Source organism: Clinocottus analis, unplaced genomic scaffold (genome assembly GCF_023055335.1).
Source record: "Clinocottus analis isolate CAN_PGR_092001 unplaced genomic scaffold, fCliAna1.0.p SCAF_22, whole genome shotgun sequence".
Classification (NCBI taxonomy): Eukaryota; Metazoa; Chordata; class Actinopteri; order Perciformes; family Cottidae; genus Clinocottus; species Clinocottus analis.
Genome location: NW_027175954.1, coordinates 10,104,200 through 10,176,288, shown reverse-complemented (window position 1 = coordinate 10,176,288; position 72,089 = coordinate 10,104,200). Strand labels below are relative to the sequence as shown.

The window sequence follows — 72,089 nt, the reverse complement described above, 5'->3', positions numbered from 1 at the left end:
TTTCTTCTTTCCTTTGTTTTATCAACTAATAAACCAGTAACACATATCCTGCTATATGATTATAGCAGTAATTTTGAAGTACTTAAATTAATTAATAAATTATTCAAATAGCCCTTGTGGTTGAGGAGATATTCTGTATTTAGTATGGGGATGCAAACCATTCAGAATTTGAGAAAAATGGCTGGGGGGCTAAACAAGTTTTTAAATAAAATATGAATCCTGAAACTGTCATAGATTTAACATAAAAAAAGAAGACTTGCAAATTGTGTGCATGATAGCGATAACATGTACCATGGGCTGTGTACAACTGTATATTTCATAACTGTAATTCCTTGTGGAAAAATAGATGAAGTTACATGTGCACCCTTTGGAGTAAGTGCTCAAATGGACTTTACGACAACACGGTTGCTACCCCATTCCAGGCCAAGTACCGTATACACTGGGATGACATTTACTCTCTTTGCTTGTCAGTCAGAACATTATCCAATCAGACAGTGACATATGGTGAGAAATAAGGCATTTGTCTTGAGATCTAAAGATAAGAATCGTATTTCCTTTAAATCAATGAGCTGTGTGCTTTACCCTGATGAATAATGCATCACCCCTTCAATCTTGCTTACCTTAGTACCGCCCTTTCACACTCTTCCTTCTTGCTCGATGTTTGCGATGCTCGCTATTGTACAGCGTCTCAAGTGTTTTCACACCAGTGCACTTCACAATAAAGTGAACATTTTAATTCCTCTCCACAAGTGCTTCATTCTTGTTTAACAATCCTCCCAGGTTGACAGATGAGGAAAGGGGTGTGCACTAGAGATGTCAGCCAGACCTTTTGTCGTTCAGTGACATGCCCTTTGAAACGATGCACAGCCATGGAACAAATGCTAAACAACTATTTATTTGTGTGTACACTTTCTACACTGGACATTGTGTTGGGGGAAAAAAAAGAAAAAGAAAGGGCATGTGCAGTGTGCGCTCTTGCATATTGTATGCTGGCACTTAAGTGAAACGCTAGCAATTCGCCTCAAACAAAATGCCTCTCTGCGTGTGCCACACTACATTAGCACACCTCTTGTACCTCTCCTTCTCTTGTCTGTGTCTTCTTCAACACTCCCACCTCCCCAGATCCATTAGCTCCCATTCACTATCTCCCCTACTGTGAACTTAAACCAAGCCAACATCCTTTACGCCTGTTCACTCTGACAGGGACGCTGGAGACACAATAGGCCCGGTCCCACTTCCTTAATAACTCTGTATAGAAGTCTACAGGCGCGTGTAAAGCCCTATTGATCCCCTGTAGAGAGGCACGGCTAGCAGTCCACTGTGGTGTGCAGTGTTGACCTTGTCTCCCTCCATGTAATTAATTAAAACTTCACAGCAGGACTGACAGCTGATGGATCGCCCTCTTGTTGATTGTTACTATTGTGGTAATCACACACACACACACACACACACACACACTGAGGTGTGTCCACTCACACCATGTTGAGAAGGAGGAGAGCACTGAAGGGGACAAAACGTGATTGCTGTGGTCTGTTAGTGGCGACACCAGCAGTGCAGAATGGTGCACATTATGTGCAAGCGTGCGTGTGGACTGGTAATTGTGTATTTAATTGAAAAAGATGCCTACTTGCATCCTCAATGCCACCAAGTTGGTATTAACTATAGTCATAGAACCTGTGTTTACTTTATTATCTTTCCCACACATAACAACCTTGTGTGCACCTCTACCTGTATATTTGTACTCTATCGTCAGCCTCCCTTCATCCCAGCCAGCCAACCAAAACTACAGTGTTTCAGTACCGTTTCATCATTTATCAAAAAGTAACATATTTTTCTTTCTCCAGAGAACAAGATTGTAATCTTTTGATTAATATTGCAGATGACACATTTTGCATCGACACAAGCATTCTTTTGCGACTTCAGCTACATGTGTAAAAATAATGATTTTCAAGAATAATTCAAGAATCCTTCCATTTATTTTCTCTCTTGATCACTTTAAGATGTTCCAAGACAGAAGACCGGGGCATCCTTCAATCATACTCTCTCCTGCAGTATAGTTTTCATAAGGAGAGAAGCTATCAAGATCCAAAAGAAAAGTTTCTGGTAAACAGAATGACTCGGGATCCAACAGCCGTCCCGTGGCTTTATTTTGTAATCAAAGTTTATTCACTGCCCCAATCTATACTAATTGATTGTCTCTAATACAGAGATGTCAACAGAGAGATTATGAGGAAGACTGACAGTCTTTGAAAATACAGTATATTGACTCAGAAATGCATGAACTGAGAAACTATGGAAGACTCTTGCTTAAAGCTATATTTGATTGTCTCACCCTAGCAATCTGGAGAATATGTATTGTGATCTAATCGGACTATCCCTCAGGCTGTTTATATATTAGTAATTGTTTTACAACCTTGCCTGCATTTCAAGTGAAAATAAGTAAGTATGTTTGGATTCCACTTTTTTACTTGCAAAAGATTACAATTTTCTTAATAATATCATGACATATGTGGTGCCCAGGAGGAGAAGCTTGCTGACTTCAGTCATCCCCTGACTTTTACTCCAGTACCAACATGATGTTGAAATTTGTCTAATAAAACATCTCCTTACCTATTGGATAGAACCTCTTGAGGTGTACTGTAATAACATTGGTGATCCCCTGACTTATCAACCAGCTCCATTATCAGGAAAACAATTTAATTGGTCAAAAACGTTGGATCATGACTAGATAAAAAGTAAAAGTAATCACATTCACATCCTCCTTAGCCACACTAAGTGTTTACTGCTAAAGCTGAGGTTGGTAAATGTTGAGTAAATAGCAAGAATATGCTTTTTCAATGAAAGTAGCCAGCTGGACTTAGTCCAAAAGTCTCTAAATCGAGCGAGAAGGTCGTTGACTCAAGTCCACTTACAGTCCTTTTAGGGCTACGTTCAAAGCCACTTTCCCAAAACTATCATTATGAACGTAAAACATATCACAATGAACCAGGAATGTCACAATATGATTTTCAGGCTCAGAGCAAATACACTATAATTGTTTCATCCTTAACATAATTGTTTCTCTAAGTTATCTATAGTGGTTATTTGCATACAAAACAGGACATAATATTCTATTTGTGTTGATTAAAAAATCTTGGTATTTGCCATTTTAATTGTGTACCGTATTATGAGCTGCTTTGTATTACTGGGAAAACGTATCCTTCAAATAACTTTATTTATTGAAGTTTCTTTCTAAAAAAAAACTACATTTAATACCATTGCATTTGAACATGATAATGTCATACTTTATTTCTCAATAAGTGCAGGGGGCCTGTTAATGTTTGGGGAGAGGATGAATCCTTATTTACATCTGTTGTACTGCTAGGAGATAATGGGTTGAGACTATGGAACAGTTTATTTTCCATGGTGACTGTGTATCACGGCCCCTCTTCTTCACTCTTCTTGAGCCTTCTTAAGTCCTGACTGTCCTCTCTTTAAAATGCATTGGTAATCTTCAAGCCAGTTATCTAAGACATTGTAATAAATCCTTGCAGGATAGACGCCTATATAGAAGTCGCCTCCCTCTTGCATTCGGTCTGCCGAAAATGACTAAATTTGATATGACCCCTTTGAATGACGAATACATTTGACATATATGTATGTCTTCTTAATATTAACAAACCTTGTCTGATAGTGTAGAAGTTGTGTACACTCTCTTTCTTGCATTGTGTATTGTCCAGTCAGGCACACTTGATTTTGTATTGGCTCCAACCAGCCGTATGTTCAGGGAGACAGGTCTGGTAGTTTCGTGGCACGGAAATAACTCATGGCAACAGCTCCAGAACACGGAAACATGGAAAGCTATCTACCTCTAATGATCAACTCTATGAACAAATATACACTATTTAAATATCATAGCGGAGCTTATCACAGATCCACTTACCTCGTAGACAACGTGCTGCTGACTGGGCCGAGTCTACGAGGTGCACCACCCAAGTCTGCAGGGACCCAGCAGAGGCACTCATGTCACATGGGCATTCACACTACATTGCAAACAGATAGTGATTGCAAGTGAAATTATTAACTCAGTTACACTTGTTCTGTTATTTTAACTCGCTCTGCTCCCCTTTTAAAACACCGAGACAGACTGTTTTCATTGCAACACATGACCTATCCCCTCGAAATGGCGTAAGTCAGGCACATAGGTTAGTCTCCAGTGATTCCTTAGCCGAGATTGATTATCCATGATATGACCCATCCGTCTGATATCTGTGAAGAACTTAATCGTTACATGAGTTGCGCAAGGAGATTTCACTACAAACAAACGTGTTTCACAAGACCAGTGTGACACAAGGTCAGAAGGGTGACAATATAGGAATCAGGACACCATGGCTGCCTCATTTCTTATGGTAATGAAACTGGGATCTTTTACAAGTCTGGTTATTGCAAAAATTGGTTCATCCCAGCATCAATTAGGCAATGATTGGAAGTCTTTTCTTTCTTTGAAACAGCAACACATACTAGACTTGTTTGTTTGCGTCAGAGCATTTGATTTGTTGATTTCTGTCGAGGATTTCAAACAAAATATGTGTTTTAAGACAACCCTAACTTTAATTGGCAAACTTTGACCGTCAGACCCCTCCTCATACACTCACACACAGGCACTATTTGGTGTTCAGCTTCACAGCCGTGAATTTAAAATCATAGGGCTTCTACATTCAAAATATTCATGGTTTAAGACCTTGCAAAAATCACCTTGCGATGCCACTGATGTCACAATGCAAGGAGCAGCACCAGCAGAAATGAAACAAGCGCAAGCTCAGACTGACAGAGATACAAAGCAAAAAGCTTACAAGCCAAGCGTCCAATGAGCAGGCAGGTTACAAGTTATCAAAACTCTAAGTCGCATTAAAGGACAAAGGAACTACAGTGGTATAAATAGCGACTGACTAACAAGGGAAGTGAGAACACGCGGTAGTGAGGTAATGGCAGGCTAATAAGATACAGGTGTAACTGATCAGAGCAGGGCAGGATGGATAATCCAAACTCACAAAAACAGGAAGTAGGATCAAAGATGACACATGAGGAGTATACTTCAAAATTAAAATAACAAACTATACCAAAAGCCCAAAGACAATGACAGATGGAGAGTTATTATGTTACATTCAGACATGAAACCCAAAGGGTTTAGGCAGGGATTGGAAGAATCTGCTCATATGCAATGCAATTACCCAATTACCTTAAAACCTCAGTTTACTTTCTATTGGTGGATTACATTGCTTTACTACATCCGTCTACATTTCTTTTTAAGAACAAAGACGTGCACATTTTAGATATATCAATAATCAACTAACATAATAAAGACATTTAGTGATATATAATACTGCAGCTTGGAGACGTTCATGCAAGTGGGAGCATTTTGGCTGACAATGCAGAGATGCTAGGTTTTGTCATTGGAGAGTACACATGTTTTTAAAGATTGGTTTTACTCAACTGAGAATGTTTTCACTTTGGGTTCAGAGGACATACAACCAGATAGCAGATCTCTCCTTTTATCCCACCACAGTGATGCAACAGCGATACGTTTCTGTCCTGGCTACACATGCACACATTTAAAATAACCCACCAGAAAACACAAGCAAAACATCAGTGGTTTTAGTTTCTTTTGAGAAAACAAAGTTTCTCATTAACAATATGTCTAAGAAATCCCTTTCCCATAGATATCAGACAATAGTCAGGGTAGTTCAAAACATTGACTGGCAGGCCTTTCAATAAACCTAGAATCCAGAAAATTCAATGCAAGAAGTATTTCCTGCTTCTTAAGAATCCTGAAACGCCGGAAAAACTATTGAATTCAATCATCTCAACTTGCCTCTGTCTCCAAAAAGACATCCAAATCCCAGCAGTACAAACAATCTCCACTTTTTCAGTTGAAGATATGTTGAAGAGGGGATTATGCAGTGACGACTTAAGAGATTCTGCCTGGAATGCAAGTGAACCCACAACAATACCTCGGTGTCTCCCTCTCCGTCTTGGGGGAGCTGAGTTGAGCTAATTAGCCATAATATCAGCAAGCAAACTCTCCTCGCTTCGTTGACACGCACAGCAGCCCCTAATTGAGTGTCAGGAGTTTTGAGGCTTTAATACAGCAAAAAAGCAAGCTGTACCTAGGTGATTATGAGGTTTGGGGATATACAGCATTACATTGTTGCAGAACCAATCCAATGTCACGAACTTCGAAATGCAACACTGCTTGAATACACAAATATGTGCTCAAACATTCCCAAAAAGCCCAAAGGAGAGTGAAAACATTCAACATAGCAGTTTGAAGCTGAAGGCATTTGTATTTCGGCAGCTGCTTTGAATATGAAAAACACAACCACAAAAAAACCTGCTGCTTACTTATAATGCCCTATCACTGCTGTAGTTTGCGCATCCATTAGACCATGAATCCTTCAATTATCATAACGGTAAGAGTATCAGGTTTTATTTATTGTTCTTCTTCTTGTCTCGCGGCTGAGATGGAGTGCTTAGGAGATATAATATGAACAGCCTCAGATATAGGCCTTATAGCCACACACACACACACACACACACACTCACTCGAGATCGATCATCATAACTTATTATGCCAACCACATAACAAAACAATTTCAGAATTGAATGAGGCTGTGGTGGGGGATGAGTGTGTGTGTGTGTGTGGAGGGGTGGGTGGGGCACAAGGATATTGAGCATTACCATCTATTTTCTGATGAGGGTTTGGGTGGGGCAGATGGCCTCTTGGGTCATTTAGACGAATCATCCATTTTTAAAAGGGATTTGATAGAGACCAATCCCTCTGTCTAAATCTTTCAAGCATTTCCCCTGACTCTGTCAATGAGAGGGACCTCCCTGTCCCACTGTCAATCAATCCTGAGCAGCAGGCATGAGTCACTTTGAGCCTCTGAGGTTTAACACACACATCCTACTGTACACCTGCATGAATATCGACCACTATATTTGTTTAAGTGTCCGTGCTGTCTTCCCTAGATTAAATCTTTCATTTTCTCAGAGAGCGAGAACTAGAGAGACAGAGCGAGAGAGTGGGAGGAAAATGATGGGGGCCTCACCTAACCTCTGGGGAAAGGCCAGTGCATTAGACAGAGAAAAGATCAGTTCCAGCTAAGATGAATATGAGCACATAGATTGGTCTACTGTCTGGGGAGATTCAGAAAAGCAGTTTTGTGCGCGCCGAAGCTGCGAGGCACGGAGGCAGCAAGTGAGGAGTGCAGGGAAGGAGGCAATCACTGCATAACCAAACAGACCCTGAGCAGAGCACATCAGAGCCAAGGGCCAAGCTGAGACAGATACAGATTGCTTATTTAGCTGTTTTTAGAGTGACGGTATTAACAGCATATGGCTGTTTTTTCTCAGAATAGATCATGCTCTGTGGCTTTGACAGCCTACAATGTGTCACGGGTAGATGGTGATTGTATACGCTAATTTGTCTGGAGTTATATAATGGCAATGATTTTCTAATTGCATAGTTCTTGTTGATTGCATTAGTCTTGATCTTTACTTTCCTCCTCCATCGTCTCTGTTGTCATCATTATTAGTACAAGTAGCCACATGAGGTGTTGTCCGTTTATCCATGTCATCAATTGCTAATGAATCATTGTCGTCATCATCATCATGACAAACATCACTTGTTACAATGTTTTATGTGTTGCTCTTGCGTACATTTAATGATGTTTTTAACCCTTCACTACTTAAAGCAATCAATGATCACTTAGAGTAGCATATAATCATATGGTAATGCAACAAATATTATAATGTGTTATGAAAAGATCATAATGTCTGACAATATGAGAATTAGAACACGTATGATCCTTGCAAAGATAAATGTCTGCGAGTGACCAACAATTATAAAGTAGTATGATACTTAACCTTATAGGTCAGAAAATGCTTAATTATGTTACTGTTGTAAAGCATAATGCATATTTGAGTGATTATACTGTATTTTATAATGTATTATAAGTATTTTAATTATGCATTAAAGGCATGGTTGTTACCGTCTTACTTTACCGTCTGAGTGATGGAGGACAGAGTTTCAGAGCGAGGTGGCAGCAACGGAGAAGGCCCTGACCCCCCTTTGCAGATCCGATGCTTGGGCAGAGTTTATATGGGTTGTACATCATTGTTACATCAAGTGCATCACCAATAAATGGCAAAATAGTTGCATCAATATATTCCAAACCAAGTTTAAAGCTGCAGTCAACATTAACAAGGTGAATGAAATGTGAATGAAGTTGATTGTATTGTATCAACCAACAGAGATTCAGAGCCCAAATCTGCAGTTCTCCTCAGCAGCTTACAACAGAGTTCTAGCATCTTATACCTAATTGTTTTGGTTTTATACGGTCATATTATGTCAATGTAGAGTTTATAGGTTGCAGTTTACAGGTTGTTCAAGAATAAATAATTAAAATCATCGCTACTTTGCGCGCCCCTCAGTTATAACAAAATACTTAGAATGAACAGATTGGATTGATATTGAGCTATACTATAGTTTGAATAGTCGTTGAGATGCTAGTTCTCCATTCGAGTCATTTAAATATTGCTAACTCAGTTCAAAGAGGGTTTCTTATGGCTGTTGTGAGACAAACAATCGGGTGATCCGCTATTGTTTATACGTCGCCAAGTAGTTATTACTTGTTGTGATCTTATAGCAAATGAACAGTGGGAAAAATGAAATGAATGCTGCTTTTCTGCTAAAATGTAATATGTATAGCTTCATTCATTTTTGTATGTTATTTTTGATAATTGTCTGGAAAATCATGCTTGCACTTGTTTTAGTCTGCATGTTTTCTGCACTATGCTGGCTTATAGAGTATCAGGTTTGTGCTCTCTTCAGATGACAGCAGCTTTCATTATTGACTGTTTTTTCATAATGTTATTTTGGCATCCTGCCATAATGCAAGAGTTGAAAATTATCTTGCTGGCATTTACTGATGTATTTACAGAAATGGTGATGGATTCTCTCTCTAAAAATAAACCAATTAACTAAAGTAGCACCAGCTTCATCTTCTTCTCTTCTCCCTCTTCCATTTTTTATCAGTGCCATTCACTGCTGTCAAACCCAGATCCCAGATCGCCATCCCTCCACACCCTTTTTCATCCACCTCCCTCATCTCACTTTAACACCTCAACCTCCCAAGGCCCCTGCTTCTCCATCCATACCGGCCTTCCCTCACGGTCTCTCACTCATCCCGCTCATCCTGCTCTATCTACTGTCCACTTCTTCCTTTTTGAGCCCCGTTTCTCCCTCCTTCTTTCCTACCAGTCCTTGCTTTTCCTCCCCACCACTCCCTTGGCTATCCATCAGACTGAGTAATGGCCATCAGGGCAGGGAGTCACCCTGCAGCTGTCTGGGACCGACACTGATCACACACACAGTCACTTTGAGCTGAGGGCACAGCCATCCATTTTGTACATGGTCTCGTCCAGCTCACAGGCCACTGTACTTTCTAGGCTGAACCAATTACAGAAGCCCAAAATGGTGCGGATGAGGCTCAGCACACCCATTCAAGGTTAAAGGTTTATTATAATGTGCTTTTTATTGCACAACTGAATCTCCACTGTTTGTACATTCGGCTTTACAGTCGTTTGAGATGGCTGAATCAAATGAGAGTGTGGCAGTTATTAACTGCAAATTGTACTTGCTGTGTATTGATCCGTTTTCTCTTCAACCTTGATTATTGCGAGGGACTGACTCTGGTGTCCACATTTACATGGTGTGTGTGTGTGTTTTTTTTTTTAACTTATTCTGTTCTCTTTTACAGTTTTCCTAGCATGTACGACCCGGGGGCCTCAGTGAGCCAATGAGCTAAGATCACAGACATTAACAAGCTATTTCTGTACTGATCACCAAGAGTACATTTAAACTAGGGTTGCACTAATTTTCCTGTGATTGAGTGCTTGAATCCAAAACAACACAGTCTCCTGTTGACACATTGAGACGACATATACCTCTAATTTACTAGTCTGTTATCTGGCCACAACTCAGTAATATCACAGTCTCTGAAGTACAGCTTTTAAGCAGCGGCTTGGTACAAGACTATCGAAGGGCACTGTAATAGGCTTGAGGTTTATCCTTTGGGTGCTAACCCTCTTAATGATATCTTAATTGCCTTTTTGTTCATATTATTAAATTTTAATGGCCTTCTGAGCTTTTACCTACAGACCCAGCCTTACTTTGTTAGCCCCTCACATCAAAGCAGGTTATGACATAATTTTGTCAAAATTGATGTCCCATTTGTCATTTGGGAGCTACTTAATTATAGATGTGGAAACAGTGAAAGGAGAATGACCACTGATGTAAGTCTTGCTCCTGACCAAACAATGAACTGCAGCTCACCAACATCTTTATGGTTGGAATATACACTATATGTATTATGTCAACATGAATTATATATACTCTGCAAAATGGAAAGTGTAAAGGCCAAAAGGAATAGCTCAACGTTTTAGGTGTGGGGCTGTGTGGTTGTAAATTGGGGCGGAATCTATGAAGAGGACTTTCTTGCAACGTAAATAAGAACAGAAACACGGAGATCCTTAATTTCAGGTAGTTATACTTTCAGGTATTAGTCACACCAATGAAAACATAATTAAGATATTCCATTTCTGCTACCAAATCCTCCAAAATCAAACACACTGGTCCTTTCAGTGTGTTTCACATATAAAACCATAATGTGATTGGACTACGATTAGTTATTTGCTAATGTTAGTGTCTGTTTCAGTAAAGTTCTGTTTACACATATTTTTTACATAACTGAGAACAAGTGAAAGTCTTAAAAGACCTGCACAGCCACGGCACACCCACACAGATATTTCCATATATTTTGATTGATTATATGTCTGTTGTTGATTGACATGCCCTGTAGTGGCTAACGTTCCATTCTTGTAATCAGTAAATATTTCTCAACATATTCATTCATTTAATCACTCTTAGACGGAAAGAACGAGTCGACACGCGTATGTGTTTCAACAACAGTAGAAAACAGTGCGTTCGCTCAGTCTTTCACTGAATTCTGGTGCAATAGTGAAACAAGTCTGCTTGTGATTCATCAATGCGCTAGCTCAAAACGTTAAAGCTCACCTCTGATTATTCTAAGCAATGCATGTGAACTAAACATATTCTAAACTGAAATGCAAACTATAATATGAATAATAAATAATAATATAATATCAAAATCTGAGTCTAAATTACAATTACAATATGGGAAATGGCACTAACATGCCCCTTCACAGGTTATATTATAACACCTTTATTATTCTTATAGGACATTTTCATGGAAGCCATTTTGACATGTCACAGCAGAAAAGGCCGGCTGTGGCTTATACAATTAACAGTGACTGAATTCCTTTTAGCTGCTCCGTATTTCACAGTTCTTGCTTCCTGTCACACTGTCACTGAGACATTGTTAATGTTGTTACACCTGCTTTTCCTATTATTAACTCAACATGTCTGCTGTGAATAAATGTAGTTCTGTAAAAAGAGTTCTGCGATGTGATTCCCAGCACAGCTCCACCTAAGATCGATCTGAGCAGAGGTCTAATCAGCCACAGTGATGGAGAACACCTATAGGCAAGTGCAGGGCCTTTATAGCCACACCTGTACACTGCAAACATAAAGAGTACAACTAGATGTTAGGATTAACAAGCATACGTGTTCAGTAAATAGTGTGCAGAATCGATCGCTGCCACAGTTCAACCTCTGACACTAATTACCAGGCAATTAGTGTGAGAGGTTGCGTGCATAAACACAATAAATTAAGCACTGTCATACTTAGTAAGGCTGTAGCTAACATCACGGACACCCAAGGCTATGGCCCTGATCCCATTTGGACAAAAATATGATTTTGAAGAACAATATACATAGGAAGTCATAAAAGTAATTAGATAATACTGTATTTAAAGATTATTTTATTTTTTTGCACAGATGATTTATATTCTGCTATATTTCAGGGGATGATATATATATATATATATATATATATATATATATATATATATATATATATATATATATATATATATATATATGTATATATATATATATATATATATATATATATATATATATATATATATATATATATATATATATATATATATATACAGTACCACACCTTCACCAGACCAACTACAACAATACAATGCCACTTATTAATGTGCTAGTAATAATAGTATTCTTTAATATATAATGCCACTATACTTCCAGGGGGATTTCGTCCATGGTGGTGAAGCAAATATTAGCAATGTAGTGTTTAAGAAGACACAACTGAACAAAACAAATTAAGTATGTCTACCGATGAATTAAGCTCCCTTACTGCTTGGCGGCAAGAAGTTGTCAAAACTCCCTCTTCATCTCCAGGAATTTGAAAAAACGCAAGCAGGTAAACGCGAGGGGGCGACGTTGGCCTCTGTAACACCCTGCCGAGAGAGAGAGAGAGAGAGAGAGAGAGAGAGAGAGAGAGAGAGAGAGAGAGAGAGAGAGAGAGAGAGAGAGAGAGAGAGAGAGAGAGAGAGGAGATGCTGCGCGCTCTGCTCGGAGATCCGGCTTCAGTGTCAGCTCGATTCAGTCACACAGCCACGGCTCAGACATCGGCAGGAAATTCATCCAACGTCTCCGCTTTGTTTCTTCTGACTTGTATGGCGAGATGCAGAATCGCAAATCGCTCGCTGTTTAATCCACTGCACAATGGGCACGTCGCTTTGCATTACGCCGATATTGTAGCGCTCCGACTCTTGCATATGGAATTAGAGACTTATGCTAATTGACTTCAATTACGCTCTTTTTCATCTTTTTGTCATCATCCTCCAAATGCAAGTAGTTAGACCCCCGCCACTTATGTCTCCTTCGCAACTATTTCATTTGCATATTTAATTCATGTTTTATGAATTAAATTAGGGCATGACGCAACTGCTCTACAGTTAAGGCCAGCATGAGAGGGGGTTAATGATAAAAATGGGAAGATAGGGGAACTAATAGACTCCAGGCTATTAGCAACACGGTAGGACTGAAGTACGACGCTTCATTACACTGAATTAAAGTAACTCATGTGTGATCCGGCTCTGATGGAACCTTGTATCATACTGATGTTCACTGCCAAACACATTGGAGATGTAACTTTTTTTAAATGTGTTTTTTTTATTCTATTGCGCGTATGTGCTTTCATCACAGAGAGAGAGAGAGAGAGAGAGAGAGAGAGAGAGAGAGAGAGAGAGAGAGAGAGAGAGAGAGAGAGAGAGAGAGAGAGAGAGAGAGAGAGAGATGACCATGGCACGACGGGGTATTGCGTCATGAGCTATCTTTTCTTGCGCGGTGGTCTTTGGCTGTGGTCATTCTTGCTCCATTCTGACTCATGCCTCGTGCGTTAGTATCAGAGCAGATACCAAACTGTTTAAATAGTTGCGTCGGGATCAACCTTGTGAGGGTCCATCTTTTGTCTTGCATATAGAGAGAGAAAAAAGAAGAAAGAAAAAAAAAAACAGTCATATAAATGACTCTAGGCAGTTTAGTCTTTCAATAACATTATTTCAGAAATACCAGCACTCCCTCGGCAGCTGTAATATTATCTGCACAGAGTCCAACTGTCACCCACTATTCATTCGACTTTCTTAATTCACTAGATGTGTAAAACATGTAATGTTCCTGCTACAAACTGCGGCTGGCCCTGGAGGAGAGAGGGGAGAACAGGAGAAGAGAGAAGAGGAGCGCAGCGGCACTTAACTGGTTTTGTTGTGAGGGCCCGATTGTGTGCTCTGGCTGGCGTCGCAGAGCCCCAATCAGGTGCCATTACACCCGGTGTTTGAGCATACCATTGGCTGGTGGGGAAAGGAGCTGTGCGCAAAACCAGCCCCGCTGCTCACACTCGCTTTACAGAAGCCGAGCAGCGAACATCATCCGATTTGAGCGCTTAGGCGCAGCGATTACATCCTCTCAGAGCGAGATAGAGAGAAAGTCTTGCTATTCGCCAGTGTTCATTTAGAAGTTGCATTTGTAATCGATTCCGTCGGTGCGTAAATAGGACTTTTTATGTCTTATTTTTTTCCTACTCGGGTGGAATTTCCTCTGTTGTTCTGTGACTTTGTGTGAAGAACGGGCTGTCTGTTCTGTGCACAGGGAGTGTTGGCTTTGCGTCCTGGCTCCAGCCTGCAATGTTTGCGCTGACGCCAAAACTCACAGACCAATGCAGAATTGATTAAAACAGAGAAGCTCGGATCAAATGGCTGTGCTTCTCACAGCTGAAACGACACAATGTTCCACTGACCCGAAGCAGAGGAGAGGAATTTCACAACCGGACAGCTTTGTTGATGTTTATTTAATTGCTTTTTTACGGACAGAGAAAGTGGGAAATGCTCATTTCTTGTAAGAAAAAGGAATAACACTTTTTTAAACGTCTTGAAGTGCACTTTGCAAGAGGGAGAGGAGATGATTTGGTTAATAGTGCTGATCTCCATCCTGGATGGAGCGGTCTCTCAGCTACACTACTCCGTGCCAGAGGAGCAGGAACCTGGCTCCGTGGTTGGGAATATTGCAGAGGATTTGGGGCTGGACATTACCAAACTTTCCGCTCGCCGCTTTCAGACGGTGCCTAGTTCACGGACACCTTATCTGGAGGTGAACTTAGAGAACGGTGCACTCGTGGTGAAGGAGAAAATTGATCGAGAAGAAATATGTAAGCAGACCATCCCGTGCCTATTGCACCTGGAGGTGTTTCTGGAGAACCCGCTGGAGCTGTTTCGCGTGGAGATCGAGGTGATGGATATCAACGACAATCCACCTAGCTTTCCCGAGACGGACATTTCCGTGGAGATATCGGAGAGCGCCATCCCCGGGACCCGTTTCCCCGTGGAGAATGCCTTTGACCCTGACGTGGGCACAAACGCGCTCAGCACATATGCCATAACGAATAATAACTATTTTTACCTTGACGTGCAGACACAAAGCGACGGGAACAAGTTCGCAGAACTGGTGCTGGAGAAGCCGCTGGACAGGGAGCAGCAGGCGGTGCACCGCTACGTGCTGACGGCTGTGGACGGCGGCATCCCGCAGCGGACCGGGACGGCTCTCCTGGTTGTTAAAGTTCTCGACTCTAACGACAACGCGCCCACCTTTGACCAGTCCGTGTACTCTGTTAACCTGCGGGAAAACTCTCCGGTGGGCACTCTGATCATTCAGCTCAACGCCACGGATGTTGACGAGGGACAGAACGGGGAGATAGTGTATTCTTTCAGCAGCCATAACGCCCCGCGGATAAAGGACTTATTCAACATTGACGCCAGAACAGGTAGGATAGAGGTGGCAGGTGAGGTGGACTTTGAGGAGAGCAACACGCATCAGATTTATGTCCAAGCTAAGGATTTGGGGGCGAATGCGGTCCCCGCGCACTGCAAAGTGCTGGTCAAACTCGTGGACGTGAACGACAATACGCCGGAGATCGGTTTTAGTACTGTGACGGAATCCGTGAGCGAGCAGGACGCCCCGGGCACTGTGATCGCACTGTTTAGCGTCTCGGACCGGGACTCTGGTGAGAATGGACACATGAGCTGCGAGATATTGGGAGACGTCCCTTTCAAGCTGAAGTCGTCTTTTAAAAACTACTACACCATCGTGACAGACGGACCCCTGGACAGGGAGAACACAGATTCCTACACAATCACCGTGGTGGCCAAAGATAAGGGTCAGCCCTCGCTCGCCACCAGCAAGTCCATAAAAGTGCACGTCTCCGATGAGAATGACAATGCGCCTCGTTTTACGCAGGCTGTTTACGACGTGTATGTGACTGAGAATAATGTGCCCGGTGCTTTCATTCACGCTGTGAGTGCTCTGGACCCCGATGTAGGACAAAACGCTCTTATTACTTATTCCATATTGGAGTGTGACATACAGGGCATGTCTGTGGACACCTATGTGTCCATAAACCAGGACACCGGCTACCTTTACGCGCTGCGCTCTTTTGATTACGAGCTGCTGAAGGAGTTTAACTTCATGGTCCAGGCAAAAGACTCAGGTGCGGCGGAGCTCTTCTCTAATACCACTGTAAACGTGATCATCGTTGATCAAAACGACAACGCACCCACTGTCATAGCCCCCATCGGTAAAAACGGCACAGCCAAAGAGCACCTGCCGCGCTCTGCGGAGCCTGGCTACTTGGTGACGCGCATCGTGGCTATGGATGCGGATGATGGCGAAAACGCACGGCTCTCATATAGCATCCTGCGGGGCAATGAGATGGGGATGTTCCGCATGGACTGGAGGACAGGGGAGCTGAGAACAGCCCGCAGGATCTCTCCTAAGCGTGACCCGCAGGGGTTCTACGACCTGCTGATAGAAGTGAGGGACCACGGGCAGCCCCCTCTCTCCTCCTCCGCGAGTGTGAGTGTAATGCTAGTGGACAGCGTGGTCGAAGGCCGTAGTGGGGATCGAGGATCGGCCTCCAAGGCAAAGGAGACCTCCCTTGACCTCACTCTAATTCTCATTATCGCCCTGGGCTCCGTGTCTTTCATCTTCCTCCTGGCTATGATCGTGCTGGCCGTGCGCTGCCAAAAGGACAAGAAGCTCAACCTGTACACGTGTCTGCTGTCCGGTGACTGCTGCATGTGCTGCAGCTCGTGCTGTAGCAGGCAGGCTCGAGGCCGGAAGCAGAAGAAGCTTAGTAAATCTGACATCATGTTAGTTCAGAGCACCAACGTGACGTCAGGGGTCGGGCCCGTGGGGCAGGTGCCCGTGGAAGAGTCGGGTGTGGGCGGCGTGGGAGGGGGCTTCGGCTCCCACCACCACCAGAACCAGAACTCCTACTGCTACCAGGTGTGTCTGACACCAGAGTCCGCCAAAACGGATCTGATGTTCCTCAAGCCGTGCAGCCCCTCTCGCAGCACTGACACGGATCACACCAACCCCTGCGGCGCCATAGTCACGGGTTACAGCGACCAGCAACCGGACATCATATCCAATGGCAGTATTCTCTCTAACGAGGTAAGAGAAGCTTGGATCAGCGATCGGCCACGGCTCCACTTCATATTCATGAAAAATGGCACAACACCTGTGATTTAAAGGGGTTAACCTATTTGAAATTTCCTCCAGCAATCTACAGCTTTTTGCTTCATGTCAAAGTGTGTTATTCACTCAGGTCACGAGCAACAAAAGTCCCCGAGAGGATGGAAGTGGTATCTGCTATTGACCTGGCTGTTCTGTTCAGTGGCCTTTAATCATTGTCAGGCGTAATGGTGATTGGACATGTCAATTGTTAAATCTCATGTGGCCTTTTAGTTTTTATTCGCAACAGACTGCTTTCAGATCAGCATTCAGCTCATGTGCACATAAGCAGAGAGAGAAAGATTGATTTTACATTTCCCAGTCAAACCCCAAAGTTGGAAGACGTTTTCATTTTTATTTGGTTTTATTCTTTGTTTGGAACAGTTTTGATCACACTTATATATTGAGCTATTCATGCAGTTTCTTGTTGCGAAATTAATTCAAAATCAGAATTTAGCAGCTTTTGAGTATTTGGGTTACACCGGAGGAATGGTGTCGTTCATATTATAAATGTTACGAAGGGAAAACGCAAGAAATGCTTATCGGAAATCAAATCCCAGCAAGAGAGCGTTTCTTTGTGTGAAATGTTATTTGGTTACATCAGCAGGTTTCTTAAAAACATTGAGTTTATACATCCATTATCCTTATAACAAATTATAAATACTTTGTAGGAAATATCACCTGGAGAAGGGAGGAAGCGAGCAACTAAGGGTCCTGTTTTGTGTTCAGCCTGCGCGTTCTGCGCAGGGAACTGTGGAGTTCGGGGCTTTTTGTTGATTGCGGTGTGGCTGGAGTGGAGCCAGACAGCCAGTCACAGGCTTGTCTTTCCTGTGCGTTAAGTATTCTGTGCACGACCCAGCACAGCAGCACCATGAACAAAGGTTGTTCAGTTTCAGCATCGCGCAGCTCAATCATTTACGCATTCAATCGCCTCCCTAACACACTACTCTCGTCTCCTCTCGCCCATTCACTCACCTAGTGGATGCACGCACTGCCGGTTCCCCCTGCCTTGTGCTGCCCGTAGCTTCTTCTATTGGAGATACATGTTAACAACCAATGTATGAATATATTGCCAGTTATGTTCCTCTTGTCTAACCTGAACCTCCTCCCTGTGTATTTATTCATGTGCCTACTTGGCAATAGAAGTGATCAAATGTGTGTTTCTGTGGGTTTTACAGACAAAACATCAACGAGAACTCAGCTACATGGTGGACAGACCCAGACGTGTCAACAGGTAGTTAAAAGCATGCACACACACACACACACACACCAGATTATTACCAATGTACAAAGCCTATTAAGCCACACACCATCCATCATCAGAGGACTTGTAACGTTCAATAGGCCCCATGGAACTAAGGTTATTCACATATCTATAAAATTGAATATTACATCCATCCGTGTGAGTCTCTTATATTCTGCATCGTTAATTGTGGCTTTGAGAGGCTACATGGCTCCCAACACATCCATAATGTTCATTTTCAAATTGGCATCAGTCCCATAACTGACAGAGCAGCGCCTATCACAGCTCTAATGCTGGATTTCATTAAATGTCATGTGTAACATCCAATTTAGTCCCTTGCCGGCCACCGTGACTGTATTAACACGGTGTTGATGTCTGATTCTCCGCCTCTTTCTCCTTTTCTCTGCTCCTCATCTAATCCCCCGTCTCCTCTCCGTCTTCCCTTTCTTAATATTGCATCTTGACCTCTCTCTCTGATCCCTCCATTCTTTTTATACCTCTTTGTCTCTCTTTTTCTGACGCGACTGTCTGAACTCTCACCTTCCCTGCCTCGAACAGTTCGGCATTCCAAGAGGCAGACATCGTCAGCTCCAAAGACAGTGGTCACGGTGACAGCGAACAGGGCGACAGTGACCACGATGCCACCAACCGGGGTCATTCAGCCGGTGAGTCCCCCCCCCCCCGCCGCCCAAAGACGTACACACACACACACACACATCACATCTCATTTCTATGCTCACACACCCTCTCCTACTATCCTCTTCTTCCATAGTGTGTTCGCAATTGTGAATGGTATAATGCTGAATTGTTGGTGCGGACCAGTGACTTTTAATTTCCTTAATTTGAGAGTGTGCAGAGGCCCGGGCTCCGGTGTTGCTAGCTGGCTGGCATGAGCAGGCCCCTGAGGTGTTGATTGTATTTCACACCCGGGTGAAATGGAAGAATATTTGGGGAAATCTCATTTATTTCTCTGCCTTTCGCTGTTCGCCTTTCTTTCTAACGCCGAGAAGTGCTGAAAGGACAGCGACTCGCCGCGGAGACAGTTTGAGGCCTATAGTGCTTTCATGGTTCAAATCAATAGGTCCACTCAAGTGCGAGGAAAAGGCATGGGAGCTGAATTGATATAATGAGATGCATTTCAATCAGCCTCATAGTTGGTATACTGCCTTTGGTGGTTATAGTTTTCGCTGATCAAGGACGTTAGCAGCTTTTGCATTCTTTGGTTACGTCTGCCAAATCTTTGTAGCTTTGGCATAAGTTAAGGCAAACAGAAAACGTTGGAATTAGGGAGCATTTTCTCTTCACTTCAGGATAATTTACTCTCATCCTTCTTCTACATTTTACAGTGCAGTAAATTTTTTTAGACAGGGCTTTAGTTTTTATCATAAGCCTCGCCTTGTTCTCTCTAAAATTCCATTAGGCCAGTACCTGTTTATTGATCAAAGTGGAGTCAGACAAAAATGTGGAGCAATACAAAATCTCATTTCATATTGAATTGCCCTTTCCTTCTGAGGGATTGTTCCACACAGCTCATGTAAGACCCCTGTCTAGACCGCAGCCTGCCAAATATCATATCAGTGCTGGGAATACAAATAGAGCAGATTAGATGGGTGTTGTAGGATAGTGAATGATCCTCATCAGGCTCCACAGTGTTTGGTATTATTAATGAACAGAGCCAAAATAGAGAGCCAATATGCAGCAGTGGTAGTGTCACTGCTTGCCCCCGCAGAAGAAAGAGCCCGGGAAGGTAACTGTGTAAGACTGAAATGCACACCTAGAAGGTATCCAAAGTCTCACCTCTCCATTGTCAAGAATACAAGGTTTAAAGAAATAAATAGTATGATTAAACATGCATTCTGATTTGTACGTATGAGAGTTGAAAATATATTATACTCAAGAGACCGGAGATCAAAACATACAAGAAAAAAAGGGATAATATTATTATGTTATTCATCTCACAGGTAACCTCATTCAGTAAGCAGTCAGCCTGACGTGTTTTATCCTGCGACTGTATTTTAAAATGCAAAGCCTAGAATTCCCTCTTGCTGGTTTGCTTGCACTGTTAAAGGACCACATTTATGAACAAATAACATGTTTCCTCAGCTTTATCTGGCTCCGAGCACGCTCATTTGGCTCTGGCCTGGGAGTGTACCCAGTTGGTTCTGTGCTCTGTACTCTCTACGAGGAAACCAACATTTGTTCCTCATGTTGAATTTAGAAGGGAACAGCTTACCACTCCATGGGAGGTAATATCACACGACTGGTATTTGGAAAGAGGGACACTTGCATTTCACAGACTTCGGGAAACAACAAAACCAGATGGCATGTGTGTGTGTGTGTGTGTGTTTGTAAAGGTATACTATTGTCTAATATGTAGGATGATACAGTATATGTATGTTATCTGCCTGTGTGTTTTGGGTAGGACAAAACAAGGCGAGCGGTTGATATCTGTATTGAAAAAGGAGTTTTCCTTTGAGGCGCTACTCTAGATAGAACGCTTAAATGAAATTCAGTTTAAGAGGAGAGCGTGGCAGCTGATGGCACTACACCAGGTGTATATTGCTGCTATGTAGGCATAGCCATTGCTCATGTCTCTCCATGTATGTGTGAGACTTCCATTATATAGGGATGTGACTATTATTCTTTTTCTCATCGGTGTATGCTTTGGTGTATACATTACTGCGCCAATGTTGAGTGCATGTTCTTCACTTTAGCATAAAGACGAGAGGAAGCGAAAAGGAATAAACCTGATCCAAGACTATGTATAGACAACGTGCATTTGTTATGCATGCATATCCATGTGTGCACACACACACACACATATGTTTGGCATGCTCCGACAGTACCCATGCCCGCATTATGTGTTGTGTGTGTGTGTGTTTAACACACACACACACACACACACACACACACATTCTCTTCCAGGGTTTTGTGGCAGGGTCTCATCCTTCATTCTGTCTCCCAAACACGGTGGCTCTTCGCAACACTCGGCTGATCAGTAATTCATTTCTAGAACCTTTGCATAGCAATTATCAAAGGAGGGTTAGAGGCAAGGTTTCCTCATGGGACCGCGCAGGAACACTCTCCCTTTTGGTGCACCTAGGAATATTTCAAATCAAGGGAAAACCATTTCCAGTTGGCATATCATCAACTACACCTGCCATAGCTTCCTGCTCGGCCGCTTGTCTGACACTTTAGCAAATAAGTCTCTCGACGTGGTTTTAAATCAAAGGGATACTGCCTGTGAGGCTGGGATACCGCCGGTTACCTTTAAAAAGTGGGCAAATTACTTTTCTGAAAGCAGCGTGCATAGAGTTAGGCACTGCTGTGTCAAGAGCCAAACCACTGTTGATTGACAACCCGCCCCTCACACACACCCTTTTTTTTAGGTTGCTTGATTCAAATTAGACACAATTTCCGCTCATTATTTCCCTCATCACCCTAATACAAGATAGCGGCGAGTGTGAGCAAGCAAAACAAAAAAAAAAAAAAAGGTGACAGATAAGAGAGGATTAAATATTCATCAGAAAAAAAATTGGCATCTCAGAAACGTTCAATCAGCTGTGGAAGGCTGCGTGACGGGTGGGAGACTGGAAACGATCATTATCATGACGTTTGTTTTGGTGAGAACAACAGCCGTGACAAATGGGACAATTAAATCACTGTGGCAACGGTGTATTAGATGGCTGATTATGAATTAGTGGCGGGCACCGTGTTGCAGTTTCCCATGTCAGGGAGCTGTCAGATGAATTTAGCATGGAGGGTTTTGAAACACCCTCCTCTCAGGCCCTACTGACAAAACTGGAGACTGTGATCCATCAGTCTATAAAATAAAGTTTTCAGGTTTATCTCAGAAGCTCAAGTGATGAAACATAAATAAAGACATTTTTTAACGGTCATTATGAACCTCAATATGTTGAAAAAGGGCTAAATGCTTACAAAAAGTGAATAGTAATATTACAAAGAGTCATATTAGACTAAGGCTGCAAGTAGAGATTATTTCCATTATTCCTTTGTTGGATCGCTTTCTCACTTTGCTCTTTGCTTTTTAAAATAGTTAAAAATGCATCACTGAGTTGAAAATCCATCCATTAAAGGACACATGTATTATATATTTCCAGGTGCACACTTGTATTTTGGGTTCCTACTGGAACATGTTAACATGCTTTAATGTGTAAAACACAATATTTTTCATAGTCTTTCTGAATATACCTGCATTCACCCTCTGTCTAAAACACAGTGTTAGTGCTTGTTGCTTTAAGTTCAGTGTGCTCTTATTGTCTAGCGAGAACAAGATTGTGCACCTTTGCAAACATTGTACTCTTGGGTAAAGATAACCAGAAGGGTGGCTGTATCAGAATAGCTTGTTGAATAACATGTTCTAATCTAGTCAGTCCATGGAATACTGACTGCTGTCTGAATTCACAGTTTGTGAGTTGGTATGCACTCCAGATACGAGGATTTATGTTAACAAGCACTGAAAAGGTGATTTTTGTTCATATGATCCCTATAACTTAAAGCATTCAACCCTAGCACATGACAAGCTCTTAAGGGGTCGTTCGATTGCACAGAAAGAACAGTATATGTGCACACTTAAGTCTCTAACCCCACCAGAAAAAAGTAACACAAAGAGGGAAGCATTTCAATGGAACATGAGGAAGTGAAAATCTATTACAGCAGATAGGATAAAAACATTGCCTCATTAAAAAAATCAATTTGCATTTAGCCTGTAACAGGTGGAGATGTCGCTTCTTCTTCTAAGCTGTCTTGTTGAATATCAATAAAAGTCATAGCAGAGAAAAGAAGAGATTAATCAATTAGTTTAACTAATTAAGTAGCTTACTTCCTGAAACCTGTCTTCCTTATCTGACCTTTTCATAACACAATAAAGGTGGGTGGAAGAGTGGCCTCCAGAATTACAGAGATTTGTGTGGAAATGAATCAAAACCACAATCAGAGCTTGTAATGTAATGATTACACACCTTCCCAAGTGTCTTGACGAATGTGTGCTTGGTATGAAAAGGCTGTGCTCTCTGAATGAACTGAATCACTCAGAGACAAATGGATGAAGAAGAGGATGTACACTTTCTTGGACATGATTCAAATCAGGGGAAAAAGAAGTTAAAAAGATGCACTCTTTTTGTCTGAGACAGGCGCCTTGGATATTTAGGTAAGTCCAGGATGTAAGCTGAAATCTCTTTTATGGGAGTCATAATCTGCTATTTAACCATGAGTTATACACGTTCCCTTTTTGCTCAGAGATTTAGCCGTGAACCTCTGCTCCATCCACGCTGCAACGCTAAAAATCCTCCAGAAAATCACAATGTCAAGATATCTGTTGATTATGCTCAAATTAAACTCAGATATTGTGTAATTTGAACCATGGCCAGTAGCTTCAATTACACTGCCTTCTAAAGGGATACAAACCCTAAAATGAAACACTTTTGTGCATATTTGCATCCTATAATGAGAATGTTACATTCCTTTCATTTTTTGTGGAGATGTGGAGATGAAGTCATGTGGCGACAAAGAAGTCTGACCAGGCAAGAGACAAAAGTTAACTAAAGACCCACATTGGCAAAATGTACAGCACATTTGCACTTTCCCCACAAAATAAGTGAGAGTAATCAACATTTTGGGTCTAGTCACTCTGAGCTTTACTTACAAAGAAAGTTTAATTTCACCTGATATACTGAGCTCTAATATAGCTAACAAAACAGACAACAACGGACTCTTCATAACCTGTATTTGGGTTGTACAAACACACTGCTGGCCTGTCTGTAAGAAAGTCAACAATACGGTTTAGATAATCACTAAGGTGTTTGCTCAATTAACCTGTTTGATTCTCATCTCTTGCTGCATCTGACTGAGTTTACCATGCTCACAAATTCTCTGGTAAGAAAGATTGTACACAAAATGACAAACAATGTCCAGAACTAAGAAATTGATACCTCGGTTAATTATCCTCAAATCTGACTCAGGGAATTTCTAAGACAAAGTATGGTCAAGACTAAGTTATGAAAAGTGTCGAACAAGATATGGGCATTTTTTCATGAAAGAGATAGTATTAGGCCAAACAGCCATCTTGGCTTTCCCTCCCAGCTCAGTCACGGTTTAACAAACATGGAAAATGGTAGCTGCCTCTCAGAGACTCACACGATTTCTCTGTCTGTCATTACTGGATATGGTGAGAGCATCTTTCTCTGTTTTGACCCTGGGAGGTCTCTGGTTTACTCATCACAGCCTCACTGTCCAACCTGAGGAAGCTCTGGTACTCCCCTGCCGTCCGGAGCTGCTGTCCAAATATTGACATTTTGTGTCTGTATTCTCTCTGGAACAGTGGAGGACAAGATGAAAAACAGAGGAAGGGATTGAAGACACCCTGTACCTAGGGGAGAAGGAGTGTTTTATGTTTTTTTGAGAGACTAAAGAAGATAAAGAGAGTTGAAGAAATGGGCAGAGAGGATTAACTGTGGGAGAAAATAACAAGAGACAGAGAGAGAAATAGACACAGAGGGACTAATAGAGACGGAGACAGACAGACGGATGAGTGCAGGGAGGAAACGACAGCAGATATATACCCACGGAGTGAATTCAAACACGGGGCTCATGTTTTCTCCGGATTTGTTTTCCTTCATTTCCCCCACTCCCAGTTTGCTGGATGTATGTCAGGCAGCGCAATTAGTCAAATCACACCGATGTGGGATTTCGGAAACACTCCGAGATGTAATGAAAAAAAGAACAGAAGTGCTGATTGCTTATTAGCAAGTAGATTGTGTTTGCATTGTGTAACGCCGTTTACATCTCCCTGTGTGTGCCTGTGCGTGCGTGTGTGTGTGTGTGTGTGTGTATATATGTGTTCTTCCTGTCTGATAAGGTCACGATGAGAGATAGGGCTGCTGGCAGGGCCTGTCATTGCCAGTCACTGTTTTGGTTGTTGTTTTTTCTTTCTGCCCGAGGAAGAAAAAGGTGCTTCACGGGAATCAACAGCCACTGGGTGTCATGTGCGCATGGCCTGTCTGTCTGTTTACTTGCGCACATTTACATATCTCGGTGTTAAGAGAGTATTTTTAAGTGTGTGTTTGGAAACATATGTGTTGATGTCGCTATTTTTTGGGAGTGAGCCGGCAGGCAAAAATCACTGAGTAGTTTGGAAGCCAGTGACATGAGCTCGATTTACGGTGAACGGTGAATGCAGCAGACTATATTTATACAGCATCTCCAGGGGACAATACGCCCCTGTGCCTGTTTAATAATACACTGCGATATGAGAAGTATGGAACAAACCAAGCTTTCTCTTAATCCTTCGACATTTACTCTCAATGGATTAGTATGCAAACATGCTTTCTGCATACTTGCATGTGCGTTTGGTTTTGCACCTGTGCTTCAGTCTTTCAGATGATTTGTTTGTACATTTAGCATCATTGTGGCAACTAACCGTCGCAACAACAGCACCGAGATGATTGGAGGGCCTGAGGTCAACACCCCAGTGTGTTTGAGGAGGAACTTAATTTGCCGGAAGTCCATTAAAAGGCTAAAGGCTAACTGGAAGGGGGGATTAACAGAAATACTTTGATTTATATGCCCCCAACCTTTAAAGCTGGATACAAAAATATACATTAGATTCCAAGGGTAACTCGGAGGTTGAATGCCACTCAAAATCTCAATTAGCACTTACAGATTTCCCAGAGTAGTTCTGCAGTTGATTTTTGGTTTCGCCGCAACATGATCATAGTCTCATTTCCAGAGTTCAGAGCTACAAGTGCACATGCTCGGTGGTGATACAAAAATAAAAACCTGTGGCAGCAAACACACTGACTGGAGCTGTATCAAAAACATTACTTTAAATAAAATCGAGAGAAACTACTTGTCAGAGCTTATTTGGAGCTGAAATATTGTTTGTCTTCAGTTTTACTTAAATAAATAACTGGACATTTTAAAAGCAGATTGTATTTCCAATGACCACACAGGAAAATGAGACTGTGCTTCTTTTCTACATTTGCTTTTCATCAGTATTGAACAGGAATAACCCAGCAGCACCACATGACCCCGACTAGTTCAATTTGAGGGTGCTATACCTTTATAACATGTCTTTGTGAAAGGGTTAAAATAAACAAAAGCTAATGTTAAAATGGAGATTTTTTTTTTTTTCATTTCTTACTCTACCCACCTCTATCGAACCTCTTACTCGTTCCCATCTGTGAGGCCTGGGTTTCCCACTGTCTATCTGGCCATTGCTCTCTCCATCTGCGATTGCCGGGTCTCCCCTCTCCTTCCTTATGGTTCCTGCAGTCTTGCTGCTTCTGCTGCCTGCTGTCTCTGTCTGTGAAATCTGCGACTCCCCTGTCTGTTTGGCCTTCGCTGTCCGTTGTCCGTGGGCCTTGTGTCTCCTCTGGCTCTCTGGCCACGGCACAGTCTTTGTTGCCTGTCTCGCTCCCTGTGAGGCCTGAATGAGCGACACGATTAGATCCACACAATGGAAACACAAAACACAACCGCAGTGGTAGGTCTTAGACAATGTGTTGACAGTGCTGTTGTAACTAACACATGGTATTTATATGTGCGCGGGTGTGGATAGCAAATATAGATGACCACGGTATTAAGTCAAAGCTTTGCTTTTAGGATTGGTAGCTGTTCTGATACTGAATTATATTTAGAAGTCTTCTCAATGTGTTAAAAACAAGATTCAACATATTTCTGCATATTTTATTTTCTTTTAGTCTTCAATAATTAGTTTCAAAACTGCATTTTTGGTTTCAGAACCATATATATATATATATATATATATATATATATATATATATATATATATATATATATATATATATATGAGAGATTTTGCAGGTCCAAATTTATAAAGTAATCTGCAACTTTAGTCACAGTTACATAGTACATAATGACAAAATTGTTTATTACACTTTCCATAATACTGATTAAATATTAATAAACATTGTATGTGACTTTTCTGCTGTACGATTTTTCCTTGATAGAAACAATATATTTACAACAAGGAGCTTTACTTGGTTACTTTTGTCTGCTGTTCTAAACAGGCTTTTCTTGAGGGGACCAAATATACAAATTCCATTTTTTTTAAAGACAGAAAACATGCAGAGCATGTAGAGGTCAAGGACAAAACAAATGAGTTCCTGCTTTGGGCGCACAGTTAGAAATAAAGGCGACTCATACTGTATGATCAGAAATTCATGGATATTCTCACATGCAGAGTGTAAATTATGCCACAACCACAACACTGTATTGTTCCCATACATAGGTTTTGCTTTACTCTTTTCAATGTTTTAGACATGTTAAATGGTCATATTATAGGAATACGTCTGAAATTGAAATGCACAGACCAGTAAAGCAGACGCATCCAATCTGACAAACAAATGTGAAATATCTGACATTATGCACCATCACTTTTATGAGCAGTGACACTCTGTACTTACCTCTTTTACTTCCTGTAAAGATAATCCATAATCTGCGACAGGCTGATACTTTCAATATGCAGGGGGTAGAATGTGTACTTTCAATCTGCAGGGGGTAGGATGTGTACAAGACACCGTTTGTCTTTACTTAAAGCCGCCGCTAAAGCCCTTTACACACCGTGGATGTGGCAAATGAACAACACAAAAATGCAAAGTATTTGGCTGCGCATAATTCACATCAAAACTGTTGATACCGGCAGCAATGCAAGTTTACGACAGCTGCAGACATTTTTCACTAAAAGTCACCCAGAGCGGCGTGTGCCAATCTGTGAGGTAAATTGTTAATTTCCCTGAGCTGTATGTATTTTATTTTATTGTGAAAGGTAAGAACAAAATTAAGTTTGCTGTGTGGTTCGACTCTGTGTTGGACAGAATATGTCCATTTCCCATAATGTAATTGATTGCCAGACTAATTAGCAGTTTAAAAACTCAGACAAGTCGCCTCGCACCTTTTTTTTATCGCGGAATATTAATGTTCTGTGTGAAAGTAAAACAACAGTTCAAAAACTACATTTATTCACGTGCAAATGAATTGCCGGAAAGAAACGTCTCTGGTGTGTAAAAGCCTTAAAGGTCAAGCTGCAATAGAACAAACCCAGCTCTTGACGATCTTCTATTATGGCAGATACGGTCGGAAATTAGCACCCACCGAATGCAGGTAATAAAAATGCACAATAGAAAGAGGCATTTAGTAATGTCAGCGTATGATTGGAGAGAACTACACATTTAAAAGTTGCTGTTTTAAAGGGGGAGTAAATGCACAGTGTGGATTTCTGTTTGCCCATGAATAAATGCTGAAGCTCCTCATGTGTCTTGCTTCAAAACATTGTACAATGGCTATATTAATGCCTTAGTGGTAGACAAAAAACACTTGTCTGAAAGACAATATTAAGTCATCATATTACTTCATTGGGATGGTTGTATTGATTCATTGTAATTATGACTTTCTCTCCTATTTACTCTTTAGCCTAGTATCTATTGATATGTATATACTCATGCGTATATGCTTACATTACATTGTTTGTGTGTGCGCACATCTGCTTCTAGTAATAAAGGAACCGTGGCTTTATCGGTGGAATGGATCAGTAGAATAGATTTGTGTAAGTGGATCCTGTGATCTGAAGCCTCCTCAGCTTCAAGGAATTACAGATTGTCTGCTTTTTGTGTTTCTCTCCCTCTTTTTGCATGCCTCTGTGCGGATGTATCGCCTTCCTCCTATGACTTTAAACTGCTTCTCTCCTCCTTTGAGCCCGCCAACAACGCTTTCCCACATGGCTGTTAACTGCAAAACCGGGAAAACTACAAATCCAATCCGCACGAGTAGAGAGTGGCTGCAGAGACTCATTAAGTGTGGCTTCAGCCGCATGGGGTCAGAGACCCCATGCTGGAAGCACACTTCATGTTCTCCTGCGGGCTTATTAAGTGTGGCTTCAGCCGCATGGGGTCATAGACCCCATGCTGCAAGCACACTTCATGTTCTCCTGCGGGCTTATTATTATTATTCTTCTTATAGTCAAACCACTACTCCTCCCAGAGCGTTGCCAGCACATGCGTAAAAAATACATCGAAACGTGCGGTTTGCGCGGGAATCGTGAGGTATGACTTTTCTAAGAGATTCGCCCGGCCGTTTTCCCGAAAAATGCAAAAAACGTCAAAAACTGTCAAAAAAATTTCACGAAATGTTCGTAGAGGGTGGCGCACCAATTAACAGAGTGAGAAGAAGCGACAGAAACTGCTAAAAAAATAAAACGTATTTTGTCTTTACTCGCACAATGTTCACTCTTCATACACCATTGTTGGATAGAAACGTTGGAAATCTTGTCTTCTGTCATAAACTGCGGTCGATAGGAATCCAACAGACTCAGACGTCTTGAAATCGGACTGAATGTGAGAGCAAGTCCACCTCGCTCTGCCATCCGCCGCCATGTTAAATCTCCCTCCAAAGCCACGTCTCCCCTGAAGCTCGTACCTGATTTGTAAATCGCCCGTACAGACACATGTTTTATCGTACAGACTCGCCAGTCACAGTATCTGTTCAGCAGGTCTTCCTAACGCTCAATATGCGATATCGAAGCAATAGTGGCTTTTAAAGTACCATTTTTTTTAAATAGTTTGAAAGGAGTTCCACAGTATTTAGGTCTATTAAGCTCAGCGTAAGGAAGTCCCTTTGAAGTCATCACCATGGCAACCTTTGCTCTAGCGACCCACAGGTGTTCTCGTTAGGGCAGTTTAACAGACACACAGACACTTACACACGCACACACAACACAGATGACTTCTGTCTCTCTGTCTGTTTGTCTCACACACACACAGACACACATACACACATACACACACACAAACAAACAAACACATACACACACACAAACAAACACATACACACACACACACACAACACAGATGACTTCTGTCTCTCTGTCTGTTTGTCTCACACACACAGACACACATACACAGACACACATACATACACACACAAAGACGTTTACGTGTGTTTTATATTGTGTAGTTGTCAACACTGTGATCATTAATAAGGTCATATGATATTTCATATACGTTTGTGTGTGTTCAGGACGTTCAGTAGTTTATTTCCTTAAGTCCACAGTCCAGTCTGCCTCTAATCAGTCTGCTGGCGCTCACTTGGTCACCATGACGACGGCAGCACACAGGTCCTTCATATCAGCCAATCAGTTTAACACACAAACCAACTCAAGTGCTTTGGAGGAGAGACGGGCGTCAGAAACAAAAGCTATATATTGCGACGTCTTACGGCAGTAGTAGCCACACTTTCAAAATTTCTTGCGAAATTTTCTAGTTATTATTATTATTATTCTTCTTATAGTCAAACCACTACTCCTCCCAGAGCGTTGCCATCACATGCGCAAAAATTACATCGAAACGTGCGGTTTGCGCGGGAATCGTGAGGTATGACTTTTCTAAGAGATTCGCCCGTACGTTTTCCCGAAAAATGCAAAAAACATAAAAAAAATTTCACGAAATGTTCATAGAGGGTGGCGCACCAATTAACAGAGTGAGAAGAAGCGACAGAAACTGTTAAAAAAATAAAACGTATTTTGTCTTTACTCCCACAATGTTCACTCTTCATACACCATTGTTGGATAGAAACGTTGGAAATATTGTCTTCTGTCATAAACTGCGGTTGATAGGAATCCAACAGACTCAGACGTCTTGAAATCGGACTGAATGTGAGAGCGAGTCCACCTCGCTCTGCCATCCGCCGCCATGTTAAATCTCCCTCCAAAGCCACGTCTCCCCTGAAGCTCGTACCTGATTTGTAAATCGCCCGTACAGACACATGTTTTATCGTACAGACTCGCCAGTCACAGTATCTGTTCATCAGGTCTTCCTAACGCTCAATATGCGATATCGAAGCAATAGTGGCTTTTAAAGTACCATTTTTTTTAAATAGTTTGAAAGGAGTTCCACAGCATTTAGGTCTATTAAGCTCAGCGTAAGGAAGTCCCTTTGAAGTCATCACCATGGCAACCTTTGAGCTAACGACCCACAGGTGTTCTCGTTAGGGCAGTTTAACAGACACGCAGACACTTACACACGCACACACAACACAGATGACTTCTGTCTCTCTGTCTGTTTCTCACACACACAGACACACATACACACACACAAACAAACACATACACACACACAAACACACACAAACAGACACACACACACAGACACACACAAAGACGTTTACGTGTGTTTTATATTGTGTAGTTGTCAACACTGTGATCATTAATAAGGTCATATGATATTTCATATACGTTTGTGTGTGTTCAGGACGTTCAGTAGTTTATTTCCTTAAGTCCACAGTCCAGTCTGCCTCTAATCAGTCTGCTGGCGCTCACTTGGTCACCATGACGACGGCAGCACACAGGTGCTTCATATCAGCCAATCAGTTTAACACACAAACCAACTGAAGTGCTTTGGAGGAGAGACGGGCGTCAGAAACAAAAGCTATATATTGCGAGGTCTTACGGCAGTAGTAGCCACACTTTCAAAATTTCTTGCGAAATTTTCTAGTTATAATGATGACTCTGTTCATGTCTCTTGTTCCTTTCTCTTAATTTTCATAATCTCTTTCATACTCTTCTTCCCTCCGTCCCCGCACTCCTCTCTGTATTCTCTGTAAGAGAAAGTAATTACCATAACTGGTACCTCTTTCATGCCGATCATGTGTTTGCAGGACTGTGTGTGTTATTCTATTATGTCATTTCACATGTTAATTTAACCTTTTTTATGTTGATGTTTTGTTTTTGGCAGTGGCTTTGTGTCAATTACACACTTTGCCATTTGTATAGAGATGATTGATATGAGAGTATGATGAAGCAGCCAGTGAATATTTTGTTGGTTTTCGTGGCACATTTTGTAAGATAATTGTGTTTTATTTGTGTGTGAAGATGATGGAATATGGATTCACATTTAGCCTCTTGGTGTTTGGAAATCAATTGTGAGTCTGAGGATGTTGATGTGGAGAGGGGGTGAAATGTTTTTGCGACACCACATCACTTTGATTGCACATTTCATTCAGAATGAATGAGGTGAGGAGGAAAACAAACAATTCGCTTCATCAATGTTGGCCTTGTCTCTTTGATGAATAGCTTTTGCTGCACTTTTTCTGCTTGCGACATTGGGAAATGATTGCTAACTTGTGTTCTCTCTTCTGGTCTCTTTCTCTCATCTCCTCCTCCATCTTGCCTATCCACTCCAAATATCCGCACTTCTTCTATTGTGCCTCCTCATCGATTTCTCCTCTTACTTAAAATCCACATTACATTTCTGTAATCTTTCATTCACATTTCCACCTTTCCATCTCCTGATATGATATGTGTTGTCTCTGCAGGCGCTGACCTGTTCTCCAACTGCACAGAGGAGTGCAAGGCCCTGGGCCACTCCGACCGCTGCTGGATGCCGTCCTTTGTGCCATCTGACGGGCGGCAGGGGCCGGACTACCGAAGCAACCTACACGTCCCCGGCATGGATGCCACCCTGCCCGACACTGAGGTACCCTCCTCCGTCGAACTCTCCGACCAACTGACAATGACCTCAGCCACCGCCTCGTCCAACGATAGGTCATTCTCCACCTTTGGCAAGGATGGTCAAAGGTCACAGTCACACCACAGCCTTCACCATCACCTCCATCAGCAACAGCAGCAGTACAGCTCCAGCACGCTAGAGAGGAAAGAGTATGATAGGGGGACCCTACCGTACAAACCTACCTTTCACTGTGAGTATCAGTATGAAAGTTCACTGGGACCCTATGACTTCGGTCTAGTCCAGTACAGACACTAGAGGATGGGACAATTAATCTGCCCTTTGATTCTGATCTGGGCTTTTTTATGTTGTCCATCAACTTTTATTTCTTATATTTTTCAAAGACTTTTTAAATAATTATGGCTTTTTGTTTTGTTGTATTGTTTATACTTTGTAATTTTGTATTTTTCTCACAGAATGTAAAATGTAATATATTATTGCTTACTTCCCTTTTCCAAAACCCACTGAACACTTCAATCTTACCCATTTTAATACTAAATACTGTCTGTAAACATGTGACTAATTATAAAATAAACACCATTTTAATTGGACTCATGTTAAACTGCTGTTGCCCCTTTTTCTTTCTTTTTTGTTTTTTTGTTTTACCTCTAAATTTCCCCTCAGAAACCTCTCAAATCAGCCTTTTTAGCTGATGCTCATATAAGTTAGGGGTCACTCACACAAGCACACTTCAGGTTTTTATTCCGGACATCTTCACACACCTATAATGAAATGCCGTTTATGGTATAGAACATGATTCAAGTGTATAGAGAGGATATGAAAGATAGACCATCTTATGTTCTAAAGGACATCTTTTTTTCCATTTGCTCAAAAACGAAGTTCTGTTCGAGAACGATGGCTTCCCTACTGAATAGCTCGAAAGGTGAATCGCACAACCCACGCGTCTTCTTTTTCACAAGGATTGAAGTCCATTTCGTTCTAAAAGGGAAGTGTTGAGTATCTATACTCGCGCTTGCTTGTAGATCAATACTTGACATAAAGAAAGGTGGGTGAGGTGGGCCATCAACCTTGATGTCAAGATTCTGCAGTTGGAGGAGTCACATATACAAGTTTGTGTGCAAAAAAAGAGGGAAACTATTAAAATATAAGGGAAGCTTAAATTGGCACATAAATGATATTGACATCCATTGGAATAAAATGTACTTTCTAGTTTGCATTACGAAAGAGGCAGAATGGTATTCTTTGGAAATGATGCCAGGACGCTTTCCAAGCTCCCACATTACATGAATATTCTATTAGCTGTAAGAGTAGAGAATGGATTCGATATACACATTCAGTAGAGAAGTCATTTCCAGTCACTACCATGTTAACCATCATCCTCCATACTGCATGCTGGCTGTGGGCTGTCTCCCGGGTAAACGATGACCACTATAACCTGCTTTTTTTTTTCTTCTTTGTTTGCAATTTAGCAAACAGAGCCGAGCAATTTTTCCTCTTGCACATCAGGTCTGTTTGAAAAATAATTTGTATTTCGCCTTTAGGTGCTATAGCTCGCTCCAAATATAGCAGCCTGCGCGTCTGCTCATCCCGTCTGCCTCGCAGGGTTGGAATAAATGCACTCCATATTCCTCTGTCCAAAACTCACCACTATATTATATTTCACTTTACTTTTTTTATATACAATTTCACACATTTTTCCTAGTCTTTTGAAACCATTTTTGTCACGGGAAAGGTGCCGCTGTTATAGAATAGTCTCAGAGGCTGAGGCTCTGTTAACCATTGGCATCATGTTCTACTTATAAAAGTAGCACTGTATGCTACCACTCAGTACGGCAGGGCTCTAATCAGCAGGGGTGCCTTGATAAAGGATTTATGAATATTTAATGATCCATTTATAGATAATTAATGAAGCAATTAGTGTTCTGTGTACTTTCTATGCATGCGTTATCTCGCCAACAAATTCTTTAACTTTATCTTCACTGATGGACATGTTTTTATCCAATTCCCAAATTAGTTTTTACCATTATACGGCAAGGACCAGTCTTTAGGGTATATAAATAACTTCACAGAGAGTCCTTTGTGGCATGTATCCTTCAAGAGATGGTATTTCGAGCCAATTGTGTAACTAAAGAGTCTCGAGGGAAAGGGTGCCATTTGTCTTATTGAGTTTGTTCTCTTGTCTTTTCAGCCCGCAAAAGGATTTGTTAGCTCATTCCATGTGGACCTTTCGGAGACGGCGTGAATTTCAGTGCTAGACCACCCACACTGATGCTGGAGACAGCTACATAAAACTACACAAACAGCAACCTGGACAACAGCAACCTTGGTTAAGCTTCATTATCTTGGGTGGCGAACTGTAACAAAGCCTTGGCAGTGGTCGCCAAGGGAGGAGAGGAGAACTAAATACTGAGTAGCTGTACGCCTCTAGATATCTTAGGAGCAATCCAAGGCCTTATTTCTCTCAGCAGGACTGAGAACGGGGTCGACTTACTCGACATGTGAAAATTATAAAGTTATCAGCAGACGGAGGAGAAGAACTGAAACGAACAGCGGAATACAAAACGAGAAGAGGAACCGATTAACTCATTTCGTTTCGGGACTGAGGAGTTAGCCTCTAGAGATCTGTGTGTGCCTGTTTACATGAAGAAAAAAAACTAATGTTTCTGTACAAACTTCAACCAATGTCACATGGAACCCTTTAGCTATTTCTATGGTCACCACTAAGCCAACTGTACAGAGACTGTGTGGGGAAAAAATGGAGAATGAGAGCCAGCGAGGAAGTGAGAAACTGTCAATTAGAAAGAAAGACAGAGCAGGTGTTGTACAGGTATAAAATGACAAAAAAAGAAGGAAATGGGATGAGCAGAGATGATGTGCAGTATTATAAATTCTGTATCTCCGGTTTTTTGACTTGACTGTCTTTATATAACTTCTCTTTTACGTTTCTGTTGTTCTTTCTGTGTGGTTAAAGTGTGCAGACTCTAAAGTATTCCAACCTACCGTTAAAGACAGGAACATGATGTTCAGAGCCGGGTTTGGTCGTCTTTCAAGTTTAGCCACTTCAGGAAGGAGATGAATACACTGCGTAGAAAAAGGAGAAATAAAGTAATCTTCATGTTTAGATTATCAATAAAATATCACCAATGAATGTTCTCATTTCTAAACTAGTGACTACAAGTTCTCAAGTTCCTTCCTGAGCTGACTGCAGAGAAAGTGAAATGACCCTTTATCAGGATACGGTTCCTTTGATGCCATTGGCCTATACATAAACAATCAGACACACTCAGTGGTTTTTATCATGTGTGCAAAGTGTTTACTGTGCTATTTTAAAAAGCTTATAAATGAACATAAATCTATATATAACTATATATATACATATATATATACAATATACTTTTTTTCAAAAAACTGTGTAACCATTGGTTAGTTTCTACACCTCATAATGTCATTCAATCTAATAATACCAAGTGCTACAAAATCAAGACATGTATCAGTTAAAACGAGGAGGAGTATTTCAGCCGAGAAAGCAAACACTTTCACTCCAACCAAGGATTAAGTTGATGTTCTTATTTGATTGTTATTTTTCATGGTTAACAGACACTGGCCTTACTGTGTGTAGCGAAGACACAAGTTGAGTTGTTTTGGCCTGTTGTGTATTTTTACTAGCAGAATATGTGTTCATGTACAGCAAGAGGGACTATCACAATCGAGCTAGATATCAAAGGTTTTACAATCAAACAAAAGAGGCATACACAGATAAATATGGACATGAACAGACATACAAGTTTAGCCACATGGTGAGGTGCAAAGTATTATACACACACACACACACACACACACACACACACACACACACACACACACACACAAAGGTCAAGTGGTGATAAATAAACAGTGTCATTGAAAATGTGTAATGTGTGTTTTGTTGCGTTCAACTGAGAATAAATGTAACTAATCAGAAAACAAGACTAAGCCTACAGCCGTGCTTGCAGATCTGTGAGGCTGTAGTTTACAGGTGCCCTTAGAGCCAAATGCTCATGTAAGCAGTACAATGCTTTGGCAGGTGTGATTGTTTACTTGTTCTTCATCTTAGTTTAGGAAATTATCATTCTAATATTTTCTAAGTAGCACAGAAGACAAAGTGCAGCTGGCGGCTTAAATATTAGTTTTGCTATCTGGTTAAAAACCAAAGTACTGGCTTATTTTTAAACTTTTAAGTGATTGTGGCGCTAGGTCAAAAGTTAGGGTTCAACCAAGCAATACCAATTTGTACTGAGTTGGGCATGAATGGATTCATCATAGCGATCCATCCAGTAGCTGTTGAGACGTTTGACTTAAGACCATGCAATGTCAACCTGCTGCTGGAAAAGAGGACAAGTCAGGGGATCAAAGCCATGCACCGACTAATTGACCGAAGGACGGACATTGCCATCGCTCGAGCCATGCCGCTAGCATGGTGAAAAATAATGTTGTAAACTTGGATTAGAGCGGCTTCTTTGTAACAGTCAGAGGAGACGTGCTGTACAAACAATCACAGCTAAAAGCGATGAAGTATTTGTATAATTAAAGTAGGAACCTGCTTATTGCTTAAAGTCCTCATGGAGCATATCCACTGATTTTACTGTTGTTTTTAGCACATGAAATTCATGAATAGATATTCAGCTATCCCAAAAGAATCTCATGGATTTCCAAGATGTAAGCAGCATAGTTTTGCTCTACTTTCCTCATTCCCTGACCTCAATAGCCCACCCAAAAAACTTTTCTGATGCCTGTCACTCTAGCCTTCTGTCCATTCCCTTCATTTAATCACTGATCACCATCCCCCTACATCCCAATCCCACTTCTTCACTCAAGTGTGATCTTTACATGGCCTGGCACAAGATTATAGACACGAGAAGAAGAAGAAGAATGCTGGAGTCTGGATGAAGACTGCTGCAAAAGTCTGGCGTCATGAGGGATACAGTCCCTCACTCGACAGCCTAGAAACAGAGAAGATCTGTTTGTGTCTATTGCAAGATGGCCTTCTTTTACAAGCAGGGATCCATGTGACTCGCGCATGTGATTTATCTTGTTCGCCTTTGTGTATAAACAACCTTTGAGGTTCTGATTAAAATCTTACCCATAAACAATTCAGTCATACGACTGGAACAAGGGGAATGAAAAAAAAGAATGAAAAAGAAAGAGGTCAGCTTGATTAAGCAGGTGATTAGGGTAATATCTTGTTAACAACGGGGTAATGCTGTGAAATTATTGGATCACTCCTTAAAATATTTCCCATAGCAATCTCTAAAAATAATTCGCATCTTTGTATTTTTATAATCTAATTGTTACCCTACTATGTCCATGTCGTTACTGGTTTAGTTCTTTACCTTTCACTAGTACAACACTCATGTTCTTCCTCTCTGATTACCCTAATAGAGAAGTGTTAATGGCTGTTTTTAACCACTACACTTGAAGCCAGCGAGAAAAGCCTACCTCTTAAAGAGGAGCATGATGCAATAATGTTTCAGATGGGAATAATGGGGGCACTTTTAGAAGAGATTCCTTGCGTTGCGCTCATCTGTACATTTGTACATGGGGGCAGGAGGGAAAGCAGGAGGCAGGAAACCCCTGCCTTCTTTTTTTACAGAAACATGGGCATGCATGTTGTACTACAAAATTAAACCTAATAATCAAAATGCCCTCATTGTTATTATCTAGAAATGTGTGTTTTCCACGATATTACCCTCACGGTAACAAGGTGTTACACTCTCATTATTCCCTGATGAGCTGTAATGTAGTGGTGCCTATAGGACTAAGTTAAACAACTTGCGTATTATTTATCCGCTTAAATAATCAGCATCCAAGTATAAAAAGCTGCCAAAACATTCAATGTCAACTTCAGATATTTCACAGTTTACACTGCCACGAGCATATTTCAGACACTGCTTAAAAATCTGTAATTATGAAATGTTCTCCGGTCAAGGTTCATCGACCAGCATTATTCGGAGTGAGATGCAGTCATGGCCAATAGGACATGGTTGAATGATCCAAAATGAATCTCTATACTTGATTAAACTTAACGTTTTTTTTTTACCCAGCTTTAGTGCGACTACAGAAAGAAAGTATAAGTAAACGTGTTGACTTCGCAGGGCAAGCCAGACGACCTGCAGGTGGAGACTGACATTCTATCAATGACTGTGAGTTGACCTGATCTGTTTGTCCTCCAAGCGGCCTCCTTGGCAGACGGAGAGAATAGGAGTCATTACAAGCGAATCATCTCTTCTATCTCTCCTCTTCTCTCCATACAAGGTTGACTGAGGTGACCTAGCTGTCTGTCTGAGCCTCCGAGCCTGTCCCTCATATTCTTCCCCTGGCAGACGCACTTCATTACTCTGGCTAAATAGACTTTCAAGAGACCCCATCAGCCATCATTTACACAGCCCGGCCCTATCACCTTTCACCACAGCCACCTCATCAGACATACGCACCCTGCCATTCACGCATGCACGACATGGCACGCCCATGTAGACACACATGGACAAAGTGGACGCACGCACAGCTCTCCGTCCTCCTTTGCCGTCTTATTCCCCGTCACCTCATCAGTCAAAGCACACACACACAGAGACACACAGAGACACACACACACACACACACACACACACACACACGCTCACACACTCACACAATCACACACTCAGGCATCCTTGGGCTCTATTCCCCAGCCACCTCATCAGGCAAGAGCAGACAGCTATTACAGTCTGCGCTCTGATGCCCATTTCTCCTACCATCTTTCTCCTTATCTGCCGGCTGGCCAGGTCTGCAGCAACCTATTGACCTGAGACATAGCCTCACCGCCCCGCTGACCTGGACGAATTTAAAGGAATGGATGCTATTTTTCCATCTGCCAAACTCCATCCAACAACTGTTCATTTTTAATATTTTACCCTCAGGTAAGGCATGATTGACATGGTGTGTGTCATGTCTGAATGGTGTAACAATGTCAAAAAAAAAAGATAGGAAAGCAACAACTTCAGACTCAGTTCACTTCAAAACAGCAATACGAGTATAATTGTAATCACACCTTTAAACAGACAACCTTCAAAATAAGTATTAGTTTCAAAACTGTAATTTGAAAGCATTATACTATAATTATTTAATTCAATCACTTCCGGAAATGACTCCGCTGAATGTGAATGTTTTTAAAGTCAGAACAAAACCTTTTTTTATTACGTTTGTGATTAGGCACAATGTGGTTAATTAATCTGTGGTTTGACTCGGTACAAAGTGAAGAGTTTCAAAGACGGACTCTACTATCATTCATGTTCCTGTCCATCGTTTTTTTCCCTAGGTCTTATTAAAGATGCTGTCGACAGCATCTTTTACTGTCTGATAACTCCACAACACTGGAGACAGACAGTACCAGAAAGCCATCCAGGCCAAAATTACCCACATCTGTGCTTTTCTTATCTGTTCCCAGGAATGAATAGGAGTCAAGTACTTTTTTCCCTCCGTTTTCTAAGATGACCTTCTCCAAACCACAGAGGCCACAGTTACTTCTGCCTTCACATATTTGTTGAAAAGCTTTCTGAAACTCATCAGACATAGAGTTTGTCTCTATTTCAAGCATTCATTACCTTGAGGTTGAGTGTTGAAGGACATATGTTGCGTTGATATTACAGCTGCACTAGTCAATGTCTTCAAACTACCAGTAAATAAAATGCTGATAAGGTGTGATGTCAAAGGACATAAAAAACACTTAATTATCACTCCATTGTGTGGTTCTCATCATTTCACTGGTGTGTGTTTGCATGGTTTAGTTCATTGCTCTGGTTTTGGGTTCAGTCGTGTTTCCAGGTACAGCAGGCATCTTGCTGCAACCAGATTGCAAACATAGTGGATCATGTGTCAGATGTTGGTGGACACCAAGCCAGAGCAAAAACTAATTACTGTTAATGTTATTCCATGTCCACTGGATGTGGAAATATATCCATGTTTGCGAACATTACTTTGCTATCCAAGGCTCAACCATATTGTTCTGCCTCTGCGGCAGCGATTAGATTTCCGGGTTATCCGCACCTTTGTGCCATAGATTTTTTGTCCATGTAATATCACAGGAATGCCTGGAGGAGATTTTAGAAGCTATAATGTGGCACAAACGTTCACTTGGGCTGAAGGATAAACTATTTTGATTTTGGTGGTCAAAGTTCAAGGTCACTCAGCTCTCTCTGCACCATTCTCGTGAATGGGATATCGTTGGAATGCCTGGAGGGAATGTTTACCGATTTGGCCAAAAAATCCACTGATTAGAATTTGGTGAAGAAAGACCACTGTGACCTCCCAAAATATGTTTTTGGCCACAACTCAAGATTTTCACACACATTTCTAATAGGATAAAATGATGTAGTGATGGTGGAAGCACAGAACGGCATGATGGTAATTCTAGTCATCTTTGTTACTGAAGATCATGTGCTGCCACAAGAAAAAGTATCTTTTGTTTTGGTATTAATATGAATGCCAGTGGCTGGTACAATCACATACTGTATGTAAAACGACAATCCTGGATACAAAGACATGAAATGTCACTCCTCTGGGCTCTGTCAAACTAGGGCAGATTACAATTACTCTGCTTCTCCAATAACACAAAACAGAGTCATGCTCAGGCACACACACTCACAGGGCCTGAAACGTCTTGCCCTCAGCCACCAACCCCTCTCATTGTATATTCTGGACAGGAAGTCGTAAGTTGGTAACCTGGGGTGACGGAATCAGGCCTCTGACTCACGCCCTGACCTCAAGGGGGAAACAACCCAGTGGAGGACAGACCTCAGCCTCCAGCGGTAGGCTAACACAACATGGCTGACAGAGACAAACAAGCTAACTGCAGAGCCAGGATGACTGGTAGAAAAGAACAAACATCACTGAGAGCAATAGCTCCATGACCGCAGAGCCAAAACAAAAGAGGGCTGGGTTAATGCTGGTATGCTGCTGGAACTAGAAAACAGCTTTCATGCATGCAGGGGAAAACAAATTCAATTTTGAAGGTTGTTAAAACTGAATTCAAAATCAACAACTTGAGCACTGAGAGGACTGCGACTTGACTGCGGAACACAGCGTTGCTTAAAAGGACAAAACTAATAGAAAGTGTGCAATCTGGCCACAAAAACAACAATAGGAAACGTCTGCCTCTTTCCTAGCTGTCAGAAAAACAGCTAAAAACAGTAACAGAAAATACCTGACCAGCTCAAAAAGAGAGAAAGAGTTGGGTCTGAGGAAGGAGAAACGCTTGTGTTGCTGACTCAAAGCCTGGCATTCATTTCAAGGAGATGTGTCAGGTGGAGGGAGACAGTGTTGTTGGGGCAGTGCGGTCTGCTCTAGGGTGCTGTAGCAACAAGGCTAGTCGCCTCTAGAGACCAACTTTATTGGATTCTTTGTGTCTGCGCCCCTCCTCACCTCCCAGTCCTACAGATGCAGGTGCAGAGATGCCAAGTGAAACATGAGAGTAGGCTGTTTTCCCCTTCCTTCCGGTCATGCCCTCGCAGAAGGAGAACACCTGGTCCCCAAAGAGAAGAAAGGGAAGGGAGGGGGCAATCTAGAGATAGTCACTCCCTTTTTATGTCTAACTCTGTGCCCTCTCTCTCATTTCTTTACACCCTCCTCAAATTCAGGCCCTGCCTCTTCTCATCCTCCCTCCCTCCCTCCTTTCTCTCTCGTTCCGCTGTCTAACTCTCAACTGTCAAACTGAGAAATGGCAGGCGAGACAGAGGTCTTCTGCCTGGGGAGATGGGCAAGAGAGGACAGGGGCCTCCAGGCACACATGTGCTGACACATACACACACTCACACTCACGCACACACACGCACACACACACACATACACACACACACACACACACACACACACACACACACACACACACACACACACACACACACACACAAACAAATGTAGTGTGTGTACCACAATGCACCTGCCAACCTGTGCACATGTTAAATAACACCTTTATATTTTGACATTACACATGAAGGCATATGTTTTTTCTTCTTAAAAGCCCAGAATGCAGCCCATAAATTAAACTCAGAAGTGCAAAGGGTGACATTTGTGGATTTTACAGCCAATCAGCGCTCCTGATTTTGTTGTAGCTTGATCCTGAGAGTGGCCCCACATTTGCATGTATATGAAAACATTAGAAAAACAAGTTTTCTACAGAGATATTTTATGTTGATTGCAATCAACATTTTGAAGATGGTGTTGGAATATCAGAGGAAAGTTTGCGACAAAAGTTTTTCAATTGTGCCGCAGTGACGAGGTCTTTCTCAACAAAACAAAACGAAAAGAGTTAATCTCATCTCATTTCAAACACTTTATATTGGGAAAAAAAATTGTATGATATGATTACAAATGCAGCTTGATTGCATGTTTAGATGTGTTTTGTCATGGGCCATAACTTCCTAATTTAGGTAAAAGAAGAATAGTTTGACATGTAAAAATTTCCATAATTGCATTTATGGCGAGAGTTAGAGATACCGCCCTGCTTATCTCTTTCCTTTACGTTTGGGGATGGAGCCAGGATTAAATTGTGCCAGCTTCACAACAAGATTGTTCCCACAGTGTTAGTTTGCCTTTGTCCAAAGGTAAACAATCTGCTTTCCAGCACCATGTATTGTGGTTTTAACAGGAGGTACATGGTGGCACTATTGCAGTGACTTCCTGGAGCAACACTGTGTCGTTATAAGCAACAGCATAAACAGTTCCAGCATGTCAATTTTTGCATTTTTTGTTTTTACCTCAAACAGAACCAAGCCAGCTGTTTCCTCCTACTCTCAGTCTTTATGCTAAGCTACACTAATCTCCTGCTCGCATGACTCACACTTACTGTGCTGACATGAAAGTGGTATCAATTTTGTCTTCTAACTATAGGCAAGGGAATGAAATAGCTAATTTTCCACAAGGTCAAAGTATTCGTCCAATTATCTACCAAAAATAAACATGAATGCAATAGGCCACACATGAAGTACCAGTGACAATAAACGATAGACTGGGATTCATCAGATCAAACGGAAATATCTATACAGCAGGAACACAGCCCTTCATTATCGACGTAATATGCCGACAAGATCAAAGAAAACACAAACAACGACTCTAAACTTTGTTCTCCGATTTTTTTTTATTCTCGGTGTGGAAAGTTCAGTCTGTGTGCGTTAGCCAGACTCCATACTTGTTACTCCCTCATCAAAAACAGACCCCCACTATTGATGATATGGCCCTGTCAAAAACTGATATAACCAAAAACCCAAATATATCCCTCATAGATGTTCAAAGTCTTTATAGACACAGCTAACACAATACACTGTATTCCTGAAGCTGCTTAACTTGGTGCATTAGAATACATTAAATGTAAAGTTTAGTGTTTCATGCTCACACTTCACTGGCTGTTCATTTGACTGGCATGCCTATCGTGTTACATTTTGGACATGGTCACATGAAGACACCCAAATTAAAGTTATATATATTAACTTGATGTGGGAAAACATGAGCTTTTCCCAATGATTGTATTATAAAAGACAAAGAGCAGAGAGATTAGTCTATATGAATAAAAATGCTGTTCTTCAAGTGATATTTCTAGCTCATGACTTCTCAGAAAACTACGGCTTGTCACATTCACATTTTTGTTTGAGTACAGCTCTTCCAAACACGTTAATTAATGGTTCTGGCTGCTTTATTATCGAACTTTGGGAAGATAAAGTCTAGCTGTTTATTCCTTGTTACTGTCTTTATGTTAAGCGAAGCTAATTGCCTCCTGCCTTCAGAGACATCCGACTCGGATCAATCTTCTCATATAATTCTAAACTACAAGGCAAATAAACTCGTTGCCCAAAATGTCAATCTGTTCCGTTAACCTCTGTGCACCTCCTCAACCATCTACAGAAGCTCAGTGTGATATTTCAGGAAATTCTTTAACAAGCCAAACTCAGAAATCCTTTCTTCTAATGACAATTGAATCTTTGACATTATTTCAGCAAACTCTTACACCTGCAGTAAAATGAAAGATAGCTCACTGGCATATTGTTCCTGTCTTAAGTTGCAGTCATTTCCTTTTGTGGATAACATCCCACTTGTGAAATACTTAAATCCAGAGAGAGGGCTCTGCAACAGCAATGTGCAATTCCTCTTGGACCTCAAGGCGTTTGGCTCGAGGCTCTTTCTTTCCTTCCTCAGGTGTCGTCTGCAGGTCTTTGATGGAAAAGGGCGTGCAGAAGGGGTAATCCAAACAAGCTTGACAACACGCCTTTTTATTTATTTCCGACAAGCATACTGTGAAGAAATGCCAATTGGAGATCAATGCTGGGTCTTTCTTTAGTGGAACATAAAATCAGGTTGTTGACTTAGGAATTACGTTCGGGAGGAAATAAATTTGTCTTTGACAACTGTGTCTAAAAGAAAATTGTATTTGTATACAGAGGCAAGCTACTGAAAAATGGATACATGTAAGAAGAGTGGGATAGTGCCAGTGGAGGGAGAAATTGAAATTTAACACTGTCTGTCACGATGAGAAACCACATGTTTGACAACAGTGTGGCACCTTCATTGAACATAGCATGTGGAGACAAGCGGAAACAAACCCCATCTGCCCTCAGAGAGAGAGAGAAGGCAGGTCCGGTACACAAGTGATGTTGCGAGTGTTCACGGAAAATGACACAGGACACAAACAACACATGAAAACACATAGTAAACATGCTTGTTGGAAACGAGTGTGCACACCAATCTGTTGCATGCTATTTCATAATTGTTGATAATCTAGGATGCATATGCAAAGTAAGTAGAACAGCAAGTTTCCTGCTGCTGGGCAGAATCCAACAAATACACTGGTTAAAATAGTCTTTCTATCTCATGCACACCCTTGCACACAAGGTCAGTCTTTTTTATTAGTAGTGTGTGAGATCCACTATGACCTGAATGAGAGGAATAAAATAAGCACAATATGAGGAGTTCTTATATTTAAGTGTCAAAACACACACAAAGACTCACACCACACAAAAAAACTATTAAACTACTAGAGTACATGCTCAATGAACATCTCACATCTCTAAGGTCTAATCATGCGAGAAGCCTCATATGGAGCGTCTTTTCAGTGAGACACTGTGTGTGCATGTGTGTGTGTGTGGGGGCATACTCAGCAGCATTTTTACTTCAGAGAGTGCATTGTGCAGTATTTCATCCACAGTACAGTCCCAGTAATTTCATACTGAAGGCTATGGCCATCGACTGCAATATTATATTCCTCGCACCCTTTCTTACGCCTTTGCTAACACACACACACACACACACACACACACACACACACACACACTCACACACACACCTACTCTCACACGCACACACACACACACACACACACACACACACACACACACACACACACACACACACAATTTACTGGTTTTATATTACCAGCCATTCAGTGCGACTTGCAGTCATCGCTGTAAAAAATTATACCCATTTTAAAAAAAATACTTATTAAGACTGACTAGCATCAGAGGTGATGGAGTGAGTGCAGCTCACATTAAAGGTAATGCTTTCAAACATGGCTTCCCAGACCCCAGTCAAATGGAGTCATTATACCAAAAGACTCCCCATTGCAGTCAGTATATGTCTCCCGCTGTGTCCTGTTACTTTAATGCCACTTAAAATATATAGTAACAAGGCATAGGGTGAGAAAGCCACCTTCTTGGGAGAGTGTGAATCTCAAAGAAACTCTTTGAAGGGAGTTTGTTTTCATTAAAATCATAGCTTGCTACAAAAAAAGCTCCAGATAGGATGAATTGATTCTCTTGGTGTTCTCGTGGAAGCGAGAGAAAATGGGCTCGAGGTGCATTTTTTTTGCTTTTGTGGCTTTGTTTATGTTTTTTAGCACATAATCTGTTTTGGAACCACATTTAAAAAAATAAAACAAACAACCTTTTCCCTCTCTGTATTTAATTTCACTGCGCCTTTGAGGCCCTGATGAGTGAATAATGTGGAGAGAGGATAAAAGAAAACGGTACGTCAAATATGTCCTTACCTGGGTGGTAAAATTGGAACTCCATGGTTCAGCCTTTTCAACATAATCAAGCATTCTAGGTTTATCGACAAAAGACGAGAGCACTAACAGCCCCACAGGCGCACCGAGAGCGAAAATGTTTCAGGCAACCAAAGGCGGGTCTCCAAGGTTACATGTTGTATTTAATCCCCTGAACCCCCCATAGGCCTGATGCTGGAAGAATGTTGTTGATGTTGGGTTGTCTGCATGCTGTGTGTGTGTGTGTATGTGTGTGTGTGTGTGTGTGTGTGTGTGTGTGTGTGTGTGTGTGCGTGCGTGTGTGTACGTACATCTTTCTCCCTCTAGTCACAGTTAAACCTCAGTGACATCAGCAGCCATGTCTTATTTTCCTATTACAAAGGTCCCACTGTAACATAGTGTGTCAGAGCAGGGACACACACACAAACACGCACACACTCATTAGGACATGTCGGGTCTCTCTCTCACGCACAAGCACATACACTAGAGGTGCAAAGAGTGAATAAAAAGCCAAGAAACAAATTAAACCAAGTGCAAGATAGGCCTTTCATTATAATTACCATTTTCAATAAAACACAGATTAGATAAAGGAAGAGAAGCCCCGGGAAAGAGAAAAGGGTTTTGTGTGTACTTGTGTGTGTGTGTGTGTGTGTGTGTGTGTGTGTGTGTGTGTGTGTAAGAGCATATTTTTTTGCATGAACTTGAAAAAGGAGTAGAGGATTGTGCATAATTTACACTGTAGTTTTCAAAGAGGCCGCTACTCCGCAGATGGTACAAATTATGGTCGCTTCTCCTCTAGGTTCGACTGAAACATCTAAAGTCCTGAACCTGAAGTAATTATAACATCCAATCAATTCTAAACTCATTTTAGGTTTAGAAATCTTCCGTCGGTGCATTAATTTAGCAAGCGAGTCGTTATTCACAATCATGCAAAAGCAGTCAGTGTTGGCTTTAATAGCATTTAATAACAACTGAAGGTTGCACTTTTTTTTTGCATATTCAAGAGTTGGAATTTGATTAAACACTAAAGTATATCTCCCAAAGGACTCAAACACACTGTCATTTGCATTTATTAAAGTAGCTTTTCTTTTACATTTGATACCATGCACTTAATAAGTTATTTAGTAAATGAAGATGTTGGCTGGGAAGTACCACAGTGACAGCATCGTGTAGATTCCTTGTAAACAGATATATACAGGTATAGCTCATTTATGTTTTAATGGGAAACGCCGTAGCATGCTGTTGTCTGCTTGGCTGAAGTTACTGTTTGGTATTCAGCAGTATTCTTACTTATTACTTCCTTACAATGTTTCATCCCAGCTACCAACCGCTGAGAAAAGTGAAGAAAATTGTGCATGGAGGTGTGATAATTCTTGCATTATGAGAAAAACAAACAAATAAAGCAATGCTGCTTTTACTCACTATTTCTTCAAGCAATCAAACTAATATTTACTTTCTTTACTAATTTGCCTGTCTAGATTTGTTTGATTAATCATTTTGTCTGTGGAATGAACTCATTTCCCAAACACAGAATTAGGTCTTTAAATTGCTTGTTCTGTTTAACTAAACATATAAAACCCTGAAAGAAAAGCAACAAGTTCTCACATATGAGAAGCTGGAGCCAGCAAATGTTGGTCACGTTTGCTTGATAAAGGATTTAAGAATTCATTATGAAAACTGTAGTTGGCTAATGTTCTCTTAATTGACTAATTAATCAAACTTTATTTGTTGTATGAGATACTTTGGAAAGTTAACTATACAAATGTACTATAAATGTATACACATATTATTATTAATTGTTTTAACACTACATTTTGAAATTTGTAATTGACACTGGTGTATCCAGAGTTGTTCTTTCTGTATAACCTAGTAACTGACAACACATTGCACATTAGTACATAGTTGACTTACAAGTGGTGAAAAATGTGTAGTTGTATATGGATAATTGTATTGCTGTTCAGTACAGGCTGGTGTATGTGCTAAAACTAATTGTTTAGCTCGATGTATGCCTACGTAAGCGCCAATGTGCCCTCCAATAATTCCTATGCCTAAATGGTTAAACGTTCCAAGTGTGATACAATTACATATATATATATATATATATATATATATATATATATATATATATATATATATATATATATATATATATATATATATATATAAAGAGTGTCATATGATATATGACTTAATAAAACAATTTAATTGAATCTATTTCAACAAACTGTAGAACTATTTCAGCATAAACCTATCACACGTTTCTGTGCACTGGTTCCCTTTTATTATTTTATATTATTATTTTTTCTTTACTGTCCTTAAGACAGCCTGAGTCACTGACTGAAGGATTACCTTTTCTTTTAGGGCTGAATGAGAAATTCAAAAAAACAAGTTGATAATCTGAAAGTATTTCACAGAGCTAAAAGGTGTTTTTATACATTGTGAACGTCAATGGTTTTCATAGACATTTTTGTTTCATGACATATACATGTCATTGTTTTTCTTTGGGATACGCAACAACAAAAAATACTACTGTTTCTTATATATGTGAGAAAATATTGTCAGTGAAAATCATAACTACACTGAGAATAAGATTTATACATGTGGAATCTAATGCTCCACGGTGCAGTTGGATAGTAAACTGAATCCCTTTTTCAGTGTCTGGTTACACATGCATGCTGCACACCAAGTTGGACACTGTGGGACTGAACAGCATCTACGCTGTGTATTTAAAATACTACAAGAAAATGATACAGCACTTTTCCTTTTAGCTATAACGTTTAACTGGTCCTACACACCGAGACATTAGGCCATTTGTTGATTAACTGTTCGTTGAAGTCAGGGTTAAGAGAAAATAACATGTATGAGGGTGGTGGTGAATATTTGTGCAGTTAAAGCTATGAACCTGAGCGAAGGACAGCTTGAGTTTCAAGGGGAACGATGGGACACAAGGACCAAATGAACAAAGATAGACGCTGTAGTAAGGAGTCCTTGGTGACTTGGTGAATAGAAGGAAGACAAAGAGCTTCATCCAACAATAGAATTGTTAGGAACTCATTCTGCCTCGACAGAAATATTTTCTTCACTATATGTACTTGTTCAAATGGCCAAGCACGGGCACCAGGGTAGGGTTTGACTGGGAGAAACACATCCATTATCAAGTCCAGCTTTGTTGAGCTTCCAACAGTTGTTAGAAAAAAAAGATCAACATTTCTTTAAGAGGCACGCAATTGATTTTACATATTAAGTCATGTTTACTTGTCATAATGATAGTCAGATATTGTCCAACATCTTCTGTCACTCTCTGGGGAGATTTTGGAAAGGATTTAACATGTTGGCAGGGCAGCCTAAAGAGAAAGATGCTATCAAGCTATGGGAGGAGTAGGATCAAGGATTACGAGGTAACTAAAGTCAGAATGTCTTGCACTGTCCTGCTTTGATTTTGACCTGCTTTTTGTAACCTGTTTCTTGGCAGGACGATTTTATAGAAGTGCAATACTGAAGGTTTAGCAGAGATTCCAACTACTGGAATTGGTGTGATGCAATCAGATGATCGTTTTATTTGAGAAAAATCCCATTTCTGTAGATAGTTTTTGAACTGCAAAAACCCAGTCCACTTGTTTTTGTGGATTGGTGTTTTTCCAACACCAACTATCTTGGCCACAGTACAGACCGCATCTTGTACAGAGAGCCCATTATCTGGACAACAGCCAAGAGTTTTGGCTTTTCATCAAGTTGCTTATTAAATTAACGCTAATTCCTACAGCTAAAATAACCTTTTCTGCCATGGGTTGCATTTTATTTCAAGGAGCAAAAGCAACAGTTAGAAATGAAAAGCCTGAATGTTCTACATTGCTCTTTGCTCATAAAAAAAGACACAGGATAAACACCAGATTTGTTAGCCTTATAAATCCAGGTATTCCATCAACCAAGTTATCTGAAACTAATCCGAGACAGATTATCCTCAAATTCTAGAACTCTCCGTTATTTATGTGTCTTTGTGTGTCTGTGTGTGTGTGTGTGTGTGTGTGTGTGTGTGTGTGTGTGTGTGTGTGTGTGTGTGTTTATGCCTGAGGCGATGCAATCCAAGCCGATTTATTTATTTGCTCCTTAATTTGTCAAACAAGGTCAAACGCCCTGGTGAGATTTTATCAAGACTCTTTTAGCTATTGTTTACACCACAGCCATAACGCAGATTTCTTTACACAGACAGACACACAAGCACACAGACACACAGCCTTTTATCTCCCAAACATTTACAAAGCTGCCAGTGCCCCCCTGCCAGCCAAAACCCAGCATGCCCTCCTTATAAAGTCAATGAATTTCATGCAACAGCCGCTGCGACATCTGACTATCAGGTAGAAAGGCTTTACAGTCCCATACTAATAAACCTTAATCATCTCCCTGAAAAACATTCACAGCAAGACACTCAAATCAACACGTAGGCATGCCAAACCATTTCCACATATCCGTTCCAGAAATACTCATCACAACTGTCCCACATCTCAACCACCTCCCAAGAACACACCTGCACAGACCCACACAGAGACATTAACAGTGTTTTTCCAGCAAACACGTGTGTATCCCTCGATTCAAAACACACACAAACACACAGATTCCTTTCCCAATGCACAATTTGTGTCGAGGTAAACACCGCAGAGTTGATCACTCACTCTCTTATGGGTGGCTCATTGTAGCGAAGGCGAAGTCTCTTCCTCTGTGGGGTCTCAAACTGTCACTGAGGCAGAGCTAATGCAGTTAGCCACGGAAGTCTGGCAGACAGAAACATGAACGCTATGCTGTTCCATACCTGTGTGCGGGCCCCCCTCTGCATGCATCACATCAATTTCCCTGGCACTAATGGTGAAGCTTGTCTGGAAATGGCAACAGGACACTGCATTGAAAAGAACATGTTGAGAGATTTTTCTTAAGATATGTGTGGTGAATTTTAGTTTAGTCACAACGGAGAGAGAGTTCAGCAGGGATGATTTTTCAAACTTATGTGGAAAAGCATGAATCCAAGCTGTAGGGATTAAGTGGTGTGCACAAATTCTCTGAGGGGCAAAAAAAGAAAAGAAAAAAGGGCACATTTTTTCTGTGTTGGATGAGGGAAAGCATTATTTTTTCAACCCTAAAGTCAGACAAGAACGACACTTGAACTTGAAAAGGGACTTGGATCAATGAAAAGAGTCCTTTCAGGGTACTTAACCTGGCCATGCCAGGTGCCTCTCTGCCACCACTCATCCACCTGATGTGGTATTAAATAAAAAATGAAGCATGGATCAAGTGTCACATGCGAGCACACATGTCTAATACATTAGGGTGTTAAAAGAAGCAATTTAGTATGTAAAGCAAACCGGTGGCAATCCTTCCAGTCACCCTACCAGTTTGTACATTCCTACCAATATTGCAACGCTTCAGAGAAGATAAAACCAATAATATAATTGGGAAGTGAGAACTGGGAAGGAGAAGAGTGTCAAGACAACCCAAGAGCAAACCTAGACTGGAAAATATTTTAGAAGAGGAAACAAAATCACAAAGCGATATTATGTTTTGCACTCTAAATGCGCATAAGTATCATCACGGAGGAACACTGACCACCTGATGCAATGAGAGTGAAAACAGGTTGTTTATAACTTCATTTTTGAATTTAATAAATTAATCCTTCATTGTGGGCTGCACGGTGGTGTAGTGGCTAGCACTGACGCCTCACAGCAAGAGGGTCTGTGGTTCGGATCCCGGGCGGGGCGGGGTTCGGATACTGGTCTGGCAGGTCCTTCTGTGTGGAGTTTGCATGTTCTCCCCGTGGCAGCGTGGGTTCTCTCCGGGTTCTCCGGCTTCCTCCCACAGTCCAAAGACATGCTGCATAGGTTAATTGGACTCTAAATTGCCCGTAGGTGTGAATGTGAGTGTGAATGGTTGTTTGTCTATATGTCTGCCCTGTGATGAACTGGCGACCTGTCCAGGGTGTACCCTGCCTTCGCCCCTTGACAGCTGGGATCGGCTCCAGCGCCCCGCGACCCTAATGAGGATAAGCGGTTAAGATAATGGATGGATGGATGGATCCTTCATTGTAGTGTCTCTATTCTGAATATAAATCAACAAATACTCACTCCAAACCCATGCATAATGGTCACATGGGAATAAAAAACAATATCAGTATACTCCTTCAAAGTAATTAATGTTTTGGTGCCATGCGGTTGAATCAATCTTTGTGACGCAAAGTGACGCCAACGTCCCCTTGGTATCGGGCTGCACAGAAAGAATGGAAAAAAAGAAGATAAAAACAAGGAAGGTTTTATTTAAAAAAAAAGATCAGATACATACGTCTGTGTGTCTGAGCCTCTTACTCTTGACACATGTCAAGAGGCTACGTGATAACTTTGCCCCATAAAATTAAACTTAAATGTACGTTTCAAGTCTGTGAACTTGTTCTGTAAAGCACAGAATGTAATCGGGGCCGGCGATGTCAGAGGGCCGGCCAATGGCGGCAAGCCGGCCCCAACCTCGTCGGCCTCGTCGGCATCCCCCCTGGCCAGTCCACCCCTGGCCTGACCCAACTTGGCACAGTCTGCGATAAAAACGACGCTGCATAATAAAGTCCCTTCAAAATAAAGTCATTGGATGAAAAAAATAAAATAAAAATTCAACATTAATTCTATTGTTTTAGCCCAAGCAAAGGCCCGCGACCCAGTAAAAACAGGCATGGCCAGTTTGAAGGATTATCTGAAAAAATAGGAAAAAAAACATTGAAATAAAAAAAAGCTTCACATAACAGATATCAAGCACACCTTTCTTTTAAAATCCCCAAAGATTTTGGGTTTAAACAGTGCAAACTTAATAATAATGATCAACATAGTTGTTAATACATATTAGTCAAAACAACAAAGATGAACCTCGAGGTTGACCTGGAGGAAAGTTATTACGATACATCATCTGGGGACCATGAATGCATGTACCAAATTCTGTGCCAATTCAAAAATTACCCCATCACCAAACTTGTGTGATTCATCCTCTGTGGGCTATGTATATCTGTACAAAATGTCGAGCCAATCCTTTTTTAAATATTCCCACCTGCAATATTCCCAATCATATCAGTCATGTGAAAAACATGCCAACAGCAGGGCTGAGAAAGTTGTTTTTCTTATCCATGGAACTTCAACAACTAAATCTATAAGCCTGTCTTGTGTCACAAAAAAGTTACCCAAGCTCTCAATTTCGTACACCTTTAATAAAAATTCAAATTTGCAGTCTGACAATCTGTTCTGCTTGGGACATTAGTATTTGTCACTGGTGCGCATACGCAGAGCAAACTAACAAATCACTTTGGGAGCGCGTTTAATTAATGACTTGTACTACGTGAGACAAAATGAGTGTTTCCACTCTTCATTAACATGTATGATAAATAGACCTGTCAGAGTACCGCTGAAGACCTTTCACATTAAATATTACCTATTGGTGTCACTATGGTGGAAGAGCTACATTCAGAGTGTGAGCCGACCTAATGTTACTGCAAAATGAGGCACATTGCTGACTCACTGGCTTGACAGGTCCACAAATATAATGCAGCATGGCAGTTTGTTTAGTTAACTATTGAACACAGTTCTTTTTAAGTTAGTTTATATTTGCATGTCATTCCTTTGGATAGATGGATGGAAAGACCTTGGAATAAATTCAATAAAAAGGCCTGCGTCTGGTATGTTTTATTATTGCACTGGGTTCCAACGCCAAGCAGCACAAAAGCAAACAAACAAGCTGGCAAAATAATTATACATTTCCTGGGCTGGAGTTTCAAAGACACAATCAAAAATGTACTCTGTGAGTTTGCCTCATCATAAAGAAGACAATGTGCCAATAACAGTATCCACCGACTGTTGTTTGCGCTTGCATGTCTCTTCGAACTAAAAAAAGTCACGCAAATTATAGTATAACAATGTACTGCCTCGAGGGATTTATCGCAGAAGAGCAATAAGGAGAAAACCAATAGCTTGACTTTGAAAACCTAGATTGCATCAATCCAGATAGATTATAGTCCTAATATTCTGAGAATTGAGCATTTCAGTGAAGTGTCTATCATTACGCTGGCATACAGAAGAATGGCCACCCTCAGCGATCCTCACTGGCATCGGCCATTAAAGCCATTATCAAGATGGATCACTGTCATTGTCTTTAATGGATAGGTGACCCTTGTAACATGCATGCACATGTGTGTGTGTGTGTGTGTGTGTGTGTCTGTGTGTGTGTGTGTGTGTGTGTGTGTGTGTGTGTGTGTTTCAGCACAGTCAAAAGGCATGTTTAAACTGATCAAGGCTCATTGCTGGTCCCATGATTAGCAAAAGTTTCATCGCAATTCACGGGGCTCCATATAACACAAGCATTCCTTCTCTCAAATTAATTAGCTTAAATTAGATGTCAAAATGGTTAATTATCATGATGAATGTTTTATTGCAATAATAGTGAGAGGAATTAGAACAATGTTAAATCGGGGCACGCACACTCAATGCATAGTTGTCACAGAGAGTAATAGGTATAATTCATTTAATGGGAACAAAAATACCCACCGATTTTAATAGCAAGGACAGAGAGAGAGAGAGAGAGAGAGAGAGAGAGAGAGAGAGAGAGAGAGAGAGAGAGAGATAATGAATGCATCCGAAAATGCAACGCATCTCCCTTTGTCGTATTGAGCTAAAAAAGGAGAGGCTGGAGAGTTTCTCAGCTCGGCTGCATTTGCCTTGCTGAGCATAGAATATTTTGAATAGAAATGAAGACAAAGCCCTCTCACAGCAGAGCTATGAATTGATAATAAATTACGTGAATGCTTTGACAACAGACGTAGCAGTAAGAGGCAGTAATGACTTAGCCCGTCTCTAATCAAGTAGAGTCTGATATTTGTTACAGTCATCTCCAAGACTCAGATGTTTTCGCACCGTAGCTATGAACCTTTTCACACAACTTTATTCTAATGAAAATATATAATCAGGTTAAGTTGTAGATTCCGCTTAAGTACCAACCACTTACAGCTTAACTCTTCGCTAAAAGATTAGACTTTTGAAGGGCTGTGCCAGTGTGTTAGCATGTTTTGCGTCCTCAACTATTAGCCCTCATGCTACCAACATATTCAACATTGACTACTGACTGTTGTCACTGGGAACCACACAAATACATGATTGTAAGACACAGAAGCCAGAGCAAAATGTTAACTTATTTCTTTTAAAAACATTGTTATTTATGTTTTTGTTGCCTTCAAGGCATTTTCAATTTGTTTTTTGTCAATAGTTGTTTATTTCAAGAGATAATTAATAGCAATTTTATTTTCCTGTTTGTGCAATGTCCTGGTATTACTTCCAATTTAATGGCTTCCTGTCTTTGAATCTCTGGTTAAATCATTTCCGTTGTTGCTACTTCCTGTTAAATAATGTCCGATTCCAGTACTTACAGTTCAGTAACATTTGTCAGTGGTCGGAAAGCAACAGACGACTCAGACTGCATGCTCCAGAAAGCAATCTGCTCGCATCCACTAGGAAGCATAGATAATGCCTTTTCGCGAGCATGTTGAATGGAAAAGAGTGACAGAAATGGTGAACCTTAGTCCTCTGTCTTCATTGACTGTGGTTTAACTCGACACACTGCAGGAGAACACTACAATGTCATCCATGTCGTCTGGAAAACAAAGAAAGATCACTATTATCATAGGAAAGCAAGATAATCTGCATATTGTGTCAAATAAAATGTGACAGAGCACATGTGTCTGCTGCATCTGTGTCTTTAATAAATTAGGTTAGCAAACATTGCATCAAACTCTGATTGGATCTGCTTAATGCTAGCTGCATTGCTATCTCAAAATAAATTGAACAAGCACTAATTTAAACAGAAAAAAGAAAACAATGACATAAAGCCATTTATGACTTTATGTCATAAATGGCTTTATGTCATTTATTCATCAATGAACAATTGGAAGAATAGAATAAAGCATATGTTTGAGGGTCAATCATGTTTATTTTACAAATACACTCCCCATTTTAGAAATATATTTTGTAGTATGTGGCACATATAGTATGTGAAGAGACTTGATCACTATTAGCATTTATCATAGTTTTGAATAGGCTCAAACAGTAACATGTAAGTCATTCAGACCTTGGCCAGGCACAACCTTCACCCGGTGTTTCATCATATAATCTGCCATCATGCTGTCATGCACTTTTCCTGATCACTTAACAACAAGAAGATTGCAACATGGCCTCACTTCCACTTTAAAAGTCCTTAAAGTCTTAGCTTGTCAGAAGCAGCCTTGAGGTGATTGACAGCTCTATAGTCTGCAGCCATCCATTAGTTCAGTTCAGCTCTGTTGGTAACAGGTGTATGTGTAGTGAATATATAGTCTGGAGTTGCCATAAATGGCACATGGACCATTGCATGGGTTCAGTAATCACCTCAATTTGTTTTTATCCAATTACTGAACGGATAAAGAAAATCTAGTGCCAATGAGCTCATTTGATTAAAACTGCTCTGTATGTTTTCTGTACTGGAGAGCAATAAACACGTACATTTACATTCTGAATGCAGGAGTACATGTAAACAATTGACAATATATCATTTTGCAACATGATACATGCTGTAATCCTCATTATTAAATCACAGATATATTATGAATAGTGAGCTTCAGGATGCATTGCTACTCTGCCTCATTTGTATACAGGACTCCGTTTGTAAACAGGATGGCAGATTGAAATAACTTTATCCAATTGCATTGTAATCTTTAATTACATTTGCCATAGACGGCAATTAACTAATGCAATTACTCAATCCAATCACCTCCTTAAAAGAACACAGTTGTAGACACACACTTCAACGTTTTTCATCCTAAACCAGCGTTAAGACAACTTTACACCAAAATGCTGGCCTCATCCGATTTGTCTGATCCTGTTCATCTGTGGAAAGAAAAGTTCATGTCAGGCCTCAGAATCCCACATATGACAACATGTGGGTTTGGAAGTTGCTTAAAGTACTCAGTGTTGAATAAAACAGTGTGTGTGTGTGTGTGTGTGTGTGTGTGTGTGTGTGTGTGTGTGTGTGTGTGTGTGTGTGTGTGTAGGGAGGGGGATTGAAGGGTGCACGCAAGTCAGGATCATCTGTTCCTGAGGTCATATCAGCACAATCTTTGTGCTTGGGTTGCCTGACCTGATGTGTACTCCTTTACTGGTCCAAATAAGGTCTAAGCTGTCTGACCTCACCATATGCTGACTAATAACACCTCTGCCATCAAGGACCCACAGGCCCCTGCTTAGGATCCAGACCTGCAGAAAACATAGTTACGGTTTTGAAATTCAGTACATGGCAAAAGCTCTTAAAACTCTTAATATGTCCCGTGAAAAGCCATCACTCCCTGAAAACATTCGTCTTGTCTGTCGAAAAGAAATAGCTTCGTCAACAAGGTTAACACTGCAACCAGAGTGAAATGCACCTTCATCATTACTTTGATGAAGACAGTTAAATGACGAGGGAACAGTGTCAGCATGACAGAAGACATTTAAATGATTTGTCTTTGTCATTTCTCATTGAGACTAGAGTGCCCCAATTATAAAGTCAATATTCTTCTATTCAAGTCAAATATTTCTTTCTGGAAATCTAAAGGCTGTAATTGTATGAATGTTCTTGCCCATCTTTATGGCCATTTTATTATCTTGAATAGGTAAACCTACCATTTCAAATATGTACATTTGATAAATCACAACTTTGTTTTACCCATATCTTAGTGAAAACACATTAAATCTTTTATAAATTAGACCAAATAAATGCATTGGTTAATTTACTACGTACTTCCATTTCTTCTTATCAGTGAAATAAACATAATGTAGAGCCAAAGTGAAGCTAAAAGTGTTGACTTTAAGGAACCAGAAGTTACCACATTTGGATTAAAGGGTTGAATTTGAAGAGGCATATTGCGTTAGCATAACAACCGCTTAGTTAGCAGCTAACGCTCACGCCAGCCAGCTTACTTGCAAAATTGATTGGGATGCTAATTTTTGAGAGAAAACCAGACTTTTATTAATATACCTCGCAGAAACTTTAGAGTGTGTCTTCGTTTGACAAGTTAAGCTAACACCCCAGTATGGTGAGTTAAAAAAACACAGATACATGCTAATTAATGCTGAGATGTTGTATGAAATAATTATTATATTATTTTACTCACCAAAGAAAGGCTGGAGAACAGACTTGTTAAGTCAATTAATCAATCAATCAATCAATCAATCAATAAACCACCAAGTCAAATAATTTGTCATATAAAATTGTCTGTGTCAAATGTTTTCTAAAAATTAGTTAATTAAAAATAATGTATTTTAATTCCATGTTTTGGAACTCAACCCAATTTTCGTAGAAAAGCTCCCATTATCTCCTCACTATACCCAACAGAAGACCCTCAGGGTATTCGGCCAACGAGTGTATTCAACAGAATTCTAGCGGCAGTGTGAATGAAATCTACTTGTAGAAGGAAAAGAGAGATACACTAAATATGTAGAACACTACACAGCACATTGGATCATTTTGTTCCCACAGACTTATATAAAAAGATGCTGAAACATTCTATTATGATAATAGAGTTTAAAAAAAAAAAAAAAAAAACATTAAGATCCTTCGGAACAGATGGTACTGTACATGTAAAGAGAAACTGTAATTGTGTTGTACCTACTAATGTAACTGTGTTGTAAAGGTATTACGTAAGTGGGATGGAACAGATGGTTTATGTTTAGACTCCAACAATAGCATGCCTCAGCGTATCTTAGGCTCCTACAAGAGGACCTCTCTTAGAGTGGTCTTTGAAGTTGTGATCAGGATGCAAGTTTGACGTGTGCTTGTGTGTGTGTGTGTGTGTGTGTGTGTGTGTGTGTGTGTGTGTGTGTGTGTGTGTGTGCGTGTGTGTGTGTGTGTGTGTCAATGAGCTGTGTGTGATTTGGGTTACATCTTCTCATCTGGTCTTGGCATGATGGAGTCAAGCTTGTTTTCTTTTTTCAGTTTTTTTTCTCCTCCTTTGCCTCGCAAGTTGCTCCCACCATCTGGATGCAGGCTTTGAAAACCAGGCCAAGTCTCTCCCACCAGAATGGCATGAAAATATACCCACATATAGTCCTGTCGCCCCTTCTCAAGTCAACTGCAGACTACAAGCAAAGATAACACGGTTGGTGGGTTGAATCGAAAAAAGAGGGATTTGATAAGTCACTGGAGACACAAGATGTGGCTTCTTGCGGTAGATTTATACTTGAAAATGCATTGAGGTGAAATTGTTTCGTGGTACGATTGTATCAAAATCAAAGGTGCAATTAGAAGATCGGCAGATGTCTTTTGTATCCAGGTCAAAACTCTACAAAGAACACAAAGAGATATGCAGAGAGTGAGCTCTGTTAAACGAGTCGGGCTGCGGAAAGAGACAGGCGGAGTCAAGGAGAGAATGGGTTCACAGCTCCGGTGACTTGTTTGTGTAGTTAACTTTCTGCTCCCGTCAGCGTAGAGGAACTGACTTCTTTCTTTTGCAGGCCAGGGTCATTTGCATAACCTATTCCCCTCTCTCACTGCCAGTCGCTTCAGCCTCTCCCTCGGTTTCTGTTTACTGTGCGACCGGGGCCATGTTGGATAGCTCCACTGCTGTGCCGTGTCGATTCCCCTGTCTGTGGATGGGCTTTAATTGCCTTGGTTTTATGCTGGATCAGGCTGTGTGCGGAACACACTCCTTAGTAGGCCTCATTGTAACAATGACCTTTAAATTGGTATGTGCTCTCTCTCGCTCTCTCTCTCTCTCTCTCTCTCTCTCTCTCTCTCTCTCTCTCTCTCTCTCTCTCTCTCTCTCTCACACACACACACACACACACACACACAGTACACTTTCTTTGGCTTATTTTTGTTTACTTGGAACTTGCATCCAATCAATGATGAAAAAGTGATGAGCAAAGTGTGTTGTGTGTGTATGTATTGTACTGTATATGTGCTGTATACTGTATATGTGGACCATGTACAACTGTACAGTCAAATTCCCGACAGGTTAAGGTCGGGTAAATTAAACACTAAGATCATAAATAGAGTAAGGCTACATCCACACTTATATATTTTTGTTTAAAAATTCTGGTTTTAAAAGAAAAGTGATTTCCGTCCAAACGGGCGTTTCAGCATCGCTTGCAAATGAATTTTTATCCATACTAGCGAGTCTGAAAACAAATGAGTCTTTATGTTCACTGGGCATGCAGGTTGCGGTGTAAACAGGAAGTAGATTGTTTGCTTAGTTTAAAAAAATACAAATTCTAAAATGCTCCTTAAGATTTGTCCATTTTAATTTGTTGAAAACGATCTTACGTATCAAGCACTACCTTTCATTAATAAAGGCTACTTTAATACTATTTTTTTTAAACGCTTCAACGTGTAGACAGGGCTTAGGACACAGGCTGGCACTGTGTGATGTCGACAAGAAGATGCAATATTTTTTGAAGTCCACTTCATTGACAAAATCTGCTAAAAAATGGAAAATTATTCAAGGCAGCCTCTAGTGTTCATGAGAAGAAAGGGACCTAGTATTCTATACGACACAAAACCTGCATATATCCTATTCGACAATGCATAGTCAGTGATAGTATAAGTATAGTCGTAAAAATAAAATCTCTCATGTCATATTTGTCCTTATATTTCCCCATTTTTAAGGGTTAGGTACTAGCCTACAGTCATATATAAGTGCATAAGTAAGCTATTATGATGAATAAGTGTTTTTTAAGAGCTTTTTAATTAAATATACTGGACCATGCTAGAAGTCCCTCGCCATTTGCTGAAAGTGCACGATATTTACTTTCCCTTTGTTCGAGTCACCAAATCCTCAGTGCAACAACGGGACAATCAACAATGCAACAAAACAAGCAAAGCATGGATGCTACTTGCTGCTACCAATGCAATGCATTACGTTTGGCGTGTTTCAACAACCTATTTTTATGAGCATATAAGAAAATCATTTATCTTATATAAGAAAAAGTTGTATGGAAAAGGCACCTCTACTTCTTCTTCTACTCAAGATTGCATGTTTCCAGGTAGCTTACACTTTATGACAAAACTACATAACATGGTATATTTTCACCACGGCCATTTGCATTTTTTTTGTGCAACATGCAAAAGTTTGTTTTTAATTACCTTGACAATATTGAACAGAGACATAACTATTGGTTGGTGTCAAAGATTACAGCTGTGCAACTCTCCACTGGTCAGTGACGCAAAAAGAGATTCATGACCGCCAGATTTAATGTAAAGAATTTAAATTAATGACAAAATAAATGTATTCAAAAAAATAGTAAAGGAAATAATCATTTTGGACACCGTAGTCAATATAATCAATGTGATATATGCAATTACAGTAAATGTATTACTGTGCAGCTGCACATACTGCATTGGATGAACTCTGTACTTAACACACATCTATAATTGTCTCTTGGGGACTAATTGCACATTATCTTCCCTCTCTTAGACCTAAGGAAAATATGTCCCCTCTATGGTCACATATTTGTTTCCCTTAATCTGCTATGAATCATACCAGCTGCTGCACTGCTGTCTATGGATAGAGATTGTATGTCAATACCCTGAAGGGTGATGCCACAGCAGGTGTTTTACCTCTGACAGATGATGCAAAACCATGGCTGACATCACTCGTGGGGTTGCCATAGGTTCAATACAGTATGTTGCTTAGTTTTAGCCAACAGACAGCAGCAGTTGGTGCCCTGATACTGATTCACTGGGGATTCGTCCTTTAAATCAGGGATATTACCCTTGCCTTAAGAGCTAGATGGAGGCCGCATTTATTTTTATTTTTATTATCTTATTTCTAGGGGCAACTTTGCAGTTGCCTAATTATTATGACACCAGTGCTGTGGAAAGCTGAGAAGTGGAAATAGTACAAGGTCACGAGTATATGTGGTGTGAAGTATGTTGTGGTAATCACTGAACAGGCATGTGCAACAAGTTGGTAATGTGGCCTGGAAAAACCTAATTAACTTGTGGTGAAACTCTGACTTGTGAAACTGGCATATTCTGACAATTAGGTAGCACTGGCACAGGTAGGAACTTGACTGAATGCCATAGTGTAGTGGAGCAGCAAACAAGATCAAAGAGGCAAACATGAAAACACTGGAAAACTCCAGGATGCTGCGTTTCTGAAGAACCACCACATCCCTTTTATTGTCTTCTGTGCATCTTTGTGCCCATTTACATGTGCTCTTTTCACTCTTGACTGACTCTACTGAAGAGGTTAAGTGAAAATGCCAAAACCATCTTTTTTTTTTACATATCTGAAAAAGAGAGAGGAAACAAAGAGTAGTTGAGAGGGACTAAAAATGTTGCTGCTGGCTTTTGTAAATCCTAACTCTGTTATTAAGGGACATATCGCTACAGGTTGAAATGGATTGGGGCTGTAGTGATGAAATACATGTTTGTTGAGGAAGTGTGCATCTCATGATGCTGCCACATGTTGCAGTATTAAATATGGCCCCAACAGAAAGAAATGCCAGACAGCTCCATTCATCAAACTGCAACTGAAGTGTCCGGCGGTCCCCGTCCCTCGCGTGACCCGCAGGTTGTAGCAGGCCATGGAGAGTTTCACAGAGTTATAAACTAGCTGGGCTGTCCAAAGCTCAACTGACTGCTTTGTGGCTCCAGTTTAATATTTAGTGAAAAGAAAAGATTGTGCCTTTGATTTTGCCGTAAGTTGGCAAAAAGTGTATTTCCCAAAATGTCAAACCTTTAAGTGCAATAAACCAGATTGTCAACCTAACCAAGCTACTGATGTTTGACTTTCCAATTGAACTGCATGTTGAGTGCTTTGCACGTCACAAGAGCAGTAAAGGAGTGTGATGGAGGTTCAAGTGGATTATCCTTCAATATCCTGAGTAAAAGATTAGAGTTGTTCTCATGTATGTCTAATATATTCAGAAAGTTTTAGACATCCAGCTTTCTGCAGAGCTAGCGTTCCCCATCTTGCCACTGTGATTTAGCCTCGCCTCATTTTATATTGCTGTTAATATCAGATGTAATGATAAGGTTATGAAAGCAGGTAATGGCACAAGCAGCAGAAGCACACTGGCCCCAGTGGGCTGTAATTGATGTGTAAATGTACAGGACAGTCATCTTATCTAGCCCGATAATGTAGGAAAAAAACGTTGATTTACATTGTGAAAAAACAAATGTGTGCCTTATAAAGGACATAATGATAAAAATATGGGTAAATAGATGTACGGGGAGGTAATGTGCATTTGTTTACAGCTCAAGTGGAGTCACTTCATGTTAGAGACAGATAAAGTAGAAAGGGACATGAATAATGGATTAGGCGGAGGTTTAGGAACAGATAGATGCAGGATGTGAAAAAAAGATGAATGAATCCTTGTCATGAAATTAAGTAAAAGCAGATATTAGATGCTTTTCAAATGGCAAAATGTATTATCAAAAAGAAAACACATCTCAGTTCATATTTTCTATTATAACCTTAAATACATTCAGCATGAGCAGACATTCACAGTGAAGTCATGCATACGGTGTGCATCATGGATTGGATGGGTAGATACCATGACAAAGTCAAGTGGAAAGGAAAAAAAAGAAAGTTGGTATTCTGAATAATAACAAAAGCATGCATTCAAGTTGTTTTTCTTCAAAGTACCTTCGGCCTAAAGGTCACAATAATGGCTCCATGCACTCTGAGAACTGTCAGTGCTCCAAGTATGTCATAAATAAAAGAGGCTCACATTATCCCTAGATGACTCCTGGGTATTATAAAACTACAATCCTTCCACAACATGTGTTCTTTGAATTAGGCCTACCATGTATCTGTCTAAAGCTCATGGAGTCAGACTATATTAGTCCTGAGGATATTCATGTGTTTTACATACATCTGTTCGCTTGTCAGAACATAACAATATAGGATGGATCTCTGCTGTCTTGTGAAAATAAACTCTAACAGTAGAATATATATATATATATATATATATATATATATATATATATATATATATATATATATATATATATATATATATATATATATATATATATATATATGCGGATCATTTTTAAGGTGCACCCTGGAATGGGTTTGGTTTGGTTTGGTATTCCCCACTGAATTAACAGCACTGTTATTGCTTATTCCAAGAGATACTGTACATCTACAACACAAAAAACGAGGCCGTTGACATAATAACAACATTGTAACCTCTTCACATTTTGTTGACAATGTAATTTGAAAAAAATGTTTGAACACAAACTCTGGGAAGATCTTTTTACATTGCACCTTGAAAAATAAATTACAAAATAAAACAGGAAGTTCAGAATGCAACAAAGAAGCAGGCAACAGAAGTGTGTGGTGCAACATACTGCCTATGTCTTTGAAAGATGAAGAGAGCTCGTTGGTTTGGGTAACTGGAACTGACATTTTTTCAATAAATCAATTAATAGTTTTGTCTGCAAATTTGTAAATATACATAATTTTCCAGAAGCCGAAATTGTGTGTTTTATCTGAACAACATCCCAAAACCCAAAGGTGTTGAATTTATGATAGAAATCAACAAACAGCATATTCCCACACAGTTTTCAAATGGATAATTTATCTGTTACATCATTTTCAATTAATAAATACATTAGAGTGAAAGATGTTCTTCGTTGTAAACACAAATCACACAATCATCCAGTAAATCACAGACGACATCCTTTCATACCTCTGTGTGATACCCATTTACTATTTTTGTATATTTGATCATTCCTATAGTCTATTCTTTCACACATTTTCAGCGTGGCGAGCGTGTTTGTCTTAGTGGTCGTAAGGAGGCTCAGTAATGACTAGCGTCTAAAGACACGCAAACAGGATGATTCAGTCACTTCTTTCAAGTGCCCAAGGATGTAGAGTACTCCTCATCACGAAAGTAATCAAACACATAATCGTCCTTTCATTAAAAAAAATTGTGCTGCTTTTCGAACTTATAAACAACTATGACAGCTCAAACACCAGAATTTAGTTTGACTCAACAGAATAACACCAAACATATCCCAAAAACAACCCAATAAAAACCTTTTCTGTGGCTCCATTTAAAACAGCCGACTCCTGCAGAGGCTGAATAAGTGCTATCTGCTGGGTAACTTTGTCAACATTATAATCATCTTTGATTGGTGTTTCGTCGCAGCGGAGAACACAACAGATGCTGCCTCATTACCCATACCCAGTCTTGTCTGAATGGACACACACACACACACACACACACACACACACACACACACACACACAAGAAAGTGCACAGGAAGGGGGTACGATGGATAATTTACTGCTTTAGATTTAAAATGATGTCTTTCACAATTTTTGTTTACTGCAATGCAGACAATGAACATACAGTGAACACACATTTATATATTCCACATGTGTGTAGTTACACACCCATAAACTGCATATAAACTTGGTTCACATTAACACAAACAACATTCGGTACAGCACACACACTGGTCCCTCCCACTGAGCGCACCCAAGGGATAATGGATTAGTATGGATTAGAGAATATGTGTGTGTGTGTGTGTGTGTGTGTGTGTGTGTGTGTGTGTGTGTGTGTGTGTGTGTGTGTGTGTGTGTGTGTGTGTATGTGTGCGTGCATGCATGTATGAGTGCCTGTCCTATATCAAGCACAGCTACCCTTTTTGATACAAAAAAATAACACATTTTTATTATAAAGACATTATGTTTAATCTGTCACTGGATATGGAGGCAGTGCCCTTCCACTTTCCTGTAAGCAGGATAACTGTATAGACTCCATACACACAAACACACTCACACACACACACACACACACACACCTTTTGCTACGCATCTTGCCATTCCAGCAACAAATGAATGGCCAAAATACCCCTCAGGCATGTAAAAAGATCACCTTCAAAGTAGCTTGACACCAAGGTGTCCACATTAACGCATGCATAGCAATCGAGTCACTGTATCACACCAGGAAACATATCTACAAGAACTTTGCACTGCATAACTTCCTCTGAGCTCAGAGAATACTTGTTTTAAACATCTCTTTACGGTTACAATAAATGAGACGCTTTGTGGCGTCGAGCACGGACTGCTTTAAGAACTGCTCTGGGCGATGAACACTTGGACTGTCAGAAAACATGAGTGTGTGCCCCCGCTAAATGCAAGCTGTTTGGGATTTTAATAATATATCAATAATGCATGTAGGAAAGATTACTGAAGTGCAAACTGGAAAAGCCAATTAAATTCTACTTAACATAATTTCTTTCCCCGTGTGCATCTCACTGTGATTCTTTCACTTTGTTGTTGGGGGGACCACATTTGTAAAATAAAAAAATAAAGCAACAATAAACTATTATGAACTTTAAGTTACTTTATGTATTAAGAAATCTATGCTCTATAAAAAGCCCATACAAACAGCTTTAGTTCTTCACTTAAGAAAAATCAATGATCAGCTGGTATTCATGTACCAACAATGAGACATTGGGCCCCTGGACACAGACATGTAAAAGACACTCCTCTTGTCCTACATAGATGTACTGTGTGTCTCTTTGAGGTAATGCTGTGTCTCTTTATGGTGTATTAACTTTCCAACAAGATATGTGAAAAGTAACTTAATGGACTCTGTTCCAGGGGCCAGGAGCCTGTGGATGGTAGGCCTGCTCAATAATCTGGCATTGCCACTAAACCAGCTTCCTATTGAATTTGAGATCGGTAGGAAGTGCATGGGGGGACGGGTGCCACTCCTCTGGCTCTGTCTATAGTTTCTTAGCATTCTTTCTCTTCAGACATCCTCATGTTTGCCACTCTCACCCTTTCCTCCTCCTCCTCCTCCTCCTCCTCCTCCTCCTCCTCCTCCTCTTCCTCCTCTTCGTCCTCCTTCTTATCCTTTATCAACATTCCCCGACCTCCTCCTCCCAATCTCTGGCCCACTTCTGTCCTCCCAAACCACATCTCCCTCTCTCTCATCCATCTTTTCAAGAACTATGCCCTCTCTCACTTTGAACCAACAGTATGGAAAACATGGATGAGCAACACCACCTCCACCCCACCCCCCAATCTCAGTGACCTGACCATCTGTGACTGAGAATTCCAGTCTTTAACTACCCCCCCCCCCCGACAAACTGGTCTCAGCGGCTACCGTATGTGAAGCAGGGCTGGTGGTGGGGATGAGGGGGAGGGCGGGTTGTGCTAGAGCATGGGGTAAGCTCCACTCAAAGCTGTCGTAAACACCACTAATGCATCCCTAAACTTGGGGAATCTCGTGCACCTCTGTGCGCGCCTGCGTGTGTGTGCCTGTTGAACACACACAGACAACTAATCCCTCATAAACCTACATTTTATCGCTTACCACACCATTAGCTCAGCTGTGGCATTCTGCCTGGAGATGTCAAAACAGAGGGACTACAAGAGTCTGAGCTATTTCTTTGTTGCTCTGTGCGTAGAATCCACATTTCCCTGGGCCTTGTGAGAGATGAAAAATAATTATGTCCTTGTCAACTGGGAAACAATGTAATATTAACTGCAAGCAGCTTTTTTTCTGAAGGGGGATTGTAGCCAAAACTGTAAGACACAATGTAAATTTAGACACTTTGAACTGCAGCTCTGAGAAGGATGTGCTTTTTTTTCATCCTTTTAAGTTATCGTTGTCAGCATTGCATTTGTTTAAAGTAAGCATTAATGCTAACTATATTTGAACTGTTCACTTTTTTTTACTTAAAAAGCAGTAAAACGAATATTGATGTGATTCATACTTTGTTGCTTGAATTCATACCACAAATCATTTTGAAAATCTTGCAAGAAGATATTTAAAAGAATAGTATACATCTTACACAGGGAGAAAACATGTATTTCACTTCGCTAGACAAACACGCAGACACACGCACACACACACACACACACACACACACACACACACACACACACACACACACACACACACACACACGCTCTCACACACTCACAGAGGTAGCAGACAGGTGCTGTGTGAGGCTGTCTGCAGAGTGGCGTCAGTGACAGAGAGTGATCTCCTGGGGGTTTGAGCTTGGGAGCGAGGTGACACTGTAACAGCCTCTGATCAACTCAGGAGCTGTGGAAGTGTTTGTGTGTGTGTGTGTGTGTGTGTGTGTGTGTGTGTGTGTGTGTGTGTGTGTGTGTGTGTGTGTGCATGTGGGCGTGTGTGTGTGTGACCTCACCCCTGTCACTACCTGCCTTTGCATTTTTTGGGAGAGAGTGCAGATGTTACTGAGTGTGTCAGTTGAAACACGTGTGTCTTTATATGTGTCTTTATATGTGTCTATATGTGTGTGTGTGTGTGTGTGTGTGTGTGTGTGTGTGTGTGTGTTCCTCAGTTTGCAATGTACACGATGCTTTGGCTGTTGGCCATAGACCCCGTCTTTCTCCACACATCTCAAAATAGCATTTTTTAAACTGAGGTTTTTGAATCAAAATGCAAAGTTGTAGGGAAAATAATTAATAATTATTAATCCACCAAGTTATTATGAGGAAATTCTTTCTTTAACAGTCGAAGGGTTTTGATTGGGAAATTTCAAATGCATTTCAAGATAACGCTGCAATAAGGAAACCGTAGCTCAGCCAAGTGTCAGTTTCTTTGTCATCGATGCCATTCAAAAACAGCATGACTGGCAATGAGTGGTAATGAAAACTGCAGCTTCCCGCATAATTATGGATTTTTGTGTGTTTTGAAGCATACATATTTCCCATAAAACAACTGCTTTGTTATTTTTTAATACAATTATTCTATTGTGACGAACTAAAACTCAGTTTGCAGCATTAATACCACGAGCTGACCAGATTATTCACTAATTAAATGGATTGGGTTTTGAAAGGCACCATTACAGTTTGTTCCCTCACGATACACTGTTAGTCCCACTGTAAACAGAAATGGCATCCAGAGCTTTGTCTTGTTTGTATTTGCCCTATTTTACGAACAAAGTAAATTCCCTATTTGAACAAAGTACCTAAATATGCAAAGACAGAATAATCTTTCTCAGGGAGATAAGGAAAACATCCACTTCATGCCGACCTGCGAGTCAGTCTACTTAAGACAGCAAAGATAAACATTTGTGTGAGGTGAAGGGAGGTTGAAGAAGAAAAACGACTCAACAACATTCTGCAGGAAACAAAATGAAATAAAGTGGAGTTTGCATTTTTAATGGTGTCAACATCTGATTTTAGCTTGACACTAGGTTGTTGTCTTTGGGTATTTTACTTAAGCTGTTTGACTCGACTGTCACGATCAAATCAAGCAGCATCTTTTATAGTCCTCCCTTTGTATTTGTTGTATTTGTTTTCATATTTTATTTATTTGGTTAGGTGTCTTAATGAGGAATCAACTCTCAACCCCTACATTTATAAATATGTCTGATGCCACAGTTTGATTTACCATCTGCCCCCATGTGGTTAATATTCATTTTTTATGCTAAAATAGACTAAAATAGAGTGTCAATGACAAACATTTTGAGCGCTCTATTAATCTAATACCAAAGACAAAAGGTTTTGTTTGTTTTTTCTTAGAAGACTCAAAAAGAATTGTTTTTATCTCAGATGTTGGTACAAAAATATGGCCAGGAAGACACACCTCTGAAAAAAACAACAACTTCAGTTCATAGGATACAAGTTCAATAATTAGTAAATCATTGGGCGTTTTTTTGGTGATAATAAATGTGCAATGAGATATGCATTATAGGATTATATAAACAACAAAGTCCTGTACGGTTGTAAGTATGCCTAATAATTATTTTCAGAACTGCATCATCAGACAATTATGTCTCAATGATTTATATTTTCTTAAGGACGTTGTTATTATTGTAATACTTTTAAATTGCCTGTTTTGTCAATATGTTGTCCATTAGCAGTGCCAAACTGAAAACTCCTTCAGTGTATGACAAAGAAAAACGCTCACAAGCTTGAATCTCTAAATGTTTGTCAAGCTGCTTGAACAATTACAAACTATTTTATCGGTGGCAAATCATTTTGGACTAATTGATGAATCAACTGGTTGTCGTAGCTCTAGTGAGTAGCTCAAATATATAGTCATGTGCAGTGCAAAAGAGTTCTGATTCTACTAATAATATTGATGAACAGTTATGACGAAACACCTCAATATTGATTTCGCAACACTATTGCATGGTTGACCTTTGGTGCTTTGACAAAGTATTCAATGAATAAGAATTTTGATAAATAATCATCAGTTTGTGTATACATTGACTAAGTGGGTAAACGCAGGGACAGCTCAAACAGAATGGGGAGTTCAGAAAATTACACCACCTTACAGTAATGCAGCCTTGAAAACCAGAAAAAATAACACTCCACGTCATCTAGTCTAATATCGCAATATCAATATAATACCCAACCCAAAACCAGAGGTATTGTCTTTTCTATTCAATTGCAAAATGTTCCCGAAGCTAAGAATGTTATAAAACATTATTTATCTCATCATATATCAAAGGCCCTGTCATGGAAATTATTAGGAAACAGCTGTTACCCGCTATCCTTATGACTGCAGGGCGTCAGAGTGAGAGCTTGTTGCTGAGATAAACACTACAAAACTATAACGCTGCTTAAGCGTGTGTGGAAGTATGCAGAGTGACTTCCTACCCGAGAGCTAAATGAGAAGAGTGTGACCGCCTCGCACTTGTATGGTTCTCTGCATGCGGACTGGGAACAGGGGGAAACAGCAAGTATGGCTTTGTCCAAAGATTACACAAATAAAAAAAATATATATAAAAAAGCAAAAGAATTACCACGAAAAAAAGAATAGAAGAGTAAAAACAACTTGGTTATGTGCTGCACTAGTCTTGGCCAGTCCAAATCCCTGCGGTCTCGTCCAGCCCAGGCAACCAGTGGAGATGTCAGACGGTGAATGTGATTGGCCAAGAAACTGTTTGGCACATAACATATAAGAATGATATCAATATATTGTCTTTTAATTCTCTGCAAGAAAGTGAATCGGATCACAACATGTCAAACAATAAAAACAAAAGAAGCAAACCAAACTGAAACAGAATTCTAGCTTTTTCTTCATCCTTTTTTTTCTTGTGATTGGAGCCTTGGAGGGCAAGAGCATGTGTCCATGGATGAGTCATTCTGATGTGACAAACAGTCATTATTGCTAATAATCCAAGGTCAGCGAGGGTTGTACCAAAACCACGCAGCTCCCGCCACCACATGTCCCTCTGTAGTGACCACAGGGACCAACTGGCCATTATCCTCTCACA

At 40.6% G+C, this 72,089-nt stretch overlaps 1 protein-coding gene across 2 annotated transcripts; it reads left to right on the top strand.

Moving 5' to 3' along the window:
• Window positions 1-13,909: 13,909 nt before the first annotated feature.
• On the top strand, window positions 13,910-36,694 carry LOC137793213 (protocadherin-10-like). 2 transcript variants are annotated; one of them, XM_068589235.1, is made up of 5 exons: window positions 13,910-17,002; window positions 18,241-18,296; window positions 18,864-18,970; window positions 32,652-32,812; window positions 34,992-36,694. In XM_068589235.1, exons 1-5 carry the CDS (start codon window positions 14,456-14,458, stop codon window positions 35,043-35,045), a joined length of 2,925 nt encoding a protein of 974 aa, XP_068445336.1. In that variant the 5' UTR covers window positions 13,910-14,455; the 3' UTR covers window positions 35,046-36,694. The 2 variants fall into 2 exon arrangements, with proteins under 2 accessions (XP_068445336.1, XP_068445335.1); XM_068589234.1 differs by having other exon boundaries at window positions 32,652-33,035.
• The last annotated feature ends 35,395 nt before the right edge of the window (window positions 36,695-72,089 follow it).

What these genes read in the sequence shown, in the direction of transcription:
- LOC137793213 (XM_068589234.1), top strand. Translation starts at nt 14,456, where the DNA reads ATGATTTGGTTAATAGTGCTGATCTCCATCCTGGATGGAGCGGTCTCT. An exon ending in CAACCGGGGTCATTCAGCCG is followed by an intron (nt 18,971 to 32,651) that starts GTGAGTCCCCCC and finishes TTGTCTCTGCAG; the next exon opens with GCGCTGACCTGTTCTCCAAC. An exon ending in GTACAAACCTACCTTTCACT is followed by an intron (nt 33,036 to 34,991) that starts GTGAGTATCAGT and finishes TTGTCTTTTCAG; the next exon opens with CCCGCAAAAGGATTTGTTAG.